The sequence below is a fragment of the Rattus norvegicus genome, chromosome 2 (genome assembly GCF_021556685.1).
Source record: "Rattus norvegicus strain SHRSP/BbbUtx chromosome 2, alternate assembly SHRSP_T2T, whole genome shotgun sequence".
Taxonomy (NCBI): Eukaryota; Metazoa; Chordata; class Mammalia; order Rodentia; family Muridae; genus Rattus; species Rattus norvegicus.
In genome coordinates this window covers 234,377,461-234,449,549 of record NC_141535.1, presented here as the reverse complement: position 1 = coordinate 234,449,549, position 72,089 = coordinate 234,377,461, and the positions used below count along the sequence as shown (strand labels likewise).

The window sequence follows — 72,089 nt, the reverse complement described above, 5'->3', positions numbered from 1 at the left end:
CAAAAATATGCACTTGATGTTTAGGCTAGATAAGACACATTTAAAACAAAAATCACAAAATTAGAGTCATCCTACAAAGGTAAGATGTCTCTGCCTCATAACTATATCATAAAAATAATCAAACGCATGTGTCTCTTACTCATTTTCCCTTACTTATTTATTCATCAGGTATCTGTTGTGTGTATTTATAAATTTTACGTCATTAAATGTATTGGTTTGTAACTATGTTCCCAGTGATGATTGGGTAGCTGTGACAGTGTTAACTGTTGACTTGATAGAATCTAGAATCCTCTGGGACATGGGCATCTGGAAATACCCACGGTGAATATCTTGAGAGCATTACTTAATTTTGGAAGACCCATTTAGTTGTGGGAAGGCCCATATTCATGGCTCTCCTCACTGTGGATGACGTGTGACCAGCTATTTCAAATTTTTGTTGCCTTGATTTCCCCACCAGAATGGACAGTCCACTCAAACTGTGAGAGAAAGTAAAAAGAAACTAAGATGATACCATTTCACAGGATTTACTGAGCTAGAGAATATAATAACAATAAAGCAATTCAAAAAGCTGCCAGAGAAGCCGTTCATATTTCTAGAATATGAAGTCCCTAAGGATTCCCTGCGTGTGCTCCTGAACTCCCATGAGCCATGAAGCAATCTGCTCACGGAGGTTCCTTCTTACATGGCTGCGTTGGGTTTCTTTGAGATCCTTCTGTTTTGGGTTAACTCTTTCATAGGTTTTATTCATTCGCTGCTTTTGCCAAACCTGAGAGAAGTTCGTCGTCCATACTTTCTCTTCTTCTCTTTCCAGGGCCTGGCTTAAACAATGGATGGGTGTTAGAATCCCATGGTCCCCATGGCTCTGCACACTCTTTTTAATGTAAGGTGGATAAATGAGTAATTCATGTTGTTCAATTTTTGTCATTTCTTTATTAACCGATTTATTTATTCACTTCCATCCCAATTGCCGCCCCTGCCACTACTGACTTTTACAATGCTTTCCTCTAACTACCCCTCCATTCTCTCCAGGAAAGGGGAAGCTTCCCCTGGGTACCACAGAACCCTAGGACATCCACTTCAACAGGACTAAGCGCACCCTCTCCCACTGAGGCACAGCCAGGCAGTCCAGTTAGGACAAGGGCAATTCCAAGTGGAGGGAGTAAAACATCGACCCCCGAAAATACTTTCAACCCAAAATTTGCTCTGCCCATGAGATGCGCAGGAATAAGGCTGGAGCAGAAACAGCTAACCAATGACTGGCCAACTTGACACATGGCATCAGCCAACCCCGACACTATTAATGATACCCTGCTGTGCTTGCAGGAAGGAACCTAGCATATGTATCTCCTGAGAGGCTTCATCCAGCAGTGTATGGAAACAGATGCAGAGTCCCACAGCCAGACTTCAGGCCACAGTGCTCCAGAGTCTTGGAAAAGAGTCGGGGCAGAATTGAACGAGTTGAAGAGATCAAGGACACCGAAAGGAGACCTACAAGGTCAACTCATCTGGACCCATGGGGACTCACAGACACTGAACCATCAACCAAAGAGCACACAGGGGCTGTAACAAAGGCCCCTACACATGGGTAGCATATGTACAGCTTGGTCTTCACGTGGGTCCTCTATCAATTGGAGTGGGGGCTGTCTCTGACTCTGTTCTCCTCTCAAGTTCACTAAATCATTGGTTTTTCCATTCCACCAGCAGCCCTATCGAAGAGCATTTAATTTTGGTGGCTGCAATTTTCAGTTCCAGCACTGACATTTGGCTCTTTCGATGTTTCTCTCTCTTGCCCCTTTAAGTATGTGAGATGATTATTATTGATCCTTGAAAACCCTTGTCAGTTGATTCCCATTGCTATTCTATGCAGCTCCTATCTTCTCCTCAGCCCCTTTCAACGTTCAAGTTGAGTTCTTCCCGGTTCTCCACAGGACAAGTGATTTTTCTTATTACGTTCCGAGTAAGGGCTTCATACTGTCTTTGATTGTGTGACTCATTTATATCTTCAGCAAGCTGGCTTGGGGAAGAGACTTCTGCTTTACCTCTACTGGATCTCAACAAGCCCCCACTCACACCACAGTGAGGACACAGTGGCTTCTGACCTCTACAAAGCCCTAGGCTCCACTTGGCCTCTGCGACACAGCTCAGCAAAGGACAGAAGGGGCTTCTTGTTTCCTCCTGGTGAGAACAGAGTCAGGCTCCCCATCAACCCCTGATGACACAGAGAGATGGTAAGAGAACCATCTTTTCTGTGATGCAGGAACATGGTAAGGGGACCTTATTTAATGCTTTTCCTGTTTCTAGGAGAACATTTACCTGGTTCTTCAGTCAAGGACACAAGACTATTCTTGGGATATTCTATTTGTGTGTCAGCTTCACCGTTTCCACTCTGTGGTCACTAACATGTCCCTTATGCCCAGGGGTTGCTAACTCACTGGCTTCCATGCTGTTTCCTGTGTTCCTCTAGGTGTCTTTTGCATGTAATGTTCAGAGTTGTGTGTGAAGGGGGGGATAGGAGGGTTGTGTTTTCTTTGTTTAATGTTTTGACACAGAGTCTTGCTATGTAACTCTAGTTGGCTTAGAACTACTATACAGACAAGACTCAGCTTGAAAGTAGTTCCAGTTTTGACCGGATCGAGCAAGCGGAATGAAGAGATGAGTATGTCGCCTATCTTTTCTAGAACTAGAGGACAACAAATTTCACTTACATCTGTGTATGCATATTATTTCTCTAAAGGTTTTTCCATCCTCATATCCATTCACCAGGAGGCTAACCTAGAACAGCTTTTACACGTCTGTTCTATCCCCCGCATGTTTCTCTGGCAATTTTTATTTCGCCGTTAAAATTTTTCAATCCTCCCCGTACATTTGACTGCATTTTTGCTACATGCCTCTGTCTCTTGGAAAACGTAACAGCCACTATCACACAACCCAATTTTATTGAATGGAAATACGAAGGTGGTATGTGACTATTCCACTCGGGCAAACATGAGCTGCTACCCCTCGGATGTTTCACAGACATCTTTCCGAATGCACACGGTAAGAACCTGATTATTCTGTTAATTTCAGCCTCACCTGAACAGATGTTCCTAGCTGATTTCCTTCTACTTGTGCACTGATAGTCTCATTTATTCTGATTATCATTTTGTGTTTTTATTGAGCATGAACTTCTATTTGCTCATTTCCATTCACCATTCCTGTGTGAGCACCTCCATCATCTTTTACACGGTTTGCTTTTGATGTCTGAAAAAGCCAATAATACCCTCAAATCTGCTGTGGCTCAGATGCTCACTGCAAAAGTCTTTTCGTTTTCAGTCCATCTCTGGGAGATATTTGCCTGACAGGCAATAAAACAAGTTTAGAGGAATAACGTCTCATTTACTTCTTTCTCCTTAATTTGTTTTTTGTTGTTTTTTTTTTTAATTCTTTTCTTAGGCCTTTGTGTAAGAGAAAAACTTGATTGCTTTGAACCTATCTCATGAACTGAATATAACCTTTGACAGCACTTCAGGGATACCGTGTTCATTTGGAAAAACATACTCCAAAGTAGAAAAAAAGTCCAGGCATAAGAGAAGCCATGGGTAAAATGCTCACAGTGAAAGCCTGATGACCTGAGTTCAGATCCCCAGGACACACGAATGCCCGATACAATAGCATGCAAGCACCGGCAATCCCAGAGACTTGTGGGAACTGGGGTGTGGAGACCGGAATCTCCAGGAGCCCACAGGCTGACTAGCCTGGCTTAGGCAGTCAAGAAGACACTCTTGGTTCAAACAGTGTAGAGAGATGAGGATTGACAGATGAAGACAGTCCTCTGATCCTCCAATCTTCACATGTGCAATTATGAACACACATACATGTCACATACATGTGACACACATGTGGGGCTTCATGCAGGGGGCCTCTCCAGAGAGACCTTTAGCCTAGCTAGGTACTCAGGTTCAGACAATGGGGAGGGAACTCAAGCAGGGAGGGGGGATTGCTTCTGTGGCCTCCCTGCTGGTGCTGCTCCTTTCTGCTTCTGTGGCTGGACTGAGCCAGTAGGAGACTGACTAGCCAGAGAGGGATGCAGGGGAACTTCTGGTGGTGATTTCGGGAGAGCAGATCTCTGCCCCAAGCAGCAGGGCTACAGCTCTTAAGACAGAAGCTCTCGGACAATGGAATAATTCCTGCACACTTTTAATCCTTCTGAACACGACACTTAAATACAGTTTTTGGATGGGTCGGTGTCTGACAGCAGGTACTTCCTATTGGTTTGGCCTGAGAGCCTGGGAAGACCTCATCTACATATTTGGGGGTGTGGTCCTGCTTCTATGTCTGATCTGTTTTGAGCCTACCTGTGACCTACCCTCACATCCTCACCTGTGGAGGAGGGGCTTGGGGCATTGCCCTGTGTGACTGGTCTGTCTCAAACCTCTCTACAGGGGATGTGAGGGTTGCAGCTATGTGAGACCCTGATCTCCTGAGAGACTGGGAATGTGCCTGCCATCCCTTAGTTTGCCCCAGGGATTCGACCTACCTTGACCAGGAATCAGGGTACCTTTCACAACCAGCCACCCTACAGACACACACACACACACACACACACACACACACACACACACACACACAGAGAGAGAGAGAGAGAGAGAGAGAGAGAGAGAGAGAGAGAGAGATCATATGTTGAGTAATGCACCTGTACTGTGAGGCACACAGTGAATTCTTGGTGTTCACTGGTTGGCCAGCCCATTTTAACTTGTGAGAGGCAAAAGTGAGAGAGTCTGTGTTGGAAAACAACAGGGATAGAACCTAGAACCTGAAAAATGAGACCTGAGGTTCTCATGTATATGCACACACACACACACACACACACACACACACACACACACACACACACACTGGCACGCATGCATGCACATGTGGAAAGCCTGTTTGGTACAGCATGCTATGCTGACCATTGGCACATCTGCATGCACATGTTTCAAAGTCTTCTAAAATCCAAGTAACTTCCTTACTTTTTGTTAAGGAAAGACACTTGCTTCTGGAAACTCAGACGTGATGACAATGAGAGGTAGCACACATGCACACACAAGTCCTTTAACTGTAAACTGGTTTGAGTCTCTGAACCACTCCTTTTGTCTTTTCCAGCCCTCTAAGATTAAGTAAACGCACACGGACACATCTAGCCCACTGCGTTTGCTTCCCCTACCTGGACCCCAGCCTTAGTTCAGTGTATATAGTGTTGCTACTAAAATGCCTAGTCCTCTGCTCTTATGATATCATTAGGAAATCGCTCTCCATTCCCAATTCTCTTTCACTATGGCCAAAACAGTTCTCCTCAACGTAATTTATAGTTGTCTTTATGACGTCAATGGCATTTATTACAAGCTTCAAGTTCAGCAAAAGATACCCAATGGTTTCCATTTAATTCATTTTCTGAATGCTAAGGGCTATGGTTAGAATTTCGGGGCTGTGACCCTTAGTATCTCACAGAGAAAAGAATGGTTCTGGTCCCAGTCAGATGAGTAAAGGAAGAAAGCATCAGTCAAGAAGAAATCTGTCAAAGAGGAAAAATTAACACCATTGAAGAGAGAGATTGAAGGCTAAGGCCCAAGAGTAACCATGGAACAGAGAACTCCTAGTTGCTATCACATTTTCTTCTGACTCCTAGAATGTGCTTTTTTTCCTACTAAGTCCTTAAAAATGCTTTACTTAACTTCAATTAGTTTCAAACTGTTTTACTATGTGAGTATAGTTGATCCCCCAGTTGAATCTGACACTTCCAGATGTATTAATGGGTACACCAGAATATACTCAACATTTGAAACATATGTAGAAACCACATCCAATTTCCTTCCCTATACTACACAACATACAGGTCTCCCTCAAAATGTATATTTCGCCAAATAATAATTTCTCCAATGAAACTATATTTGAAGAATTCGTTGTGGCAGAATGGAGATTAAAGAGGTAGGTGCTTGTCAGTCGGTGGGACGCTGTCCTCATCTTTGCCTCTACTAACTTGATAGTGTGTTCAAAACCAGAGCAACTAATCTCTACTTTCTTTGGCTCTACCCAATATAATCTAACCACGCTTTTTGGCTAAACACGAAGCATTTCCCTCTATATAACTTCCATTCTACTACACTGGAGTTTGAATACCATGACATGCAACCCAACGACAGAGCCCAGGATTTGAACCAAGTGACATCTTTAATTGAATTATCCTTTTCACTCAACTGCATTTACATGTGTTTCAACCCAGATAGCTGTCAAGGAGCTCTCTATTCCTAATGGAAGCATTTCCTGAATCTTTCTGAGCTTCAGGAAGCTGACAACTCACAAGGCTCTGGAGACTCCCAAAACATACAAGATTAACAAGGTTTTTTCCCCAAAGGATTTTAAGGCAGAGAACAACTGGTGAGCAGATTCTCTGGTGCAGCTGCCAGAAAGTTGGGCGGGGAGCTTCAGGGATACAGCGTCTTAGCCCATCCGCCCTTCCCTCTACAGCAGATGTTCCCATGATGCAACTGCTATTTATTCACCTATCTTACTGCAAGGAACCCCTCACCCATAAACCTGTAAGTAAACCAAGAAACTCATTCTCTTACTGAGCTAGACTTCAAAATCATTTCGTTATTCTGTCTTTCTCCCGGGGGGTAAAAAAAAATCATATAATGTTGGTTACTATATTACGAGCATTGAGGGTTTACTGAAAACAATATTTGGACAGAAACGAAGACTTTCACTTAACCTCAACAATGAGAAAAGAGTCTTATCAAGGAACGTGTGAAACACATGCCGCCTTGCATTGAAGGAAAGATGGCGGACGAGCAAAAGATGGCGGACGAGCAAAGACTCCTCCCACAGTCCGGGGAAGCCCGCTGCTCCTGTGGAAGCCTGTCTAGCTGCAGACACCATTGCATCATCTTTGAGACTGGCCTCTGACTATTACCGAGAACTCTTTGCTGCACTAGTCTCACGTTGGTATCTGCTCTCCAGAGCCCTCTCTTTCCACAGGATGGAAGAGGAGAAATGGCTCATTTTGGGATGCTCAACACATTTATGTTTAATTCTTCATATACTTTTCAAGCACTTTCATGTTGATGGTACCTTGAGGTCTTTGAAGTTTATTTCTGTACATTTTCTTGTCTCCTGGAACACATATCCCCTTCTCCTCATTTATCTGCCTTTATTTCTCCCATCACATCTATCCGTAGCTTGCAAAGAAAGGGGACTTTAATGTTTTTCCCTTGCAGTATTCCTTCCCCAGAGTCAGTGCCAACAAATTGCAACCATTGACGAGCCCTGGTGTGTTTGTACGCTTCTGTACATCAACAGTAGAAACAGTAAGGGACGACAGGCAACTGCAGATTGAGCATCCAGCATGGATATATAGTGCTAACATCCACCACTTGGCAAGCTGTGTTCAGGGAGGCTTACTTAGCTCCCGTTCCAGGATTATTATAAAAATAAATCTTTTAACATTTGTTTGGGATTAAAAGTGAGGGAATCTAGACTCCCGTTTTAAAATGCACATCCTGATGAATAATAAACACACTTAGTAAATATACATTAAGGGAGAATTATATTCCACAGCTTGTTGTGTTTCTCTGAAGGCGCTTTCCACATAACAATGAATTACAGAACCCCAAATCAGACTGAACTGGGAGCAGTAAGCGTGTAGCATGTACCATTTCCTAGAAATGGAAGCGGCCGACAATGAGGAGAAAGAGAAGACATGAAGAGGGGTCCCCGTGAGAAGGAGAGTGTGCCCTAGAAGACATTCTGAGACAATATGCAGGAAGCTCCTTGGAGAATGCTAGAAAGACTGCTGAACTCAGAGCCAGCAAAGGAGTAGGAGCCACCCTGGCCACCAGCTTCTGCTTCTCAATTTCCTCTGCTACTAAAGGCAGTTAAAATGTCTGTGCAGTGCGCAAAGCCTTGTGAACACAGAATGACCCACAAGCTATGCAGCTGACAACACAGAGGGCGGAGGCCCTGCAATGTGAGGAAAGAGGTCACAATTTAAAAAAAAAATTGACCCTCTTTGGTTAGCCCTACAGAAAGCTATGAAATTATCTCTATTTCCCTAGCTCTACTTTCTGTGTATTAATTTACATTAACCGCTCCCCAACTAACTTCTGTCCATTGATTGGAGCTTATTCTGTCCATCATTCCTCTACTTAGACATTCCCTGTGCATACTCAGCTAGAGTCAGCCATCTTCGCTGGACAGCACTCCCTCCGTCCCCTCATGCAGGTTCAATGGTCTGGTGCTTATTTTTCTGTGGATCCCAATCTATGTTGAAAAGACTCTGATAAGCACACAAACTGAGCAGATAGAGACTCTGCATTCAAACCACACCGCCCTCTCTTACCAAAATATAGGACTTGCTACATAGCTTAACCTAGCATATCTTCCTCAACTGTAACCTGATGATGATAGTCCAACCCCTTGTCATTTCTATGGGATGAGAAGGCCCAGGCCTCTTGCTCTGGTACATAACTAAATACTCAAGATCCATTCAGCATCACTTAACAAGTCAGTGACAGATGACTTAACATCTGACAAGTCAGCTCCAAATGACCCCTTCTAGGCAATCCTTGAGTTTATCAGTAGCCATATTGTAAACTGGATTATAATCATTGTGTGGTTTCTGAATCTCATAGCAAGAGGCTGTGAGAGATACCTTAGGACACAGCAGTGTGCCTTGGTTATGCCAACTTTTGGTGCGAGGGATTCATCCATTCTTGCCCAGCCCCCAACCCCACCTCACCCTACCCCCGCCCCATCTCATTCCACAACAGCCAGCCCAACTGGCAGAAGCCTGGACCAGACACAGAAGGGGAATAGGGGAATGTTGGGAGAGATGCTATTTACTCTGGGGCCTTGTCAAACGATCTGTTCTTTATCCAGAACTGGGTAAACAGCAATACTTCTGCAGAGACAAGTAAACACGGTCGTCGTGTGTGCGACGGTTTCACAAACAACTATTTAATAGTCCATTACCGGCTTTTCCAGACAAACGATCACTGAGCCTCCCTTTCTGTGGAGAGGGCAGCCATTGCTTTATTTATGGCTTGGGGCAGTCAGGGGTGGAGAGTGGGGATAGGTGACACTGAAATTACTTGTCCCTCTCTGAAGCTTTCCAGGTAAGCTGTGCATAGACTCAAGGACAATGCGTTGAGACTGACTGTCTGTCGCCCCTGAAAAGCCCGGGGAATTTTAATTGAAATTACTTCCAACATTGGCACTTTGCCTTGTTTGCAATTTGTATTATGAAGGACGGTGCTAAATATGAGGGGTGACTTTAAAAGAGAGAGAGAGAGAGAGAGAGAGAGAGAGAGAGAGAGAGAGAAGAAGAGATTGACAGCCCTCCCTCTTACCTGAGAAATAAACAGAAGAATTCCTTCTTCTGTTCTTTTCTTTACTTTTCATTCCACAGAAGGACAGCTAAACATCTTTGGTTATCGACATTCAGAAGCTGACTAAAACAGACCTGCAAGCTGAGGTGGAAGAAGGGCCCCAAGCAGAAACCTCTTCATGGAACTGAAAACAACCAGAACAAACAGGAAACTCTCCTTCCTTCCGCTCTCCATTTCGAAGCAGCATTGGAGCCTTGACAGCTCCTAAAAATTCATGAACACTAACAAAAAGTTCAGACTTTCTCAGCATTACTCACCCTCACCCCCGTTCTCGTTAGAGTTTGCTTGCCCTATGTGTGTTGGTGAGAGCTCAAATGTCCAAGTGTGTTGGTAAGAGCTCAAATGTCCAAGTGGGCATACTGAGGTCAGCGGTCTACTCCTGATGCGGTCCTTCTCGAGCTAAGCACCTTGACTCTTCACCTCATCAACCTGGAGCTAGCCAAGTAAGCTAGATCAGCTGGCCCCCAAGCCCCAAGAATCTCTCTGTCTCTACCCACCTACCCGACAACACTGAGGTTGTAATAAGCACATCACCGTGCCCAGCCTCTTACGTGGGTACTGCAGATTGGGTCCCCACGCTCTCACGGCAAGTAGTACTTATTTAGTTACCTTTCCAGCCCCCCGGAATAATATTAAAATCAAACAAGTAAAATCAAAACAAAACAAACCTAAGCTAACCTAAAATCCAATAACCTGCCTTCAGTACATCTTCTGCAGGGCGCCCACATCCGCCCCACTTCCTGTGGGTTTTCTGTGCTGGAATCCAGAGCTGCTGCCCTTGTGGCTTGGGAGCAGTTTTCCCGGTAAATCCACACCAAGCAGCCTGGATTATTTCTAAAGAGCAACCCTGTGAACGAAAGGGGGTTGTTTAGCTAATCAGAGGCACAGGGAAATGATAGAGAGAGGGGGGAAAAGATCAAATCGCCCTACTGAATGGGAGCAATTTCTATAAACCTCTTAGTTCTTAAGGCCACATCCACGCTGGGGATAATGTTCCCTGTGAATAATTATTCCCCTGTGATGGGCTGCTATGATTATCTATCCTATTAGGAACCAAGGCCTTGGAAATCCAAAGGCAAGCAGTGCTTAGACAGCTATAAACAGTGCTTAATGAGGATTTTGAGGAACCGTGATGTGGTATCAGTGCTGTGAGAGCCACTGCAGAAATGATCCCTGAGGAAAGATAGGTAAGCCACGAGCTCCGAGCTTGCCTTTCCTGGTGTGGCTCTCTCTCCCCACGACTTCCCGTCTACTCTTCTCCCGTCTGCTTTTGGACCACATTCTCTAGTTTATTCCCCTTTCCTCATCTCTGTGTTTTATGGTTATCTTGACATGGAGTTTCACTCTGTAACATGGGGCTAGCCTAGGACTCACTCTCCAATCCAGGCTGGCTTCAGACTTTCAGTGGTCCTCCTGCCTCGGCCCCCTGAGTGCTGGGATCAGAGGTATGAGCTCCCCGCACAGGACTCATTGTCTCTTGGCGAGTCTGTCTCACTTTTGTGTGGGAGTCTATTGTAAGTACATTTGGGTTCCCTGTTGTTCTTTACTTAACCAAAATTAGCTCCTGAACAACACTCTGTACATGCCCCAAAGGAAATCAAGTTAGGATAACTTTTTATTTCCTTATGTATGATATCCCTGTTTATTTGAAGACCATTAGCCATGGAGAGCAGAGAGCAGAATCTAATTCACGCTCCTAACAAAAACAACAATAAAAAATACCAAAGGTTTAAGAACATCTGCAATTCAGGTTCTGTTTCATTTTCTCCCCTTTTGTTTGATTTTTCTCTTAAGCATGTGTTCATCATAAATGTATTGTGCTCTGAATAGTTGCCAGAATCTTTACGTACATAAACAGTATAGGTTGGTGAAAAGGTTACAAAGGAAAGAGAAAGGCTTGCTTCTCTCTCCCGGAAGTTTCTCCTTACGGTTGTCTTGTAGGGAAATCAAGGCAAGGCCAACCTAAAGGTGTGAACACACGGAGAAGCCGATATGCACATTCACACACACCAGGGGTGGGGGGGTTGAACAGGTTTCATCCAAAAGAGCACATCCTGATCTCTGAGTCTGTGCTGATCTCTTGAGAGAAGGGGGCTCTTCCTGGACCCACTGAGAGGAGAAATTATAGGAGACAACACTTGGAGGCCAGATTTTTTTTCCATCTCAAAGCCTAACACACTTATAGAGATAATATCTTGTATATTGTATGGTTGCAGCACCTGTCAATTAAAAAAACTATGGCCTATAGGAAAGGATAGAATAGAAGGTGGGATATCCAGAAGACAGAGAATTCTGGAAAATTCACCGGGGAAGATGTGGGAGACAGCATGGTTCCTAGCACAGGTAACCAGTCATGTGGCAGAATATGGATGATAATAGACGGGCTATAGGAAGCTATGATCTAGTCATAGAAGAGCTTAGCTATATGGCCAAAGCATCTCTAAATATACTTTAAGTCGGACTCTCATTTATTAGAGCATGGGGCTGGAAGGAAGAACCAGACCTAACTTCTACACACATGGGGTAAAAAGTGTGATGGTCCTTCTCTGACAGATCCTGTGCTGGCTGTGTGCAGCAGAGACCAAACCTCTCATAGACTGGGCTTTAGAAAGGTGGGCCATTTGGGACAGGTTCTAATGCATGAGAACACACAGAAGCAGGTAGCTTCCACTCTGAAGGGAAGGCCCAAGGTTCCCCCACTACACTATGACTTCCTTCTGGGGCTTGACAACTGCAGCTAACTTTCTAATGTCCACATTGTCCCTCCTGCCTACATGGCGCATGGAGTCCCTTTGCTTGGGGCCCGGTGTCTTCCTCGATCACAGCACTTCCTGAACATACTTGCTTTGTCCCCTCGACAACTCCATCTATAAACTAAGGGCAGAGCAAGCATCCTCATCAGCTCTCTAGCCTCCAAGAGCCCTCACACAGCGCTCTACATAGAAAGAGTTGGTATTGGCACATATGGTTATGCCAACCACCAGGGTTGGGAATGTTGGGTTTCTGAGAGAGATCTTACTTCAAGGTCATCACACACTCACACAGAGGTGAAATCCCGATTGATTAGGCAGAGCAAGAGCGACAGTAGATTCAAAATGAACTTCCGGGAGAGGCAAACAGGAGGGCAAACAGACCCAGTAGACTGATTTGGGTTTATTAAGTTGCTAAATGAAGCAGAAAATGTGTACTGGTCAAGCCTGGGAAGACAGTGACTGAATTTCTGAAGAGAGAGGCCCTGAGGGGAGACATCTTCTGTGTCCCCAGCGTTCGTTCCTCTGCTGACGCCTGACACTACACCTGATTGATGGGCCATCTCAGAGGTGACTAGCCTCAGTGGCAGACACCCCACATGACAACTCCGGTGAGCGCCTGTTTTCAGTCAGCTTAAGGTGACAGGTGTAGAAGGGAGGAGCCACCTTTCACCTCCAGCTGAAGTTTGAGCAGCTCCTTAACTCAGTGTCTTTCTTAAGTGTGGGCTGTGGGCAGTAAACGGAGCGTTTCATCTTCAGCGTTATTATTTGTACCACAGCGCTTGTTCCCATCCCTTGGATTTTCATCGTTGGAGTTACATAATCAGGCCTGAATTTTTAAATCCTAAATTTAGAAGAAACTATTATCAGACTTATCTGAAATGCTTTCTTAAGTGCTATTTTTATATTCATGTTACTTTTATATAGCACAGAATATCTAAAACTGTCTTGTAGGTCAGCAAATAAGGGGCTTGATTTGCAATCAAGAGGAAACCCAGTGCACCGTGACATTGCGGCATAGTGAACCGAGTTGTTCTCTTCACCAGAAATCCGAGACAGACTCACCCAAGTTTGGTATAGTCTTCTAACAAACTGAAAAGAGATTTTTGTCCGCCTTGATTTTGTGAGGTTCTGAGTCCTCAGAGCCACCCCTACAAACATCAACACCGCAGTTGCTCACACATTCTGCAATGTTTGTGAGATTCTAGACCTTCCTCAAGAACACAAGATGCACAGATTGGTTTTTAAGAGCCCGAGGGGTAGAGTTCTTGGAAGAGCCCAGTCTAGATGTAACCCAAGCATAAATAAACCATACATCTCATACCCACCTCCTGCCCTTACCAATGCCTGGTCTTCTTCCTTCCTTCTTCCCATGCCATGTTCTCCCACTGACCTCCAAGTCCCTCTGGCCCGGTTTACACTATATCTATGCACGGCTGGTGTTCTAAGAAACTAGTTACCAAGAGCTGAAAATGAGCACACGGTGCTCAGTAACATCTGTATGATAGTTAAAGCTGCTTAAACATCTGCCCCACAAACCCAGACAACAAAGAGAAATACCATCCTTAACCTCGTACAGAAATGTCTGGCCCAGGTTTTGCAGGGCCCTAGAACTCCTAGTCACTGCATCAGCCAAGCTCACGCTATCTCACAGTGCCTTCCTACACTCATGTTTTTCTTCTGCCTTTTAAAACCCTCCCTATCCTCGCCTATCCCATACACAGCCATCCTCAACTTAGTAACATCATCCAAGATGATGCGAGGAACCAGCAGGAGGGGTTGTTTCACCATCACAGGTCCTGCCCAGCCGTACCTTCACGTATACTAAACCCTTATTTCAGCCTGTAAATATTCACACCTTTCTTGTCTCATACGGCGGGGCTTCCTTGTGACCTCCTTCCTAAACTCACCACTCTTCTGGTTTCAAAATCTGGCAAACTGCCCAGTAGTCGGTCTAAACAAATAAATGATTGCAACCACATGACAGAAGGCTGGAATTCCACCATTTCTTAAGAGATGAAATTAAAAATTACTGGGTATAGGACACCTACAATGTTGCCAAACCCCAGTACAAAATCCAGGACTGGATACCTACAGATCTTACAATGTAGCAATGCTTCCCGAGTGCTTTTGCTTAAAAAATAACAACAAAAAAACCCAAATCCTCACACTAGCCTATTAACTTTTCATTTGTTTCTCTCTAAAAAAGAAAGCACCAAACTATTCCATTATTTAGGCTCCCCAACTGTCTAAGGCCCAGATAAATAAGCTTACCGCAATTGTGTGTGCTTTTATGCGCTTTAATCAATATATTTCCCAGTTTGAACAGGACAATAAATTAATTCCTGTCTTTTTAAAGCTAGTCTCCATTTACTCAAGGCTGTCGCTATACAACTTATAAACAGCCTTGAAAAGTGTGGAGGAGGGGTTCTGAGGTCTCTTTGGTCCAGAAGTTAACCTATCTGCACATTTTTATCCAGACCCTACCTCTAGCTGAATCTGTAGCCTTGGGAAAATTGTGTAACATTTATGGGACTCGGTTTCCTCATCTATAAAACATGGGCGATGGGCTAGGTGATTTTTTTTTTTAAAGAGGACGTTCAGTTTTAAAATTCTATTATCATATAAATCTTTAATTCTTACATAGAGCGAGTAGAGTCTGGATGGCACTGGGAGTAAGGGTACAATGCTCTCACACGAGGAAGATAACCTCTATCATGTTTCATTCAATTTAAAATTCACAGCAAAGTCGAATTTGCGCGCACTGTGTCTGAGTGTCCGAGGGTAATAAAATGAAGATTTGGGAGGAGCATGGGGCAGGGAGAGGAAACCTGTGGGCTCTGTGACACGGTACATAGCCTGGATGTATTTCCCATCACTGATGGGTTTTAAATTTGTGACTATGAATAGACCACAGCGAACAGCTTGAAGTTCTTTGGAACAAACAATCTCTCTCTTAAGGTCACTCCTGAAGGAGCTGCAATAATAGCATTTGGCATAAGTAGATAGAGCGCTTTGCGGGCTGGAGCATGGAGAATTATTCTCCACATGTTCCAAGAAAGATGATCCATGAGTCAGGTGACCAAAAAAAAAAAAAAAAAAAGAAGTCAGGTACATTTTTGACAGTGGAGAGGAATCCAAACAAGTCTAGAAAAACAATCAATATGGTTGTCCTCATTAAAATCCCCAAGCTGCTGTGAGTTTGATGTTCAGGGGGGTCTGCACAGGGATAATGGATTTGGTGGCCTGAAGGAACATTAGCGATTTTAATAAAAGGAACTTGAAATTGCCAGTATTGGCTCTGGTTCCAAGGAAGCCCTGGAGGTCTGTCCCTAACAACACAGGATGAACCTAACTCCTCGCCCCTCTACTTCTTGCCATTCGGTTTTGAAATGCCATTTTTAAACATGGCCAGATCATTTCTCTTCAAAAAGAAAAAAGAAAAAAAAAACTCACTTGAGAGACTCGCCTTAAAATTCCTGATCAATGTTTTCAGTTCACCCAGATATTAAACCAAATTTCCCAAAGTCTGAAAAGCTAATTATGCATTCAATTAGAGTTTCTTAATAAAGATTAAAACTCCGAAGTCTATTACAAGCCTATATTTAATTCAACTGCCATTTTATCCACGCCACGGATGTGTAAGTGGTAACAATGAATATAAATTATAATACACGCCACAGAAAGAATGCTATTTGTCCAAGTACCTTACTATAAAGAATTAAATTTTGCTATCAGCTCCGTGATCTAGTTAAAATTGGTATTCTTTATTTGGTCTTTCAATGGAGTCCAATTTCCTACTTTGAAAAACAAATTCTAGGGAATAAAGAAAAGAGATTAATTTATCATTAAGACTCTGCTTAATTGAAGTCAATTCCGAACAAACTTGAATTCAATTTCTGCTCATTAAACTGAATGTGCTCTGCGCTCCTCTCTGCATTGCTTTGAGCAAGCAGCTGAGAACAAGGGACTAACATCAAAATTATTAAATTGAGGAGATTTTATTTGGTCTTCACATGCCAGAGCCGCTTTGATGAGGAACTGTTTTGGCACCGAAAGGAGCGACGAGCAGCTGGAGGAAAAATCAAATGAAACTAAGCCTTGGAAAATTGAAGAAAACGCAAGCTTAATAATATTTAATAATTAAATTTCCACAAACAATAGCGGCAAATGAAGTAATCTGCAAAGTCTGTGAACTCATTTGCATAATTGATGCCGGTCCCCTGTAAATGAATAATGAAGATAATAAAAGATGTTGCTAAAAATGGGCACAATAACAGCAAATTTCATCAAGCCGCGCTCTCTGATTAATCTGCTCTCGCAAATCAGCAGCGAGAGGGGAGCGCGTGATTAACCGCGCCGAGGCCGGCAGCCGGCGGCGGCGCTGCCCTTTCTCTGCGGGTCTCTGGGCGCGGCCCGCTCGCTCCCCGCGCCTCTCGCCGCAGCTGCCGCTGGGGCTGCCGCGGGCTCCGCGCCTCCGCCCTGCCCGCTCGCTGCCCGCCCGCCTGCGGGCCGGCTGCTGCTTAACCGCTTCGCTGCTGCCCTGAAGCCCATGAAGTCCGCGCGCCTCCGCGCCCCAACCCACACTAGCAGGGCGGCTGCATGGGTGCTGCGTGATTCAAATGCAACTACAGACGTTGTGCCTTCTGCATCTACAGATTCTGGATTAACTAACTGGGCATTTGTTTTGGGGACTGAAGAGGGGAGGTGTGTGGGAGGCCCAACAGGGAGAGATCTGGGAGATAGGAACAGGGAACAAGAGTGCTTCTGAGGCCTTTCTTTTTCCCAGTCACTGTAAAAAGAATGGCCTTTGAAAAGATGAGGTTATTAAACACTTTCGATAACCCATTAGGAAAGCCCAGAAGAGGCAAAAATCAGCTTTCCACCCACTTCTCCCAAAAGCAACCCACCAAAGAAAGAAATACAGCTCAGAATTTTTGTGGGCTCTTTTCTGCCCTTTAATCAAAATAACATTTTGCAGGTTGGGATAAGCATATGTTTCTGCCAGGCCCAAATACATTTTGTGTGGACTGTATGAACGTAACTTTGGTGAGAGCCAACATTTTGTTCTCCCCCAGTTGAGTGTCGCAGGTAGCACTTTCCCAGCTTGCTAGGAGAAAAGTTGTCACAGGGAAAATAAAACTGTTGATAAATCATGGATCCAGAGTGACACTTGCTTTACAATTCCTAGTTTGAAACAGATCATAGCCCGGGCCTCACAGAACTCACTCCGCTTTCATATGTTTATAGTGGGCAGTGTTTTATGCCTCAGATACACCATGTCAGCCATGCAAAACAGGGTGTTATTTTTCTTCGCTTCCTGTATCTACACCACAGTGATTTTTGTTTAAAAGAAAGGTCACGATTATTTTCCATTAGAGTGGAAAGGAAACATTCTAGACATCTGAGAAGCAGATCTTTAAAACCCGGTATTGAGTTGGGAAAAGCAGAGAAGAGTTTGTGTCAGAGGGCAATTGAATCTATTTAACCAGACCAGCTTGAACCAATGCAATAAACCACAGGCTTGCTCCTGGGTCAGAAGGGCCACCAGGTCTCTCTAAGCCCCAGATCTTGTGTTTTTTGTGGCCCCGCCATCAAATAAACTTGTTTCTTCTGCTAAGTGACTGGTGCATTTGTTGGGGTTGATTTTCCCTGGTGCGACACAGTCACATTGCACATTCCTCTAATCCCCTTCTATAAGTGCGGAGAAATTCTAGAATCATGAAATTATGAGCTAGAAGGAACCTCCTCGTTTTGTATGGCAGTAAACGTAGAATTAGAAAAGTTAAATGACCATCTGTCTGGCTTGAGGGCTAACACCACCTTCCAGGTCTCCCTGCTCCTGGACCTTCACCTCCAACCTCTTGGGAGGTAACAGCAAGGGGTCGTCAACAGCATTTCAAGAGGATCAGCATTTCAAGATGATTAGTGTGATATGAAAAGGGTTGTGGACAATGGATGCAGGCACTAAAACCAGTTTGGAGCCAAGGATCATACATAGGCAAGCCAGAGAGAGCGCGAACTCTAGAAAAATCATGGCGTACACGGAAGACTGGAGAGGAGAGGACAGCAGCTTGTAAGGCATCTCAGAGGAGCCAAAATCACACCAAGGAAGCAACCACAGGAAAAGGCCACGCCCACAGAGCAGAAGTGTCCAGAAGGGCCTGTGAGAGAATGAGTCTGTGTACACTGTCTGAGGAAGTAAGCACAGGCGTCCTCCTGAGGGTGAACTAGTGGAAGGCATGGCCATGTTAAGGTGAACTGTAGGCTGCCATAGAGAGAGCGAGGTGCAAAGGCCAGGTCCTGGCCACACCAAGACTGCGCCACCTACTGTGGGATACAGCATCCTGTGTCCAGTCAGACCTTGGACAGGCAGAACGCCAGCAGCACAAACAACTGAACCTCTCTGATCCTCAGTCGGCTACACTTCTGTGATGCATGCCACCCTCCTGACGAGGACCCCTTGTTATTTGGTTAGATGGGAATTTGAACCTTCAGGACAGTTTCATGACTTCCTCCCCTTCCCGAGTCCCTCTAAAGTATAAGAGAAGAATGTGTTTTCCAGTGTTCCCGTTTATTAACTGTAAGGAAGTGATCCTGTGCGTTATTTCTTAGACACACCCACATTTTAGAAATGGCCCCGGGCTCTCCTCCGCAATGAAAATAAATTCCTAGTTTGTCAGTCTTCAAAGCCAGTTGAAACTCATGCATTCTTCCAGATCACCAATGAAATGAAGGAATAAAAAGTGAGGTTTCATTGTCAACCATTGTGGGGTGGGAGGGCATCCCCTTCTCTTTGTCTCGTTCTGACTTTGAATGAGATCTAATCTTTTGAGTGGGCGGATGAATTCTGTTCCTGTGTTTCTGTAAGACCATGTTCTGAGTCACCATACCTTCACCTTGCAAAATCTGGACTCTTAATCCTGTCTGGAGAGAAACTATGGTGTCTGGTTAGTTGGTCGTGACCACACACACGAGACATGAGTGCTTATGATAACTTCAAAGGCTGATAAAGCATCAAATGAGACGATGACCATCTACCACAGAGCAGCAAGCAGACATTGTTGGTGATGTGGCCATGGGAAATGGTCACACCCTCTCATGCTTACTGCCTGATTATAAATGGAATCCACACAAATACTTCATCTCTGATGAATACTGATGTCTACATTGTGGGCCTTGGCTCAGATCATGGGTTTCCTCTGGTCATAATTGCCTATAACTGTCATAGGTTTCCCCCATTCAATTAAACATTTCTTACAGAGATGGGAACTTTTATTAAAGTGCCCAAGAAGCTATTAAAAGTTAGCATATAAACTGAAGGGGGGCAATATTAATGTAGGATGCCCATCAGCCATTTAAAGCATAATTTATGGATCTATAAACATTTTTAGCAATCAGTGACTATTTTCCAATGGTGGCCAACTCTGACTTGTGATCACTTCACTGTTTCAATGGGACTCAAGCTAAAGCACAGAATAGTTATTATTGTCGGGGTGCTCAGAGTTTTCCAGGATTTTTGCTCAAACCTCTGAAAGGAGAATCCCAGCCATCTACCCTTTTCTAATTACCGTGCCTGTGCTTGTCTCTGTCAGAAAGGTGGAAGGAAGCAGACTGAAAGCCTGGGAAAGCCTACATTCCCCGATCCTACTTTATTCATCGCTCCATATTTAATCAATCACCATGGACTGAATACCCAAATGCGATGGACATCGAGGAGTCAAGGAAATGGCCCTGGTCCTGCTAGCACTTACAGGCACCTGGGTCTCCTACCAGAGCACAGCAAATTCTCATAGCACATAGAAAACGCCGTGAGTGCTTAACCTCTAAAGTCTCAATGCTTTCATAAGAAGAAGAAGAAAAAACACTGAAAAATGTATGGTCGTTTAATCCCTGATGTCCCATTTTATGATGTGTTACTGGACCCCATGGGCCTGCCTTGTAATTCCCCACTTCCAGATATCAGAAGACTGATTTGTTCTTAATATCGGCTGGCTAATAGCGACCGTGGGTTTAAGCCTGGATTGTACCATAAAAGGCATTCTTGCAGATCTTGTCAAGTATCCTTGGCACAACTTGGTAGGTTGCATCGCTTTCTATCTTGTTTACTTTGTATTGATAAAATACCCAAAGCAAAGTGACTTCAGGAAGTGTCTTAGTCAGGGTTTCCATTCCTGCACAAACATCACAACCAAGAAGCAAGTTGGGGAGTAAGGGTTTTATTCAGCTTACACTTCCACATTGCTGTTCATCACCAAAAGAAGTCAGGACTGGAACTCAAGAAGGCCAGGAAGCAGGAGCTAATGCAGAGGCCATGGAGGGATGTTACTTACTGGCTTGCTTCCCCTTGCTTGCTCAGTTTGCTTTCTTACAGAACCCAGAACCACCAACCAGTCCAGGGACAGCACCACCTACAATGGGCTGGGTCTCCCACCTTGATCACTAGTTGAGAAAATGCCTTTGGCTGGGTCTTGTGGAGATATTTCCTCAACGGAGGCTCCTTTCTCTGTGATATCTCCAACTTGTGTCAAGGTAACGCACAAAACCAGCCAGTACAGGAAGGTTAATTTGACTTCTAGTTCTAAAGAGACAGTCCATAACGGCAAGGGAAGCTTAGAAGCAGGCAGCCAAAGGGGGGACACTGACAGATCACGTGGTCAACCACAAACATGAAGCAGAGAGAGTGAACTGGAAGTAGGATGAGGCTACAAAACCCTCAAAGCCTCCCCCAGTAATAGATATTTCCTCCAGCTCTACTTCCTAAAGGCTCCAAAATGCCCCAACATCACCACCAACTGAGGACTGAGTGTTCAAAAGCATGAGCCTATGGGGCATGTTTAAAACATCACAGCACCGTTACTGGTAACGGGTTTTCATATGAACACGTGTGTGCTGAACATGTGTGTTTTTCATTCTGGATGTCAAATCACAAGTTCTGCAGTGGATTTAGCAAATATCAAGAAAATGGCGATATATTTATAGGCACCTATACGTTGTCTGGAAATTAGGAGTTGATAGAGGGTCTAGAAACCCTGTATGGCTTTAAAGGCATCACTGTGGCCCAGAAGGATTAATACACAAACATGGGACCAATGTGCACAAGAAAGTATGACTAACTATGCCACAAGTCCAAAGAGTGCAAAAGGAATGTAAAAAGACAGCTTCCGAAAGGGAGTTTCCGGAACTCATAATCTTCAAGACAACGCTCTCCAAAGCCTGCATAACATCTCCTATTACTAGCACCTATGTCAAGGAACTCCACTAAAATTGTTTGTGTCTTCGACACAACAAATGTCAGGGACACCCACAATTCCCTCAGTGATTCATGTTTCCCTCCCTTTCCTGTCTGTCAGCCTTAATGTGGAGAGTCTTACTCTGTGGTCACAAGATGGCTGCTTTATTTTCTGCATTCTAAGCAGAAGCAAAGGTAGGGGTGTGTGTGTGTGTGTGTGTGTGTGTGTGTGTGTGTGTGTGTGTGTGTGTGTTATCACTTTGTCTCTTTCAATAGGAAAACATTGCTTTGTCCAAGGCTTTAATCACTACAGTTTTACATACAAATTATGATCAAAATTGTATCATCTGACCTTAGCCAATGAAGAACCTGGAAGGTGTGATGTGTATCTGTCCTGAATAAACTCCTATTTTTCCCAATAAGGAAAAGAGGAGATATGAGAACTGATAAAGAACCAGTAATGACTGGTTCAGGTAGGGCTCCCAAATCACCCAAGTGTCTCTGTCACACAAACTAAGGAGGGGAGGGAGGTTCATTTCACCTTCATTCCTGTTTAGCACTGTTGCAAAACTAAAACACCAAATGAATTTCCCTCCTCCACAGCTCAGGACACCTTCCCTGGTTAAAGAGGTAACATCCTCGTGACTGTATCAAGTGGCCTGAACATTCTAAAAGCTTAAGAGACTTAGTAGTCCAGTTACTAGATGTACGACTCAATTTTACGTGTGACATAGATGAGTATTTAACATTTGCCAGATCATCGGCAATTTCTCCTTGTTTCTCCAGAAGAGGAGGTTGCTCTAATTCTCCCGTGGTAATCTGAGATTTTTCTTTTTAACAATCACATGCTGGTATGTTGTGTACTCGGAGGATTCAAGCATCCTTCTGGATCTTACGCTCATGTGATGATGTCACATGTCTAAAGAAGGCTGTCTGTCTTTGAAGTGAGACTTGATAAGTTGGCTGACACGAGTGAGCAGGGCTAATGGGATGCTTATGCTAATTGTCCACTTGTCAAGATCTAAAATCAAGTGAGAGGCAGACCTCGGACATACCTATAAGGGCTGTTAGGGTTGGGGGTAGTCTACGGACAAACCTGACACAAATTATATTGATTAGGTAATTGACATCAGAGGATCCTACTTGAGTATGGACATACTGGAAAGGGAATCCTAGACTGTATAACACAGAGAGGGTAGGCTGAGAACTACCATGCATACATGGGTTGCTCTCTACTCCTCACGGCCGATTAGCCATGACCGGCTACTTCAAGCTCTGGCTGCCTTGACAACCCTCCCATGATGGGTTATACAGGAAAAGAAACTAAGACAAGTAGACAATGCTTTAAAATATGAGGTAGGCATAAGACCCGACATTATTCCACTGAGTCCAACAAGACATGGACTTGTTGAAAATACATTTTATTGCTGTATATCTAGCTTATTAAAAAGCATTTATTGGGAGGCCAGAGAAATAGCTCAGAGATTGAGAGCCTTGAGTTCAGAGGACCTGGGTTCAGTTCTCACCACCCATATGGCCTATAACTTGTAACTCCAGATCCAAGGGATCAGATGCTCTCTTCTGGCCTCCATGGGCACCGCGCAATATGGTGCACACACTCAGGCACACATCCACCCATTAAATAAAAAACATCCTATGTAAAAGAAGATTATTATCAGGTTCCACACATGTGTCAATTGTCAAAGGAAGACGGATGTGCTCTGCTCCAGGTGGCTCTTGGTTTATTCATTATTTACCTATTTTGAAGCCATTTCTCCATTCAGTAATAGCGCAAGAGGAGCAGGAGAGAAAAATAAAACCTTGAACCAGGCACCTTAATTATGTTATTAGCTACAGTTAAGGGTTTGCTGAGGGAGGAAACTGGAGCGATTTGTAAAATGAGGCTTCTGCTCGTCTCTGGCTTTCAATCATCCATGCTATTTCTAGTCCCTATTGCCTTGGATCATCGAGACTCGGATGGTCTCAAACTATCATTTTTTGAGCACGATTTGGTTACTATCTGTCAGAAATCATAATTAGCGTCAGAAAACATTCAGTTCCACTTTTGTACGAGGCATCGGACTAGCTGTGGCAGTGGGGGCATTTGGGAACAGCGACATTCCGGCAGTCTCTTACCCCATGCACGTTTTCTTAGAAACTTCAATAATGAGTACATAAGTTTACAACCTTCAGCGTGATGGGAGGAAAGACTACAAGTAGGTTTTTTTCCCCTCAATAATTAGATTCAGAGTCTTAGGAGTCTGGCTGAAGGCACAGCAGACGTGCATCATATCATCCAGTTACCCCAAAAGGGGAGTTTGAATGTTCAATTTACACAAACGTGTCGACTTAGGTTTTGCAAATGAAGGACTTTTTTTTAAACATCTCACACTATGCTCCACATCAGACCCGGCTCTCAGACTCTCCTTGATTGTAGCGCAAAGACTCTCAGCTCTGCCAATTACTACGTGACCCTGGGCAAGTCACTCACTTAACCTTTCCGAGCATCCCTTCCTTCATCTTTAAAGTGGTGACAAAATCTACTCCACAGAGCTGTTATGGGAAAGGAAAAAGAGAGAGCATTGGAGGGGGGGAAAATGTTCCATAAAATGCGATGTGTTGTGCTTCTAAAAGGCATTTATTAATTCATTCAAAGGAAATATTAAGGAATACTTACCCACTGTTGACAAGCATTGAGCATCTACATGGCCTTGAACACTGAATAATTTTGTGGAAGCACCACATGGTCTCAAAGACCAGTCAAAATGGCCAGGAAATTGGGAAAAAAATCTCTGCTTCTGGAAAGGAAGCCGGGGTCCTAAAAAGTACTGGGCTTCAGGAATCTTACTCAGAGGAGGCCTGCTTTGCAAGTTGTCGCAGTCAATCTCCAGGATTGCTAAATTAAACAATCCTTAGCCTTTCGAAGGATCGCGAAGTCAGACATAGCTGCCGCCCCCTTTACTTAAAGGAAGATTATCAATGTGTACATTTTTTTTCCTTATAAAAGATGGTACACTAAAATTAAAAACACATGGGCGAAATGGACATATTTGTCACAAATTGCCACCACCCAAAATCTGCCACCACTGTGCCTGCCTTTGTAACCTAAGTTTCAACTTTGCCCCACTCAAAGGACCTAACAATGAAAATTCCATGTAGGTCTTACCTAATAAAACCATCTTTTTACCCACCAATCTCCAGTTGCTGATTGTTACCAGACAGGGTCTCTCTGGTATCCAGTTTTTGTATCAAGTGTATATAACTTTCACAGAACTTGGTGGGAGGTTTTGGCTCAATTCTGGTAATCTGGGATGGTTGGCTCATACTAAATAAAACCCATGCTTAGGACTGTGCAACAACTTTTTTTTTAATGGATGCTTCCAAATATTTGTGGGAAATTTCTGAAATGGGTCCTGAGCAGAGGGTCTTAGAGAGGAAACGGTATCATTAGTCTCTCTCCTTGGCTAATTTAGCCAAGTACATTCCACAACTCTTCCAATCAGTATATTAAGCAGATGTGGTCTTTGTCTACCTAGTAAGTGATGTTAGACCTTTCAACACTTGCTGTCTTTTTATCACTCAGCTGCCAAGTTCCCTAGGGTAATCACAGACAGCTTGTCAATTTAATTGCAAAGAAGCAGGCTTTCTTGTGACCATTCCAATTTTAGCTGCTACTTTAAATTGTACATGAGCGTTCTTCCATGCTGTCTGCCCTTTAAAGAGTGTGGACCTCTGCAGGCCTCTTCGTAGCGATGGGGAAGGAAGCAAGGCTGAAGTCGGGCTTGCTGATAGAGCCTCATGCGTGGTTTTAAGTTGTTGCTTCAGCACGGGGAGCTTTTCCTTGAGCCCTGTGTGTTGTCATTCCATGCCGGTGCTAAATGATGTTTTTCCTTTTAAATGTTCCACTTTCCTGCACATCTCTCTCCTTTCTGGGTAATAGAGGATTCATGGGCCATCTGGATCCTGAAACATCTGGACACCGAGTTTCTGTGGAGGAGAGTCAAAGGGAAAAGATAATCAATGGCAGGGAGTCTCCTGAGAGACTTAAATCAGTGGTGGTATTCCGGTTGCACTGCTCTGGGAAAGTTGACACCGAAAGTAGAAGAAAAATAAAGTCACACAAACCCAGTGTCCCAGAAATGCAGAGAGTACTTACAAGAAAATAGAATTTGGAGATATAACTGAGGGCAGGGTATGAAAACATCTCTATGCTACATATCAATTCTAGTGTTCTTCGCTGTATGAATTTTGGATTTACTCCATTTAGATACACTCTTTGTAATGCTAGGCTTAGATGACTTGAACACCACACATTGTACCCTAACTGTGTCACTCAACACTTTTATTTTCAAACGTGGACTTCGTGGCACAGACCTGTCAATCTAGCTCCTTAGAGCGCTGTGGCAGGAAGACCACAAGTTCAAGGTCACCCTGGACTTACAAAGTAACTGTGAGGACAGCCAAGGCATCTTAGCAAGATAGTGACTCAAAATAAAAAGTGAAAAAATAGGTAAATCAAAGAGCGCTGGAGGTGCAGGTGGTGAGGCCCCTAAATTCAGTCCCCAGAATGGAGCAAAAGCCACTACCATTAAGTACTAGTTACAGGCAGTCTTTGAGATCAGACTGAGACAGTTAGTAATTTCACCTTATGAGGAACTGTAGGTGTAATACCACTGAAATCCAACAAGTTCTGTTTTCCAGTACACAGAAGGAAATTAGTGTAAAGGCATAAATAAGGCTTTCTAGGCCAGCTAGAGGTTGGAACTTCTACATCCAAACATCAAGGTCCAGAATAACCAGAAAAGGATCTTGTTAGGATTTTACAGCATCTCCACACCCTCCCCCTACACGCTTGGCTTCTGGATGTCTGTATGTGCATGGGAGCATGTACACACCCGCCTGGAAGGGTGTCAGGAGTCACCTGATAGCGTGCATACATGCTTGCCCAGAGGCCGCTCTGAAAACATGCAGAAGGCCACTCCTTCCGGGCCATCAATCTCACTGTTGGGCAGCATCCAATAGGACTACACAGTTCAGTACATTCCAGTCAGTTCAGAGCTCGGAGCTTATTTATCACCTTCAGCCCATCCCTGCTGATCCACCATCTTCCCTGAACTCCGAGCTGCAGAACCGGAACAAAGGTCGACTGCCCACCCTGCTTAGGAGACCACACTATCAGGCGGCCTCTAGGCCCCTCCCTTAAGTCTGCAGGCGCCCCGCTCGGATTCTCTGATTCGCTTCTTGTATTAATTCAGAATTTTATTTCCTATCATGGTATTTTCTTGGGTAAATATTTGTTCTTCTACTTAGCATTCTCCTCCCACCGAAAAACACTGTAATAATTGCAGAGTGCTTTTAAGAGATGTATCTGAAGCAACAGACAGACGTGCACAGTTGTCCTGAGGTCTCTGTAACTTGGCGCTTCCCTATTCTCTCTATGTAACTTGATTTCTTCAGAGACATAATAGTTCAAAAGACAAAGACTCCAACAGTAAAATATGATACAGCGACTGCTTTTAATTAGCCATAGCTACATTTAAATCTAACAACTGTCTGAAATAAGGAACGATAAACATTCTCTGGTCCCTGCCCATTCACTGTGCCCTTAATTTCCTTTAACTGCGTTTTTAGTAAACCCCACAATGAAGTACAATATTAGTGCTCACTTGCATGATATCAACCTTGTGTGAAGAGAATGAATAAGAAATGAAGTTCTTAGCTACGATCAATTCCAGATTAGCCATTTTCATTTATAAAACTGTTTATTTTACTGTGTCAGTTTGAAGGTCAATCTAACTTTAAATTGCATATTGCAGAATTTCAACAAAGATCTGAGACCTGTCTCTGCTTCTTGTAAGACTGAAAGGAGAAAAGCTGACTCTTAGCCAGAATGCAAGGCTAGGTTTCAGAAAGGGACCAGATCTTAGTGATATAAAGCATTTCACTTTGAAGCTGAGACATTGGAGCCTGTCTAGGGGCATGATGGGAACTGGATGATCTTGCGCTAATGAGAACATTAATCTAGGACAAGAAGTAAGGACACGTTCTAAGGATGCATCTCATCCACTAAGAACTGACTAGCAACTGTAGTATCTTCCACTTGTAAAGAATTACGTACAGGGTGCTTGTCTAAGCATGTTAGGGAGACTATCTCACTACATCTCCAGCGTAGCATTTTAAGGTAGTGCCCTTGTTATATTTTACAGAGAAAGGAGCTGAAGAATGGAGAGGTCTTGCTCAAACAGGATGAAGGACGCAAACCCAAACCAAAAGACCCAAAAGTCCACATCCTCCATGACAAAGCTCTCCGTATAGGCAATGTGAAGTTCCCAGTCAATATGTGCAAGTATTAAGCATACGGTAGAAAAAGAAGTAGGCCGTCCTACCCAGCACCTTTCCACCACACCCTCTTCCTATAATTATATCAATCTATACCTGTATTACTGCCCTTTAAGCTTCTCCAGGGCAGAAGCCGTGATATAAGACAGATGATTGGCATGTTACACTATGTGCTAGCGGTCTTCGATGAATCGTTACTGACCAAACACTTAGTGTATTCATTGGCTGCTTCTTGAAATGTGATTTCCTGTGGGGTGTTCTCTGCTTCTTTTCAATAGCTATAGCCTTGGGGCTGGAAGGATGGCTCAGTAGCTAAGAGGCCTGGAGCTCATCTCACAGCACCCATGTCTGATGGCTCCCAACGATCTATAACTCCAGTTCTGGGCTTCTAACAGCCCCTTCTTGACTTTACAGGTACCTGTACATGCATGGTATAGATGCCTACAGACACATACATATAAATAAAAATAAAATAAACCTACTCTTTAAAAAAAATACGGCTTTTTGGAGTAATCCTGGATTTAGAGACAGATGAATCATATTCTAGCCCTAATGTTACATCTGACTTCCCCAGTCCTGTTAAAGCCACTAAAAGTATGAAGTTATTTAATCACATGATGAGTGTCCATCAGTCTGTAAGGAAGTTTTGGGTGCCATCGAAACTCTATTTATTTGTACTGTGATTACTGGTCCTTCTATTTGGTGATGGGATACATTAAAAAGATAGACACAAATGATTTGGAACCCATGCCTATTTTGTGGCTGGGTTTATAAGAAAGGCACAGGCCAAGTGTCAAGTTCATTGGAAAGGTCTCTTGTCCTCAGGTTCAGCCTCAGTTGTCCTGGTTGTACTTCCTGAAACGTATCATCTCCACACTTCATTAAAGAAAACTCCAACCTGAATATGCCTCTGGGGCTAAGGTATTTCTTGACAGATTCAAGTGTTAATGTGCACTCCATAATGGTGGTCATTATCTTGTAGCCAAAACAGTTGATTGATTTACTTAGTAGTTCTTCCCAGTCTTCTGTACCAGTCAGCTGGTAAAACTCTGGGAGGGGAGTGAAAATTATAGAAACAATGGAAAAGGAGACTCAGAGACAAAGGTTAGAAATCAGGAGGGCTGTCCAGTCAGTACTGTGGCAGCTTGGAGTTTAATTCTCTTAGGCTTCATAAACTTTACAGCATCATGGGAAACAAAGTCACATGCCAGCAGAGACAATGGCTGAGGTACATTTGATATCTGTACCCATCAGAGGTCTTTCTTTTCCTCTCTGTTCCTTCCTCCAAGATTAACAGAACATTCAGCCCCTCTCCTTGAGCTTCAAGTGAATCCCTTCTTGTGGTCCCATGTGTCAGCAGGCCAGGAAATCTGCCAGTAGACCCTGGCCTGACTTGACTCTGCCTGACAGGCAGCTTTCACAGAAGCAGGCAAAATGGCTCCCAACAGCCTTCCAACCAGGGCGCCCAAAGAGACTATCTCCGTTTCTGGATGGCCTGGTTAGGAAGGAACATTTTATCTCCAGTAAAGAAAATAGTTTCACACTTTGGTTATATATCTTCCTTACTTGAAGGACCAAACTCAGGAATTACAGAGGGAAAAATCATGCATGCACTATTTCACACCGAGTGAACCCAGATTTATTTTTTTCTTGATAAGAATCTTAGTGATGCACACTAAATATATAGTTTTCCTAAATCAGTCAGTTACGAAAGGGAGTGTGTCTGAATTTAGCAAGTGATTTAAAAATGGATTCTCATGTTGTAATAATGCTTTCCTAAGTAGAACTTGTTAAAATAATTTTCCCATTTTATGTCTCTCTTATACTAATTAGAAGTCCATTCATTCTCAACTCAAACTCACAATTTTTAAAGTATTATTTGAAACTAAACTCTTCTATAGTAAAAATAGTGAAAAGTTCTCTGTTGTGAAGTTTTATAACAGCAGACATAGTTTTATAATCACAGGCATTCTAAATTCTTAAAACAGACTTTAAAATGTAGAATATATATATATATACATATATATATATTTGTGTGTGTATATAATTCTCAAAGAATAAATACAAAGAATATTAAAAACTGAGCTTCTTAACATGAGGATTCGTGTACAGAATTAAAATGGTTCTAAATGCATATAAGAACAAACACAAAAGTAATAATTTGCATTTCTTTCCTTTATGAATGCCAGAATTTAATCATAGTAACATCAACTTTACCTATGATCTTGTCACCAGTTTAAAAAGGTCACTAGAATTTTAAACTGTTAGCAACCACAGCTATCTTAGCATCATGTCTCATCACGGCCTCACACTGATAGTTATTAGACTCAGTGCTAGGAGATTTTATTCAATGTGTTAACAATGGGCTCCTATCTCTGTATTACGACCATAAATACTTTTACTAATTGCTTTCCATATAGTTGGTTTTCTTTATAATCCTATGCAATGCTTTATGTACTTAAAAACTCAATTGTGGGAGCGTCCACACATTCCCCCACTCTGCCAGAAAGGACGTTGTCTACAGAAATCATTATGATTCCACATTTTTAAATTAACTTCAGCTCTCACCAGTTAAGATCACTTGCTGCTGCTCTTAGAGAAGACCCAAGTTTGGTTGGAAGCACCCACACGGGCTGACTCAAAACCACATGTATAGAACCCCTGTTCTGAGGGGATCCATGGGAACCCTCCCTCACATACCATACCTCCACACAGGCACACATGTGCACTTAATGAATAAGTATGATAAATCTTTTAAAAGAGAAATAAAGTCGTGTTAAATAACTTAGTAGTCGCTACAAATACATGTATTGACTCCTGACCGCCCAGTGTGACTCCGCTTAAAGACAGAGCCTCTGCAGAAGGATGGGTGAGATGGAGCGGGGGTGGGGGTGGGGGGGGTGGGCTGAGCCAATCAGAGGCGTGTCAAGGGTGGAGCTGAGCCAATCAGAGGCGTGTCAAGGGTGGAGCTGAGCCAATCAGAGCCCTGTCCTCATCAGAAGCGAGAAGGGAGGGCTTGCTTCCTCTCTCTGCCATCTGAAGACAAAAGAAAAGGGATCTGGACACATCAAAAGAGCCCAATCATGCTAGTACCCTGATGTCACACCTTTAGCCTTCTACTTTTCATCCACCAGTCTCAGTCACTGTGCTGTGACAGCTCGGGCTGACTGATACAGGTCAGCCTTATATTTTACCACGCTGGGCTCTTTAGTTGATTTTTTTTTTCTTTTGAAACTATATTTACTAATTCTCTGAGAATTATTACATTGTATCTTGATCACATTTCAAAAGCCCCTCACTTTCTGCTGAAGCGTAAAGCATCTCTCTGTCCTCCCGCAGATGTGTGGGGCAGCGGAATGAAGCCTTTATATTCTAGTTGTTTTTGTCAACTTAATGCTTGTACTAAATTAATAACTCTAAATCATTCGTTTTAAGATTCCCTGATATTGGGCTGGAGAGATGGCTCAGTGGTTAAGAGCACTGACTGCTCTTCCAGAGGTCCTGAGTTCAATTCCCAGCAACCACATGGTGGCTCACAACCATCTGTAATGGGCTCTGATGCCCTCTTCTGGTGTGTCTGAAGACAGCTACAGTGTACTCACATATAAATAAATAAGTAAATCTTTTTTAAAAAAAGTTCAAGGTCTCTCTCTCTCTCTCTCTCTCTCTCTCTCTCTCTCTCTCTAAGACAGGGTCTCTATAGTAGACCAGGTAGGACTCAAACTCACAGCACTGGGATTCAAGGTGTACACGACCATGCCCAGCTTCAAGGTCATCTTGACTATGTGGTGAGTTTGAAGCCAAAACTGTCTACAAACAAAACCAGATTGATTTGACGGCATTTGAACTACATACATGTAAATAACGTGGAAAATAATTCCACATATAAGGCTTGGAATGGTGGCAGCACGTGGAACCAGAGGCAGGAGGATCTTTGTGAGTTTGAGGCCAGCCTGGTCTACATATTGAGGGCCAGGGTAGCCAGGACTACACAGTGAGAGTTTGTCTTAAAAAAAAAAATTCCCTGATATTTCATGACCTCTGTTGTTTACTTTTGAGACAAGGTTTCGTGGAGATCTGCCTGCCCTTTGTAACTATTATTAACTATCTTTAATTATAACTATATACGCTTTTGAGGTAATTCTAACTCTACATATATATATATCTACATATATATATACAATTATTATATATATAAATATATAGTTACAATTATATATACTTACAATTATTTAAGGCCACTTTAAAGTATACACTTAAACAATATATATTAAATAAGTTGTCAGTAATGAGTTAAACATATTTACTAAGATAAAGTTAGCTCTCAGTATCACCTGGGTTTTCTAAAAGCTCCAATTTTACACATATGTGTTGGGACTTTAGTCCAAGATATTAGGGAGCATCCTGGTGTCAAGAGAGCCTCTGCAAGAGTCAGTGACTGGAAAGCCCCATGCCTAGTAGTAAAAAGGAAACTTCAAGAGAAGTTTCATTGGCATACTGACAAAGACATTTACATGGGAAAAGAATTTAAAGCCTGGGTGCTATGGGTCCAAATCTCTGTCTGTTTTAATTTAAATAGATACAAAAAGAAACTAACCAATAAGGCAGCACTATGAAACATTTTCAATATATTTGTCATTGGTCTCAGACGTGGGCAGCAATTGCTGTCACCAAGGTGGGGCTCTGCTTCCAACAGCAGCAGCAGCAGCACTCTGTGTTCCTTCGTCATCTACTTCCTTCTGAGGCTAGCAACAACTCTTGGACCACACAATGGCTTGGCAAGCCCCTGCCTCACAATTGCTGACTGACTAGTGGTAGAAAGGACCATCTACTCCTACATCAGCCCTATAACCTACTTCAGGTACTATACCATACCATTTATGGTTAACCTTAAAAACAATCACACTAAAGTAAAGAGGACTGTCAGCAGAGCAATTTGGTAAATAACTAAAATTAAACAGAGCAGGACTGCTAATGCATACGCATAGAACCTGCTTCCTGCATTTCATCGAGAATCCCTGATCGCAAGCCACAGTAGGTTTATTGTACATTAATTCAACACAGCATTCAAAATGAATTTACGCCCTGGCTGATGGGTGCGATATTGAAACTAAATATTATTTATTATCTTAATATTAGTAACCACAGTAAAAAAAAAGAAAAAAGAAAAGAAAAAAACCGTGTTAACAATTCAGAGTGTTTAAGAAAGCTGAGATGGTGTGGTTTGACTTCCCAAGCAGGAGCTCATGCCTTAATTTATGCAAGTATAGCCTATAGCTAGAAGCCTTTTACATTTGTTTTCTGCATGGTATTAGTTCTCAAAAATAGGACACTCTTTCAAGGGCACCGTATAAACATAGAACTATAATTTATTTGGCAAATTAAAGCTCATATAAAATGTGCACACTGAGGTACAGATTAACATATTTAATTTCAGTATTACCTGCAAACCTATTTTTCCCATACACTATTCTAATTAGTCATATAAAATAGACTCTATGTATCACAGATCCCCTATTTCAGTGAAAACAGAAACTAGATCCGAACTAAATACACTGTAAAAAGACAACGGTTTTATGGGAATTAATACATCTATTTGCATCTAGGAAAATTGTGTTCTAGTTAAATGGCAGGAGAGAATATTGAGCACTCAGAACTTTATTGTGGTAAAAGTCAGGACTTTTATTATTTAATAACAGAGTAATTTGCAATCTTGGTGATATACTGATATTTACAAGCTACTTCTAAGTTTTCAAATCCCTAGTAACCATTAGATTCACTTTTTCCAGTGGGGTTTTTCCTACTATGAATATTCACTCCCCCTACAGTCGAACATGCAAATCGTTTATGAGCGCTTTATTTAGGAAATGATTCTTTTCCTATTAAGCCTACGCTAGGAATTGCCAAGGCTTTAGTGCCATACTTACTGTGCATTAAAGCAGCAGCAAATCAGTGCTGATTAAAGGTGGCGCCTTAAGTAAATTAGGCTGTGTCTATGGCGGCACAATTATTAGCTGTCTTTATAAGTTGTCGTTAACCAGCCCAAAGCCTTCTCCACTTGATGGTTTCCAGGAGGTCAGAACTGAAGTAAGTTCTCTAGACCTAGCAGAGCATGTATAACTAAGGAGTCTCTAAGAGACTCTGAACCACAAGGTTCTCAGGAGACATCAGCCTGAAGATGCCTTCCTCGGAGGCATCAAGGTCTCAAGTGTCTCCTCTCAGCTCACACTGGTACCTCCCTTCCTCTGTGCTGAGAAAGAGGGCAGATTAGATATGTTCATTTCTATAGTATTTATTTTTCTAACTAGAGCAACCTTCAGAGAGCAGAGGTGTGTCAAGAGTTTAACGCATTTCTTAGTGGAGAGGAGCTAAAAGGAAGCCTGTTTCCTGGGTACCTGCTAGTGTCCTCTCATTTACTCTTCATAAAAGAGTGCCCTTGGGGGCACTGACATGCTTCCACAGGGAAGGCACTTGCTCAGTTTGAGCCCCGGGATCCACATGGTGGAAGGACAGAACTAACCTGAAACATCCACATGTGCTCTGCCAGCATGATCTTTTGGATCCCCAAAAGGCTCCCTTGCCTAACTACCCAAAATTTTAAGGAGTCGGGTTTCAGCATAAGAATTTGAATAAGATGTAAATATCAAAGCTGTACCAATAAGATCATGATCTTTTTTTCAAACTTCTTGATGTTCATCTAAGACTAACTAGTGCTTGTTGTCAAGAGATCCCAGATTTCTCAAATGATTTTGAAAATATTCTTCAATTCAAAAATTAGCTGCCCATTGTATTCATGAAGACATGGCTCCTCCCTTCTGTGTTCCCTCTTCAAGAAGATGAGAAGCTATGTTACAGATTTAAAGTGTTGGGGGGTGTCCAGAATTTCCTGAGCACATGCTTTGCTCTCCTGGATCGTTTCCATAGCCTCTAGTCACACCTAAGAAGTCCTGCGAACCTTGCCATCATAATCCCTCCACGACACTCTCCTGGGTTTGGCACGAGTGCCTAGCGAGGCGTTATCCTGGGCAGAATTGTGTTCCTGTAAAGTTCACTGGTGGAAATGTAACCGCTGACATCTTGGGCTGTGCCTATATTTAGAGACAGAGACCTTAGAAAATAATTAACTAAAATGGGACCAATTGGACAGTCTCTAATCCAATGTGACTGGAATCTATAAGAACAAGAGATGAGAACATACACAACTTTTAAAGACATGGGCACAGGATATGCCCTGATAGTTCCTTGACCTTAGACTGTGGCCATCCTGACAGCAGGTGTGTGCCTGTCATTTAAGCTTCCTGCTTTATGACACTTTGTCACAACCTTGCTACAGGACTAATAAAGGGGCAATTACAACAAATAAGACCCACTAGCAAAACACCAAGACTGCCCATGGGTTCTTGATTTAGATATAGTCAATCTTTGCTCTGCCCAGCAGCTAAGATCTTTCAGAAAAAGTCAAACACAAAATCTACTGTAGCACATTTGAACACCACAAAGGAAGAAGAAAAGAAAGAAAGAAAGAAAGAAAGAAAGGAAGGAAGGAAGGAAGGAAGGAAGGAGGAAGGAAAGAAGGAAGGAGGAAGGAAGAAAGGAAGGAAGGAAGGAAAAAAGAAAGAAGAAAGAAAAAGAAAAACAGAAACGAAAGAAGGAAAAGAAGGAAATAGAACCTTCCTGAATCACTGTACCCTTTCCAGCAGCCTCTTCATCTTTTGGCCTCACAGAATGTAGAAAGCAGATTGTCATCTCTCATCAGCCACTACCTGTTGTGTCATCGAGAGGCAGGGCAGCCACAGCCAGCCGCCTGCTCTCTGGAGATTTCCTCAGTATCTTACCTGCCCAGTTATCCTCTTTTTCTCAATTAAAATGTCTTTCACAGCTTTCAGTATAAAGGCTGTACCACCAGACACACCCTGTCTGTTTCCTGCTACTCCTCACCACTCTCTTATGATTTAATTTTTAATAAATTTAATAGTATTAATGGTATTAAAATTAATCTAATAGTACTGAAACGGTAGTTATGGCTTATCTTGGTTTGATTTAAAGCATCAGACCTCGTGAGCCTATTTTGCAACTACACCATTGCCGGACTCTGTTTTCCTGTTGCTGTGACTGGATAACCTCAGCGAAATGAACTTAAGGAATAAGGAGTAAAAACGAAAAAGAAGAGCAACGTAAGAAGAAAGGGCTTATCTGTGTGTGGCCTTGCAGTCCGAGGCTATACTCCATCATAGCAGGAAGTCATAGCACAGGAGCTCAAAGGAGCTTGTGGTGTGGCATCCACGGCCGGGAATGGATGCTTGCTAGTCCTCAGCTCACTTTCTTCACTCTGTACAGCCCAGCCTCTGTCACCTAGGGAATGGTCCCACCCACAATTAAGACTGGTCTTCCTAAATAAATTAATGTAACCAAGACAATCCAGCATGCCTAGAGGTTCTCCTGCCAGGTGACTCTAGATTAATAATTAACATTGCTCACATTAGTAATGAACACTAACCATGTACAAACATTCACCGGCTTGCTCCCGCTCCTGGCTGCACTGTGCATGTGCTATAGGTTTTAAGCGGTGGCTTCCATCTTGCTAGCCTTGAAATACTTACTAGTGTTATTTCCAAAGAACTGATTTTAATTCCTTGCTTTACAGTCTTTCTTACCGTTTTTGAAAGGCTCCTGGTTGTCCCCAAGCTCATGGTCTTCATGCAGATGTTTCTAATGCAGACCCCACCTGCCTCTCTTACCTCAGTCTCAGATCGGCTCGCACACCTTGCCATATTCTTTCTTCACCTACACTCTGCTCATCAAACCCCCGGGGTCCTATCCTGACTCTTGTAGCCTGCTTGGACGACCTCATTCCTTGGCCCTCTTGCCTCAGCTTCTCCCCTTTGAACACTAAAGTCAGCCTTCAAGGCTCTCTGGAAGGATCCCTTTGCAGAAGGGTGGCCCTGGCTTCCTGTACCACCGAGCTATAGAGTACTGTCATTCGTAGCATGTCTTCACAACCATAATTGCACACTGGTTCCTGCCTTTAGGCTCTAGCATAAAGGCACTTGGGTATAAAAGTAATTATTGGGGAGTTTTCTATGCTCCTCCCCTTGTTCTCAAACAAATGCTGGACATTCGTTTGCCTGCTCTGACTCGTTTTAGCTCCCAAATAAAGACACAGAGACCTGGTATTTTTATGAGCAGGTTGCAAGCCTAGACTGAGCATGTTCTGAGCCGTTCTAACCTGACCATGCAGCTACTACCCAGACAAGTGCCCTGCTATTTGCCATCTGGTCTTTCCCTGGCTCACTCTAGTGCAGAAGTACCTTCCTGGCTACTCTCTCATGGTGATCTCATGGCGAATCCTCCTAGTCCCTTCACGTGGTCTCTCCATACCCTCTTCTCCTTTTGGTCCTCTCTACCCTCAAGTTCTTTGGGACCCCATAATTGGTATCCAAAGTTCCATCCTTTTCTGTTCTCCCCAGCTAATTGGCTGACTCAGCTTTATATTAACCAATCTGAGGCTAGTGGGGAGGAATGTTTACAAAACCCTGCCACAGGTGACGCTTCATAAAATTAACAGTACCAAAGTCTAGGCCTGTACTCAGCTCTGCCAATACAGAAATCAGCACCATCTTCCAAGTCTTGGGGGCTGCAGACCCATTATTTAATATCTTTAGACCTTTGATCTCATCAATATAGTGACAACTGACAAAGGGACAGATCTTCTCTGGATTTATCTCCCAAACTCAAGATTCAAAGTCTGCCTACATCTTTAATAGCCATCATACATCTAGCTATAGGTATAGAACACATCACACCTCTCTACCTTCCCCAAACCTGCTCCCTGCCCCACCCTTCAGTTAAGTTTATGGTGAGGGGACACATTTCAAATAGTCCATACATCCAAAAACAGCAAAACAAAACAAACAAACCCTCACGGCTCCCCTATCATGTACCTTTCCAGACTTGACTCTCTTGGTTCTGCATTCAATATATGTTCAAATTATTTCTAGATCTCCGCTTGTTCTGCTGAAATTTACTCTGTCAGAGCCGCCATCATCCACTCCTCTTCTAACTGGGCTCACAGCTAACTTTGCTCCTTTTCATTTCACCTCAAAGCAGGCTGGTGGTGCAAGTGAGAGTGTGGCCCTCCTCTGCACAAAGTCCTGCAGTCAGTATCTCTTTGCTTCCCTTCCAGGTGAGCTAACTGCCCTGTGGTACTTAGTTCTCTCTCCTTACTCTTCCCCAACTCTCCCAGCCACCTTGTATTTCCTGAGAACCGGGCATCCACCATATAATCTTTATATGCACCAGAAATTCTCTGTCTTAAGGTGCTGTCCACCCACATTCCCTCTTTCAAAGCCTTGTTCCAGTATCCCTTCTCTCTCCATCCAGAAAGCCCTCCATCCTCTGCCCACCTCGCTCTAAACTTCATCCTTTTCTAAAGAACACAGAACACTCTAAGCTCTGATATCATCTACACATCTTACATTTTTATCCTCACACTGGCCAGTGTTAGAAGTCACTCACATATTTGAAGTAACTGAAATACAGAGGATGTCCAGATATGGGGGGAAAGAGCATGGGAGAGTTGTGTCTGTAAGCTGCAGTGTGCATGCACTTCCAAGGTTGTTTTACAGATAAGTGAAAGAGTGTGCATGAAAGAAGAGGGTCTCTAGTGACGGATACCCAAGTCTTTACTCTTCCCACCAAAGTCGCCACTGACATCAGCGGTGTGTTTTTTCTATGTAAATATGCTCATAAAACACAGTTACGTTTTAAATGAGCTTTTAAATATAATGAACAGCATCATAACATTTAAAACGAAACCCCTTTGTGACAGGTATACATCGATATGAGGGTGACGTGATATTTATGTCACACACCTTTAACTCCAGAATGACCCTCTTCTAAGGAAGGAGTGCCCTATGCAAATACAAACCAGTGCAAGTTCTGCAGGGTTGAAGCCAAGATTGGAAAAGACAAACCAGCTTTGCTAGGACAGAGTCTATGTGGTCTGCCCTTTTCCATGTGTTCTGGGGGATTCTCATAGGATTCATATTCAACTTCTGGGAAAAGCACGCCTAAGTACTACACTGGAAAGCATCACAAGTGGGATATTTTCCCATGTTTACATCTCGTGTCTACTTCTAATTTCTGCCTTCAGAATTGATGCAAATCACAACTTCTGCAGCTTATTTCTAAAACATGTGGGTATTTTTAGACTCGTTCGCTGGGTGTCTCATCGGCGTTGTCTACATATGATAAATTTCAAACATCATCTTCATGAAAAGCATTAGTCGTTGCTTACTGCCAGAGTAGACTGTGGCACTTCCCCTTGAAAACCTTGCTTTACAATTTCTCTTCTTGTATCATTGTCAATTTCTGTATAATTTTACAATCTCTATCAATATCTTTAATTAGTCATGCTTCCTAAATGTATTTAAATAGTTCTATAATAACAAGCCATTACAGTTTAACCCAATAAATCTAGCAGGGAATGTTGAAGAGTTCAGTCAATGGAGCCATGAGAGGAACCACTGCCAATTCTGCTATCAAGAGAAATCCACTAGGAAGGAGTTTATTATAAAGTACACTCGGCATATCAATTATTAATCCACACTACAATGCTTTCACCAAGAGCCCGTCCTTTGTTGCTTTGTTTTCCCATGTTTAAGCAGTTAGATCCCATGGTTTTGTAATCTAAGATTAGTATCCGGCGCCTTGATCAAATTCCCAAAGTTCCGTAATGTCTCCGTTTGGTGCCAGTAAATCCAGATGGAAGGAGCTCTTAGTGCAGTTATTAAGTGTGAGTTTATTAATGTGCTCTATTAAGCCCACGCTACACATTGCCCATATAAGAACTTTCGGAATTGTGCCTGATAAACATACCGCGCAAGCCTGAAAGGTTAAAGAATAGAACGAAGACTTTAGTCTATAAATTAAAACATGCTCTTGGCACTCGGAAAGTGCCTGGGACACAGGGTTCTGAATGGCTAGGTGTATGTTAAAGCAGGGCCACTCATCAATACAGGGTTTCAAAGTTCCTAAAGTGACCCTTACCTAAAATTCACAAAGACAGAAGGGAAGCCAGTCAGAAAAACGTGTGTTCCTCACTCATTCACATTCCAGGGCAAACCCAAACCAAGCTACAGACAGAGATCACTGGTGTTTATATAAGTGTCTACGGGAGAGGCACCTCTGTCTGTTTTCAAGGATCCTAACAAAATACTCCGACACTGTAATTTATAAAGGATGTTGTGACGCACAGATTAGGAGTTTGGAAAATCAAAATAAAAGAACGGCATGGCATTCAGTGAAAGCCTTGAGCTACCTCCTTGCATGGAAGAAGTTGGAAAGGAGAGGGAGGGTGTGCTAGAGAGAAGAGGGAGGCAAGGTCTGTAAGTAACTGGCCTGCTCCTGCAAGGCATGAATCCATTCGTGAGGGGCATCTGACACCATAACCCAAACACAGAACCCCAGCCTTGTAACTTCCGTGTTGAAGAATCAAGGCTCTACGTGTAAAACTTTGGGGGAGGGGCACTCAAGCCATAGTACGAAGATCAAAATCTTTGTTCCTGTCTTCTACAGAGCACTCCATAAAACCTCTCAGAGGCTGGCATGCTCTCCCTAGCTACTGATACCTTCATTAAAAACCTGTGAAAATCAACTTGTTTACATTTCTAAAACTTAGTCTGTATTTTATCTCCTATCGAGGGTGGGAATAATGTACAAACAGAGTGTCAAAAATATTTCATAGACCTCAGACTTCTCTTATTTTATTACTTCATTGATGGGTTTTATTTTATAAGTCGCGTGTATTTGAAAATCTAAAATAGGTAGTAGCTGTTGTTAATTACTGCACAGGTCTGAAGTGAAGACTTGACACCGGTGCTCTGTTACTTTTATTGATGCTATAGCCAAAATACTTGATATAAATAACTGAAGGGGGGCTATTTTGCCTCATAGATGAGGCAAAACAGCTCAGTCTACATCATGAGAGTAGAAGTGTATAAATGGGAAGTGTTCACTGCATGATCAGCCAGGAAACAGAAACAGAGGGATCACCAGTACCCTCTGACTTGCCCCTTTACCCCCTTTTATTCTTCCAAGTCTTTACCCATAAGTTCTGGGTTCATAAGATGGTGCTACCTACGTTCATTATGGAGTCCCTTTCATTTAGGGTGAGGTTACCTCTCAGAGACCCAGAGGTCTGTCTGCCTCAAGCCTCCAAAATGATTCAAAATCCAGTCAAGCTGACAGGGAGAATTGCTGCAGGCATTCTCTGTGAAACCATAGCTGGAGGTCTCTAGGATCTGAGGCTACGGACTGGAGGTAAACCTCAGCCCCTCCTCCTCCGTCACCAAGACTATGAATTTGGGGGAAGGTGAGAGTCTTGGTCTCTGAGCCAGTGTGTGAAATGGTCAAGAAGAGCCAGGGATCAGGCTAAGTTGTACACTTAGGGACAGAGTTTAGAGAAGCTTCTATGACAACATGATCTAGTACAGCAAAATGGTCCTTTCCCTGAACCCTAATTCTCCACCAGAGTCCAGAGACAAAACTGTAAACACAGGAGACTGGCTAACAGGAAGTGCATCTAACAAACACCTTTGACATTATTCGGGGCTCTGCGTGAGACAGCACAAGCCAAATACACTTTGTGGGCTCATTTCAGGACTTGATAAAAGAGAAGTGAAAGTGAGCATCCCGTTAATGTGCCAGAGAGCATGTTTCATCCTGCATGGACCTGCATGTTTCATTCTGCATGGACCTGCATGCTTCTTCATCCTGCATGGACCTGAATGTTTCTTCAAGGTTGGACCTGTATGCTTCATACTGGATGGACTAGTAACTCTGGCAACATCTAAAATGATGGTAATGTCTCCTACTATGATGGTTAACAGTGATTGTCAACTTTGCAGGATCTAGAATCACTGATAACTCTGGGCATGTTTGTGAGAGATAGACCAAACTGTGAGAGATAGACTAGGCTAATGGAGATAGCTAATGGAGGCTTACTCTACAATAGGTGGCGCCATTCTATGGGCTGAGGTCTTGGACTGAATTTAAAATGTGAAAAAGCTATATTAGCATTCTGTCTCTGTCTCTGCTCTCTCTCTCTCTCTCTCTCTCTCTCTCTCTCTCTCTCTCTCTCTCTGTCTCTCTCTCTCCCCCCCTTCCAGTTGCTTTAGTCTCCTGAGTCAAAATGTCAAAATAAATTCTTCTCTCTATAAGTTGTTTTAATTAGTAATTTGATCATTGCAGTGAAAAAATTAACTAATACATCGCCCTATCCACAAGTCCTGGTTCCTTTAAGGTCTAGAAAGAGAGGTACAGGCACGTCGCTACATTGTGGGGGAGTCCTTCAGATTGTCCCTATTCCTACCCACCCTAGGACTTCCTGCAACAATTGGATGAGACTTGTGGCAGAAGTGGAAGAAACTTAATTGTCTTTTCTTGGGGCCTTATTTTAATCTTTTGACAGGTTAGAGAATATCTCTATTGGATCATTTCCGTCCTGAAGTGGAACTTCAAGCATCCTTTAATAGCCCCTAATGTAACAGAGAATTCAGCCTATCTTTGGAGTCCAAGTAGAATCTTCATACCTAAATCAATAGGCACCCTATGGAAATCACATATACAGAGACAGAGAAAAAAACCGATGGCTTGAATGTTTTTGCCCTGTCTGGATATACCTAACAGGTGAAACTAACTCAAGTGGACTTAACCTTTGACGCTTCTTACCCATTAGTGTGCATGCGTTCTTTAAATCTTTATTTTTCATGTGAATGAGTGTTCCCCTTGCATGTATGTATGTATGTGTACCACTTGTGTGCCCAGTACCCATGAAGGTCAGAAGACAGCATCAGATCCCCTGGAAGCAGAGTTACAGATGGTTGTCAGCCACCGTGAGGGTGCTGAGACTCGCCCTGAGGGCCTCTCCAAGAAGAACTGCTCTTAACCACTGATCCATCTCTCCAGCCTCATTCTTTGCATCTTTTGTTAGGAAAATTCAAACAGCTATTCATACGCTTTGCTGAGGTGTTGTATTAAAACAAGCCATTTGTTAAGTAGAACCTTAACAAATGCATGGACATGCGGCTTAAATCTACATCTATCCCATTATTCTCACTTTTCCAGATTTTGACACTTATGGACAGACCTTAGAACCAGCCATCTAGATTACCCATCTGGAAAAGGGCAGGGTTTACTATTTGTCATGGTTTGAATCTGGGTCTTGGTCCCCAGGGTGTGCTACTAGAAGGTGACAGAACCTGTACGTAGGGTCCTATAGGAGACCTTTAGCTTACTGGAGCATACCCTGGGAGGAGAGAATAGCTGTCCTAGCAGCTTGTTCAGTCTTTCTTCTCTGGTCATGAAGACCGTGGTTTTGCCTCACATCATGACTCCAATCACGAGGTATCACCTTGCCAGAGGTCCACGTGATCTTCACACTAGACCCTCCAAAGCCGTGACTGTATTTAACTTCTATTTTTCATAAGTTAACTATCTCAAATATTTCATCCAATGAAGAAAAGCTTACTGACACATTATTAACTCACACTTTGTCAGCGGGATTTACCCCAAAGTTTTAGGTCAAAAAGCCCCCAGCAACTATAGGTGACCTTTCTGGCCATTGTGAGAGTGAATTGGGGCTTTTGCTTTCTATTTTAAAGGACTTGAGATATGACAGTTGAACGAATGCCTTACCACAAAAGTGCAAGGGAAGTGACAGAAAGAGTGGCAGACAAATTAAAGAGTAAGTTCTGTTTAGCAATTTTGGGTGACAGCACTTAAAATTTTTAGCTCCAGGGTTGTTTAGGAATGACAGTATGCAGTTGAGAAAGGCGGCTTACCCATTATATATATATAAAAAAAGGAATCTTTATGTGGGAACTTAGAAAAATCAGACCTTAAAAGTAGAAAAAATATGCATTATTTGTTATTTAAATAATTAGCCTTTCATGCAGTCTTCAGTTTGTCTGCTGCTTCTTTCCGTCGGTGTGAACCAACTCGCTCTGTTTTGTTTCACTGTTCATATAGGAATATTTCTCTCTCTCTCTCTCTCTCTCTCTCTCTCTCTCTCTTTCTCTCTCTCCCTCTCTCCCTCTCTCCCTCTCGTGTTCATTACGATGGCCATTTCTCTAATCTCTGACCACAAGGAGGAATCAATATGGAGACCTCCTTTACAATGCTTTCTGCCTTGTGCTAGCAAATGACAAGAAAACTTGTATTTATCTCCTTATGGGGAAAAAAAATCTGATGTCTTGCTGGACAGAGAAGCTAGATCTGTAAGTCAGAGCAATAGCTATGCAAGCAAGAGACGTTCACCATCACTAGAACCCACTGAAAAATCCAGGAGTGGCCACAGGCTCCTAGAACTCCAGTGTAGCGGAAGGTAGGGACATGAGATGAGAATGGCTGAGGTTTGCTGGACACCAGCTTAGCTAGCTCCAGGTGCAGTGAGAGCCTGTATCAAGACAATGAGGACAAGAATGATCACACAGGACACTGGGCAGCCTCCTCTGGCCTCTGTGCCTGACCACACATGCACATATAACTGCTCACACACTCAGCACATGCATAGTACACAGGCCACATGCAGATACGTACATCAAAAAAAATAATCATTTACTAAGTACTCATGAAGTGCTAGAAACTAAGTCCTTTTGGCCCATCTGTTCCCTGCATATTCACTGGGCACTGAGATGAGTGTTGGGAAAGAGAAAAGGGGGAGAGGAACAAGGGGAACAGAAGAGACTTACCGACAGCATTTTCTGAACACTGACTCTAGTCATTTTGAGAACTTGAAACCACAAGCAGGTAAGCAGTAGAAATAGGCCCTTTTCATTGGGATTTACGGAAGTATGTATCAAGCCCAGCTATCTTTGAGCCCATTACTTTCTCGTTTTTGCACTTTGAGCCTTCAATCACAAGCGATCCTACTGCCAACAACTGAGACCAATGGCTCATAAGTGAAGACATTTTTAAAACTAAGATTTCCTCACTACAGAGAAACTCTGGAATGAAGCCATGACCTCCTTGTCCTCTGCATTTTTCACTCAGAAAGTTTGAAGTCAGAAAGGAGCTCCTAAAATGTAAACAACAAAATGTTACTCGCAATCAAAAGATGAGTGCAGAGACACAAGCCAGACCTAGTTGTCATCTAAAGGGACAGATCAGTGCCAAAATCTATCCAAATACTTGCTATAAACAAGTTTTAGGAAGTTTTGTGTGGATTTGAGCCAAGTTTTTATCTAGTCCATATCCCCAAATCCTTATCCATCTCTGTGCTATAAACTTTCAAATACCAATGGAAACATTGCTCACAAGGAGGAAGGGACAAGGCAAGAGAAATAACCTATGCACATGAAGAACAGGTACCACCAGAGACTCAAAGCACTCTATAGACTGAATTCCAACTAGCCATCGCAGACAATCTCATAAAGAAGATAAAATCAGATTACCCTCTCTTCATGGCCAAAACACAGGCTTGCTTATCTTTCATTGTCAACTTGACTGGATTTAGAATGACTTGTAAGACACACCTCTGGAAATGTCTGTGAGGGAGTTTTCTTTCACTGAGATTTAACCTCAGAGGGAAGACCTCGCCTAAACCTGGGACAAATGCTCAGACTCAATTAAAGGGATGTGGGAGCGGCAATATAGCTCGTCAGGTAAAGGGATCACCAAGCCTGAATTCAATTCCCACAACCCACCTGGTGCAAAGACAGAATGGATTCCTGCAAGGTGTACTCTGAACTAACACGTGCATGCACACATGCACATGAGCACACACCCTGGGGCTTGTATGAGCTCACAATAAATGATTAAATGTAAACATTAATGGAAAGAGGGGAGAAAGGGACAGAATGCCAGCTGCTGTGTGACCAACTGCCTCATGCTGTTGTTGCCATACTCAAAACACGCACACGCACACGCACACACACACACACACACACACACACACACACACACACAGAGGGGGGGGGACTACACCCTCAAACTGTGAGTCAAGCCAAAGTAAAACTATTCTTCCTCACATTGCTGAAGTCAAACATCTTGTTGCAGTGATATCTAATACATTTTATGGGTATCTTCTCTTCATTATTCAATGTTTTGCTATCGGTTCTAGTGCTTCATCTGAAATTAGAAAGTAATTATACTTTATAAACCACAGGATGAAATATATGCCCCCATATTTCTACTGTTTGGGAGGGATTTGTGGATCAGCGTTAACTATTATTGAGCATATTGTATTATTACCAACTCTAAGGTGGTTCTCCAATTCACCTATTTTATACTTTCAAAGCAATAAAAGGAAACAGCCATCCCATGACGTCTTTGTGCTTCTTTCTCTGTTCCCACAGCCTGGATTTTATTTACAGCTCCATTTTTATCTTTTCGACTTGGTATGAAGGGGGAAATAAAACCATATAACACTTTTAACAGTTGCAGCAAAAGTAATGATCCCTCAAAATTTAATTTAAAAGATCTCTAAAATCATGACTAGAAATAGATTTTCTTAACCCGAGAAATACTGTAAGCCTGTAGCAATCGTCATATTTAATGATAAAAATTACAGAATAATTTCCAGTTAAAGCACACACAAAACAATACTCTGGCTAGCTTACCATTCTAGCATCGTGGTTTCTCCTCAGGAAGTCTTATAATAATGTGGAAATAATAAATGAACAAAAATATATAAAAATTAAGAAACTCAAAATTGCATTGCTACTCAATGTAACCATCTATTTAGGATATCTTAAAGAACATGCAGAAAAACTTGCAGAAATGAATGAGAAAAGATGTTACATAGAAGTAATTTGACCATATAACATATAAAATTGTCGAGGGTCATGCACAGTTCTAGTTGTCTTTCATATATTATAAGCTGATAATTTTAACCAATTTAATATAATAGTCCTTGGTAATGATACATATTTCTGCAGGGGAAAACTTCTGAACCGACATATAGAAAATTTAAGCATTGCTAATGTGGGTTAAATTTTACTTTCCAAAAAGGATGTGTTGAATCTCTAACGCATGTCCCCCGCAGTACCTGTGAATATGGCCTTATTAAAAAGTGGATCTTCACAGAGATGATTAAATAAAAATGAAGTCTTCAGTCAAGGTCCCCTAGATGGCAAAAAACAATAAGAGACACAGACAGGCACAAAGTTGTTAGAGGGGACTAGGGGAATTGGCTAATGCCATCACCAAGGCTGAGGAGTATCACAGCAGGCCATCTGCAAGCTGCAGACCCTGAGATCTCAGCTGCACGGCTCAGTCCCATCCCCAAGGCTCTGCTGGCCTTGTACTTGTAACTTGCCAAAGATGGGAGGCTGGAGAACCTGGAGGGCGATGCTGGTGCAAACTTCAGACGCTAAAGACAACAAGTCTTGACATTTTAGACTCTTGGGCTAGGGAAAGGTAGGTGTTTCGGCTGAAGGAGGAGTAGAACAGATTTCATCTTTTCTTACTGTTGTGTTCTCCCCATCTTCCAACAACCAACTAGATGGGAGTCGCCCATATTGAGGACAGATCTTCCTTGTGCAGTTCACCAGCTCACATACCAATCTCCTCTGTAAACATCCTCACAGTCCTACCCAGAACAGAGCTCCGCCTGTGCTCTAGGTGTTTCTTAATCTAATCCAATGACTGTCGATTTACCCACCTCCATGGTCATCACAGGGAATTTCCAAAAACAGTATGGCCATGCTGTTGGCATTTTATCTAGGCTCTGTCCCAGTTACCTGGCAACAGCCATGAATGCTTCACTCACTATAAAAGGGGCTGCTTGCCCCCTCCTCTCTTGCCCCTTCTCTTCTCCTCTTGCTCCTGCTCCTTACCCTCTCCCCCGTCTCTCTCCCCACATACTCACAGCCAGCCTCCATCCCTCTCCTCTCCTCTCTTCTCCTCTCCTCTCCTCTCCTCTCTTCTCCTCTCCTCTCCTCTCCTCTCCTTTCCTCTCCTCTCCTCTCCTCTCTCTCCCCCATCTCTCTCCCTGCCTTTCTCTCAACTCCCCATCCCCATGCCTTGAATAAACTCTATTCTATTCTATACCATCATTTTACTGGTTCCTCAGGGGAAGGGATGCCTCAGCATGGCCCCAAAGAGAGGCATCCCCTTCCTTCACACCATACATCACCTCTACCAAACATATCCCTGACCGTTGCTTCTTCTTCTTCTTCTTCTTCTTCTTCTTCTTCTTCTTCTTCTTCTTCTTCTTCTTCTTCTTCTTCTTCTTCTTCTTCTTCTTCCCCTTCCCCTTCCCCTTCCCCTTCCCCTTCTTCCCCTTCCCCTTCTCCTTCTTCTTCTTCTTTTTATAAAACACAACACAGAATTTCACACACATGCAGAGAGAGCACCTTGCACTGGAACAATGGAGACAGGTATTAGAGCTATGCAGATCTAAGTCAAGGGACACCAGTGACTGCTGGCAACTAAAGACGCTAAAAAAAGGAAAAACTCCAGTTTTCATAGTGGGTGTGACACACTGACATAATGATTTCAAGCTTGCTTTTAGCATCCTTAAGATAACAAGTCACTTGTTTTAAGCCCCCAGTTTCTGGACTTTCATTATGATAACACTAGTAAATTTGTCTGGTACCACAGTTTGTAACATGACAAGGCTGGGACATAAAATTAGCATGCCCAAATCAGGAATGTTAAGCAGATTAGGAGCTATAATAAAAAAAACAGATAACTGTTCACAATTATACCACTACTGGGGAGGTATCTTGAAACGGCTCTAGTAAAAGTGTTTAGTATGCAGGCAATTTGCATTATCTATGATAAACATCTTCCATGCCAACACAGCAAATTTTAAACTACTACTCCTAGATTTTATATAAGGGTTTTGGTCACAATATCATCATCAACTAATCACTTGACACTTTTCTTAATACATATGGTTAATTAATTCAAATTGAATATGAAGCCACATCACAACTCATGTTTAAATAGAGCTTTATTTAAAAAATACTAATTTTGCAGAAGGTACATTTTAGCCTTCATGTTTTTAGGAACATTAGATGGCAGGTCAGTCCAACCCTCGAGAGTCCTTTTAATCTCCAGAATGACTGGTGAAAACTGAAGAAGTATGGGTAGCACAGCACTGCCTAAGTACAGAAGACATTTGTGAATGCGGTATGAGATCTAAAAAGAAAAGGAGAAAGGGAAAGGGAAGGGGAAGGGGAAAACAACGCACTGACTCTTTCTAGTTAGCTAGGAATGTGCATGCCTACCTGCGGGACACTGAAGTTTTCAGCATTGTTTGCAGGTACATAAACAACAAAGAGAACTCACCAAACACTGATATTGGGGTGGCAAAACAATTTGAGAACGTAGGTTAATTCACAAATACCAAAACCCTGAATGATAAGAGCCAAATTCACTCATGGAGAAAAAAACTATAAAACTTTATAGAAGAACCAAAAAGAAACTTAACAAATGGAGATGCCAGTGGTTACAAAAGAGAAGGCTCGATTATACATCTATCAGCTCTGTCATAAATTAATCCGATCCAAACCCTGAAGAATATTTTTGTGGACTAGGCAAAGTTGACCTTAAAAATCACCAGGAAAGTCAGAAAACAAGAACCATTCAAATAATTTGGGGAAGGTGGGTATAGAAAGGATAGAGAGGTGGATCAGTGGGTAAGAATGCTTTTTCTCAAGCATGAGAACTTGAGATGAGATCCCGGCCCCCATTAAAAAGCTGGGCATTGTTGCCTAGTGCCTGAGAATCAAGGCTGTGGGAGGCAGAGACAGGAGTTGCTAGGGCACTCTGGCTACCAATGTGGCTTTGGAATCGATAGCTATATTAAAAAAAAACAGAGAATTGTTCACAATTATACCACTACTGGGAAGGTATCTTGAAATGGCTCTAGTAAGTGTCTGATCAAAGGAATAGGACACAGTAGCAGAGCAGAGCACCCCATTGTTTCTTCTAGCTTCAGCATGAACACACAGTTGCACACCTGCACATTCACATGTGCACAAATCACACACACACACACACACACACACACACACACACACACACACACACCAAAAAAGAAAAAGAATTAGATATAGATGCCTTTCCCACAGAAGTTGAATTTAGAATAATAATAAGGTTCTATCGACCATGAGAACATGAATTTAACATAATTTCTGTTGAATAAAAATGGGGGCACAGAGGACAGAGAGCAGGAACTGACACATACTTGTATAGAAATGTTGAATTAGGGTGTAAGTCAGGAAAAGTTATAATTGTGATTAGAAGCAATAAATTACCCGTGAAAATGGTCACTTTTTTCTTTCCATACACTGGGCATAAATTAGAGAATAAAAAAGTCTGAATACAATAAGTAAATTTTTATATTTAGGAAATGAAGGGCAGGTCGTTTAGCCTCTAAGATGATGGGGTTTATTTGGTAAAGAAACAAAGCACAAGTTATCATGGGAAAGTGTGATGATGTTAAGGATTTAAAACCTCAAAGCAAGGTGTCAGAGAGTTCAGGTGCAACACGCAGGCCAAGGAAAAATGTTTACAACACACAGTGACAAACACTTAAGGTATGAAATTTGTTTTTAAAAAAAACTACAAACTTATAAGAAAAAAGAAAACAAAAATAGAGGAATGTATAAAGCATGTAAATGTATAAATGCTAACAAATGTGATTAAATTTCAGTCCAGTTGGGAAGACTGAAGACTGAGAAAGTGTATTGTGTGTTTGTGTGAATATATATATATATATATATATATGTATATATATATATGTATATATATATGTGTGTGTGTGTGTGTGTGTACAGAGAGAGAGAGAGAGAGAGAGAGAGAGATGAGAAAGAGATACTCAAAAAGACATAAGAAGTCCATTTGTAGAGAGTTTAAAACAAGTGATACATTATTTATTGACATATATACCATAACTGTAAAACACTAATGGAAATAATAAACAATATACGGCATTGTCTTTCTAGTGGGTGGAATGATATGAAAGAAAGCTAGTCAATTATATAAATAGTCCCTACCTTTAAAATACACAGTACACACAGTGAAAAGGAAAAGTTGAAAGCAGAGACTGATCTGTAAGTGTCTCTGTAACTTGCTATGAATAATTGTAATATTCCATTTAAATAAAAAAATGTTAAAACATATTCAAGTCAGAAGGACTGTCAGTCTAAGTCTTCAATTCAGCACTTGCTGTTAAAAGTTAGAACCTGCCATCAAGTTCTATAAATAAGATAATAGAATGTAGGAATTACACTTAATCCTCTAATTACTCTCAGCTTTAATCAAGCCTTTATTAACATAATGTGTCTAGCTTGGGGTCTTAAAAACCTGAGAGGGGATTTAGGGAAGAGCAATCAAAACAATGAAAAATAAGCAGATGATACCAGGAAAGCAGCGGAAACCAGAGTGATGTAGGCTAGTCAGGGAGAGCAGAGGCTGGACGCTCTCTCAAGGACTCAGGTCTGCTCTCTGTACACTCGTGTCTCCAGTACAGCCTCAGCCTGACGTAGTCTAGCTGCTCAGGCTGTGCATTGCCAGATACTTACACATTATAATGTGCTAAAAGGGCGATCCTCATTTCTTTCACTCGTGGGACTTGACTTCAGTCAGGACTTCAGTGGGGGACAGCTCTTGTCTACTTGGTTCAGCATCACCTGCAGCAGAGTCGCTGAGACCGGAAGAGCCACATCCACATACTTCACCCGCTCCCTAGGAGACAGATGCTAAAAGGCTAGAGCTAATGTTGGACAACTGTGGGCCCCCTTGTGGGATTCTCAGACTGCCTTACAACATGAATGCTGGCTCCCAATGGGTGAGGTGCATGACACTTCGACATCTCACCTAGAAGTCACAGTATCTGTGTACGTCCAGGATCTCTAGAGAAACAGGACTGGTACAACAAATATCTGTTGCCAAGTGATTAGATCAGATTACATAGTAGGGGCTACTTAGTCAAGTTTACCCACCAGAGAAGTTAAACATGGTGGCTATTCAATATATAAGGGATCCCTCAACAATCTTACTCTGGAGATCTGGAGGGTCCTGCTCTTCCTTAGTGCACACTGGAAGGAAGAAGATGAGCTCTGATGACAGTGAAGGAGATGCAGTCACCAGCAAGAATCAAAGGTGCACAGGCAAAGCAGCACTGTTTCGCTCTGGGATCTAATTCTACATACGCTATCACCAAAATGTGTCACCTAGTCTGAGAGGAGGGCCTTCTCCTCTTCCTTCATGGACATGTCCTCACAGACTACTCAGAGGTGTGGCTGCTAGTTCCAACCAAGTTGACAATCAAGATTGAGCATCGTGGTGAAGCCATCACAAAGTCCCACCAATATCGATGGAGAGGAGAGCTACTATATACCCCTTGACAAAGTAGTAAGGCATGGTTTCCCCAGAAGGCAGCAGGGTCTGAAAATTCTCCCAACCCCTCCCCTTCCCCCTCTCTATCCATCCATTATTCACACTGTTCCCAACATGTTGACAATCATGTCATTCTTTTGTGCAACTATCAGGTACCTGCTTTCACCCAATCATAGGGCTACATAGAGTCAAAAGGTATGTGATTGTTCCTCAAAGAACACAGAACATTTGCCTCTCTGATCAGTTCTTAGTTGTCTTAGTTAGGGTTTTACTGCTGTGAACAGACACCATGGCCAAAGCAACACTTATAAGGTAAACATTTAATTGGAGCTGGCTTACAGGTTCAGAGGCTCAGTTCATTACCATCAAGGTGGGAGCATGGCAGCATCCAGGCAGGCATGGTGCAGAAGGAAGTGAGGTTCTACATCATATTCTGAAGGCAAACAGAAGACTGGCCTCCAGGCACTTAGGACAAGGGTATTAAAGCCCATGCCCATAGTTATACACCTAGTCCAACAAGGCCACATCTTTTAATGGTACCACTTCCTGGACCAAGCATACACAAACCATCACATTAGGAGAGTTCTCACCTCAAATAATTGACACCCTCCTATGTGTGTCCATGTGAAATAATGGGACAGCACACTCATATTTCACATAAGCTGGGATCACAACCTTGTGTAGAAGCATCAACACCCAGGAGGATGCGGAGTAATGCTCACGGCAGTGTGTCTGCCATCTGCTAGGGGAATATAACCTAGCTATCAAATCCGATTTTAAAATACTCCATAATAAACAAAAGAAAGACAACTTCTAGATCTCGATTGTTTTTCCATGAGATTCTTTCTGTATTTAGTTTGTATTTAGTTTAGTTAGTATTTAGTTTAGTTCTGTATTTAACTGCTCCAAGACAGTTAAAAGAGACCAAATTTTTCAATTCAAAGACATATCACTTGGTCCCATTATAATATTTCTACTTTCATTTGTATTTGAATATATTAGTTTCTTCATATTTTTACTAAATCTGAAAAAGTAAATGCCATTTTGTATCATAACTTGTTTTGTTGGCTTTCTTTTTTCTGTGAGAGACTGGTTTGTATAGCAGCTGGAGATGACTGATGTGAGGAACACATTGAAAAGGAAGTGCAGTGCCTAGTAGGATTGTACACTTTGGAATTAAGGGCAGAAGTGATCACAAATCCAAGGCCAGCCTGGGCTATGAGATCCTATCTTAAAACAACAACAACAACAACAACAACAAGGGAGGGCGGAATAGCAAACGTTCCAATATGGATATGTTGTTCAGCTGGGGAAAATGACACTAGACTGTACTACAGTCTTCAAGAAGATAGGTTAGGCTTAAGCCTATAAAGGAAATTGGAGATGACCAGAGCAACACAATAAGATCTTGTCCCCTAAGACCAGTCTAAAACAAACCCTAACAACAGACTCAACTTGCTTCTCCTTTTATGCTGACACTCAAGAACCTTGGACTCTCATGGTTACCAACCAGTTAAATTCTACATGTGAAGAATTTCCCTAGAAATTGGAGGCCTCTCCTTACATGGAATATCTTTTATTTTCTGTGTAAATGAATCTTAAACATTGTTTAAGAATGGGTTGGATGTTATTGAATGGAACTTTTGCAGAATTTTCAATACGCCATTTAAACTGGAATGGTTAGAGGTTTTTGTTTCCTAAACTATGAAGTGAGCAAACAAGTCTTTGTTTTCCTGATAGGTTAAAAGAAATTAAAGAAACCTTAAGCACCGAAATAACGAGACTTGTGTGAGCATAGAGCAAATACCCACAAAAAGCATTGCCACACACTTGGGAATTATGATTAGTAAACAAAATGATAAGAGGTAATTGAGAATTTCAACTACCACAAAAAAATACCGTGTGCTAAGAAGGAAAAAATGAATGTGATCTATGAGTTTAAAAAATACATTAACTTCATTTGATAATCTCTGGCACCAAATACAGGATTTAAATAAAGGTTTTATTGCAAGGTGAGAAAGCAAAATGCTCACTAAAATAATTAAATGTTTCCAAATAAGTTTTAGAATTCCCTTTGTCTTAAAAGGGTCAGAAAACCCTTATTTCTACTTGAAGTAACTCCAAGCTGCATGAATTTAATAGCAAAAGGGTTAAAGTCACGTTGAATTTAGTAAGCAAAATACCTTATTAGAACTTCCCTTTCAAGCATAGTGAGTTCTCCAGCATAGCCCTGTGGATACGTGTAGCATACATCAGTGTCGAGAGTTAACTTCAGTCAGAAGCCACTTTGTAAAAGTATTTCAATGTTCCATACATCTAAGGACATCTTCTAATACTCTCTTGATGCTAGTAGGATCTACGATTTTCTTTATAACAGACTCTTTATTCAATCTTCCTATTTATCCCTTGAGGATTACCATAAGTTCTACATATTTGTTTTTGGAGTTTATTTAATCAATAAATACTCATCAAATATCCATACTTTTCTGAGCAGTATGGTGGCTTTTAGGAAGATAGAAATGATTAAAAGCCAGACTTGGTCCTTATGGGGTTGACATTTTACTTAGGAGAAATGTTAATTATGACATAAACAAAGGCAAGTGCCAATGGACAGAAATGAACACACTGTAGAAAATATATGAAAATTCAGGAGCAGAATCTCTCAAGGAAAAGAAAACATCATACAAGCACAGGCAGCCACACTTGCTGAGCAAACCGCCTCTAAGCGGAAGAAATCTGCAACTCTTTTTCTTTTCTCTTATATTACGTTTAATCAAATGAATGAATGAGTGTAGTAGGTTAAGAAATGAAATACTTTGAAATGTTTGCACTTAAAAAGAAATCAAAGCTTATAGCTCTAACCCACTCATCTTACTTTTAATTCCAAAAATAACCTCATTCAAGAGTTTCTGTGTTATGGTTTGGGTTTTGGTTTTGGTTTTGATTTTTGGTGGAACCCGTCAATGGAGCTTGGTAGAGTCACCATAGCAACCCTGAGCAGTCTAGAGCGGCGTCCATTCATTGCAAGTTTTCTTCCACTAATGTCTAGCTTTAGCACTCTCTCTCTTTTTTTTTTTAAGGATGACTTTTTTTGAGTGAAACAGGATTTCTGTAAGTTGAGCAGGGGAGTCTTGAACTCACGCTATATAACAGAGGCCTTTGCTGTGCAATCCTCCTACCTCAGCCTCCGTAGCTGTTTCTGTCGTAGGCCTCACCATGAGATCTGTTCTTGTTTTTATTCCTTGTGAGTTTTTAATGGTCTTTTCCTGGATAAACATTTTGTTTTAAAGAAACAATTACTTGTTAATATTTGAATCATTCTCTTGTTTCTTCCAATAATTTGAGTAATTCCATGTCATATTTAAGTTTATGTCCATTTTTGAGCTGAATATTTTTTAATATAGTGAGAGATAGGGGTCAAAAGTTCATTCTTTTTCTTGTGGATATCAAGATTTCCCAGAAACATTTACTTGAGAGACTGTCTTTTCTCCAGGACATGTTCTAATCATTTTTGTCAAAATCGGTCAGTTGTTTATAAATGGATTTACTCCTAGGCGATTAATTTATTGCACAGGTCTGTGTGTTTGTTTTATGCCAATACCATGCTGTTTGATTGTTACAGCTTTGCAGTATGCCTACAAACCAGGCATTGTCATATACCCATTCTTGGTTTTTTGTTTGTTGGTTTGGTTTGATTTTTGTTTTTGTTTTGGGGGTTTTTTGTTTCCTTTTTGGTTTTTTGTTTTTGTTTCTTGACTATTTAGTTTCCTTTGTGGTTCTGTATAAATTTTAGCGTTCTTTTCTAGAATTCTTTTTAGATTAAGTCTGGGGGGCTTTATTGTGCAAAATCATAGTTTTTTAGTTTTTTCTAATTTTTTAATTTAATATATTTAGTTTTATTTATTTGTTTGTTTTTACACTTCAGGTTTTATTCCCCTCCCAGTCCAGCCTCCAACTGTTCCACATCCCCTACGTCCTCCCCACAACCCCCTACCCCTACTCCCACACCCCCTGCCTCGTCTCCACAAGGATTTCCCCACCCCACCCATCCCACCAGATGTCTAAACCTCCTGGGGCCTCCAGTCTCTTGAGGGTTAGGTGCATCTTCTGTAAATGAACCCAGACCTGGAGTCTTCTACTGTATATGATGTGTTGGAGGCCTCATCTCAGCTGGTGTATGCTGCCTGGTTGGTCATCCACTGTCTGAGAGATCTCTGAGGTCCAGGTTAATTGAGCTTGCTGGTCCTCCTACAGGGTTGCCCTCCTTCTTAGTTTCCTCCAGCTTTTCCCTAATTCAACCAGAAGGGTCAGCAGCTTCTTTTCTTTGGTTGGGTGCACATACCTGCATCTGACCCTTTCAGCTGCTTGGAAGCAGAGACTGAAAGAAAGGCCATCCAGAGACTGACCCACTGAGGGGAAACTCAAACAACATTGTAAATGCTAAGAAGTACATTCAGGCAGGAGCCTGATATAGCGGTCTCTTGAGAGGTTCTGCCAGAGCTTGACAAATACACAGGTGGATGCTCACAGCCAATCATTGAACTGAGAACGGGGTCCCCAATGGAGGAGTTAGAGAAAGGACTGAAGGAGCTGAAGGGGTTTGCAAACTCATAAGAACAACAATATCAACAAACTAGACGGCCCCCCAAAAAAGCTCCCAGGTACTAAACCCCATCCTAAGAGAACACAGGGACAGACCTATGTTCCATCTGCAAATACAGCAGAGGATGGCCTTGTTGGACATCAATGGGAGGAAAGGCCCTTGGTCCTGTCAAGGCTCACTGACCAGTGTAGGAGAATGTCATGGTGGGAAGGTGGGAGGGAGTGGATGGGCGGATGAAGGAGCACCCTCATAGAAGCAGGTGGGGGTGTGTGGGGGAAATAGCATGTTTCTGGAGGGGAAACCTGGAAAGAGGATAACATTTAAAATGTAAATTTAAAAAACAATAAAAGGAAAAGGAAGCAGGAAAAAAAGGGAAGGCGGTCTTGATAGGTCCCTTTTTGTGAGTACTCCATAACCTCAGTAATGGTGTCAGGTCTTGAGGCCTTTCCTTGAGCTGAATCCTACTTTGGGCCTGTAGCTGGACCTTCTTTTCCTCAGTCTGTTCTCCATTTCCATCCCTATATTTCTTTCAGACAGGAAGAATTATAGATCAGAGCTTTGGCTGTGGGATAGCAACCCCATCATTCACTTGATGCCTTGTCTTTCTGCTGGCAGTGGGTTCAACAAGTTCCCTCTCCCCACTTTAGGGCCTTTCATTTAGAGTCCTACCCTTTGAGTCCTGAGAGTCTATCACTTTCCAGGTCTTTGGTACATTCTAGAGGGTCCTCCCAACTCTTTCCTCCCAGGGTTGCCTGTTTGCATTCTTTCTGCTGGCCCTCAGGACTTCAGTTCTCTTCCCCACCACGGCCCCATCCAATACCAGATCTGTCCCCTCTCCCTCCCTCCCATACCCCTTGTGGTTGCTTTTTTCTCCCTCCCAATTGGGACTGAAGTGTCCTCATTTGGGCCCTTCAGCTTGTTGAACTTTTTGAGTTCTGTGGACTGTATCTTGGGTATTCTGTACTTTGGGGGGCGGCTAATATCCACTTATCAGTGAGAACACCATGCATGTCATTTTCTGTCTGAGTTACCTCATTCAGGACATTTTCTAGTTTCATCCATTTGCCTGCAAAACTCAGGATTTCCTTGTTTTTAGTAGCTGAGTAGTATTGCATTGTATAAATGAACCACATTTTCTGTATTCATTCTTCTGTCATGAGATGGGTTGCTTCCAGCTTCTAGCTATCACAAACAAGGCTGCTATGAACACAGTGGAACACATGCCCCTTGGCATGGTGGGGCATCTTTTGGGTATATACCCAAGAGTGGTATTGCTAGGTCTTTAGGTAGGTCTATTTCCAATTTTCTGAGGAACCTCCAAATTGATTTCCAGAGTAGTTGTACCAGTTTGCAATCCCACCAGTAATAAAGGAGTGTTCCTCTTTCTCCACATTCTCACCAACATGTGTTGTCTCCTGAGGTTTTGATCTTAGCCATTCTCATTGGTGTAAGGTGGAATCTCAGGGTCATTTCGATTTGCATTTCTCCGATCACTAAGGACTTTGAAGATTTCTTTAGGAGTTTCTCAGTCATTCTTGGTTTAGTTCTATGCCCCATTTTTTGATTGGGTTGTTTGGTTTTTGGGTGGTGAGCATTTTGAGTTCTTTATATATTTTGGAGATTAGTCCTCCAAAATATATAATGGGATGTGGGGTTAGTAAAGATTTTTTTCCCAATCTGTAGGCTGTCTATTTGTCTTATTGAATATGTCCCTTTGCTTTCCAGTTTCATGAGGTCGCATTTAACAATTTTTGATTTTAGATCCTGAGCCATTGGAGTTCTGTTTAGGAAATTTCCCTTTGAGCCAATGAGTTCCCTGAGCTCTTTCCCACTTTCTCTTCTGTTAGACTAAGTGTATCTGGTCTTGATCCACTTGGGCTTGAGATTTGTGTATGGTGACAAATATGGGTCTATTTTCTGCATACAACCATTTATTGGAGATGCTTTCTTTTTTCCATTGTATATTTTGGCCTCTTTGTCAAAAATCAAGTGTGCTTAAGTGTGCTTAAGTGTGCTTAAGTGTGTGTGTGTGTGTGTGTGTGTGTGTGTGTATGTTTCTGGGTCTTCAATTCTATTACATTGATCAACCTGTCTGTCTCTGTACCAATACCATGCAGTTTTTTATCACTACTGCTCTATAGAAGAGTTTGAGATCAGGGATGGTGATTCCCCCAGCTATTCTTTTATTGTTAAGAATTGTTTTCGTTATTCTGGGTTATTTGCCTTTCCAGATGAATTTGAAAATTACTCTTTCCATGTCTTTGAAGAATTGTGTTGGGCTTTTGATGGGGATTGCATTGAATCTGTAGATTGTCTTTGGAAGGATGGCCATTTTTACTATGTTAATTCTGCCAATCCATGAGCATGGGAGTTCTCTCCATTTTATAAGGCCTTCTTTTATTTCTTTCTTGAGAGACTTGAAGTTGTTGTACAGATCTTTCACTTGTTTGCTTAGAATTACCTCATTATATTTATATTTGTGGCTATTTTAAAGGAAGTTGTTTCTCTACTTTCTTTCTCAGTATTTTTATCATTTGTATAAAGAAAGGCTACTGATTTATTTGAGTTAATTTTATATCTGACCAAAGATATTTTGTATCTTTGCTGACATTGTTTATCAGCTGGAGAAGTTCTCTAATAGTATTTTTTGGTGTCACTTATGTATACTATCATATCAAATAGTGATACCTTTATTTCTTGTTTGTCAATTTGTATCCCCTTGATCTCTTTTTATTGTCTTATTGTTCTAGCTAGCACTTCAAATACTATATTGCATAGATATGGAGAAAGTAGGCATCCTTGTCTTGACCCCAATTTTAGTGGAATTGCTTCAAGTATCTCTCCATTTAACTTGATATTGGCTGTTGGTTTGTGGTAAATTGCTTTTATTATGTTTAGGTATGGACCTTGAATTCTTGATCTCTCCAATACTTTTCAACATAAAGGGGTGTTGTATTTTGTCAAATGCTTTTTCTGCATCTAAGGAGATGAATGATCATATGCATTTTTTCTTTGAGTTTGTTTGTTTGGTGGATTATATTAATGGATTTCCATATTTTCAACCTACCTTGCATCCCTGGGATGAAGCTTCCTTGATCATGGCAAATGATAGTTTTGATGTGTTCTTGGATTTGGTTTGCAAGAATTTTATTGAGTATTCTATTTTATTGAGTATTCTATCGATATTTATAAGTAAGATTGGTCTGGAGTTCTCTTTTGTGGTAGGGTCCTTGTGTGCTTTAGGTATCAGAGTAATTGTGGCTTCATAGAATTAATTAGATAGTGCTTCTTCTGTTTCTATTTTTTTTAATAATTTGAGGAATATTGGTGTTACATCTTCTTTGGAGGTTTTGTCGAATTCTGAACTAATTCTATCTGGCCCTGGGATTTTTGGTTAGGAGGTTTTTAATGACTTCTTCTATTTCCTTATGGGATATGGGCCTGTTTAGGAAGTCTACATGCTTTTGATTTAACTGTATGTGATATCTGTCTAGAAAACCATCCATTTCATCAAGATTTTCCAGTTTTGTTGAATATAGGTTTTAGTAGTAGGATCTGATGAATTTTTAAAATTTCCTCCATTTCTATTGTTATGCCTCCCTTCTCATTTCTGGTTGTGTTAATTTGGATACTGCCTCTGGGCCCTTTAGTTAGTTTGACTAGGGGTTTATCTATTCATTGATTAGAAGAAAACTTCCACAACCTAAAGAAAGAGATGGCCATAAATAACACCAAACAAATGGGACCAGAAAAGGAAATTCTCTTGTCACATAATAATCAAAATACTAAACACACAGAACAAAGAAAGAATAGTAAAAGCTGCAAGAGAAAGAGGGCAAGTAACACATAAAGGCAAACCAATCAGAATTACACCAGACTTCTTAACAAAGAGTATGAAAGTCAGAAGAGCCTTATCAGAGGTCATGCAGACACTAAGAGAACAAAAATGACAGCCCAGGCTACTATACCCAGCAAAACTCTCAATCAACATACATGGAGAAACCAAAATATTTCAGGACAAAACCAAATTCAAACAGTATCTGTCTACCAGTCCAGCCCTCCAGAGGATCCTAGAAGGAAAACAAGGAAGATACCTACACCAAGAAAAGACAAGATATTAAGCATCTCACAACAAAGCCCAAAGGAGAAAACCACAAGCGATAAAACTATCCACAAAAACAAATATTACAGGAACCAACAGTCATCTTCTTTAATATCTCTCAATATTAATGGACTCAACTCACTTATGAAAAGACATAAACTAAACAGATTAGATACACAAACAAGAGCCAGCATTTTGCTGCCTGCACACAAGAAACATATCTCAATAACAAAGACTTTCTCTGAGTAAAAGGATGGAAAAAGGTCTTCCAAGTAAATGGTCCCAAGAAACAAGCTGGAGTTGCCATACTAATAGCCAATAAAATAGACTTTGAACCAAAAGTTATCAAGCATGATGAGGAAGAGCACTTCATATTCATCAAAGGGAAAATCTACCAAGAAAAAAATCTCAATTCTAAACATCTTTGCCCCAAATGCAAGGACATCCACATTCACAAAAGAAACTTTACTAAAGCTCAAAACACACCTTGTATCCCACTCAATAATAGTGGGAGACTTCAACACCCTACTCTCACCACTAGACAGGTAATTGAAACAGAAACTAAACAGAGATACAGTGAAACTAACAGAAGTTATGAACCAAATGGATTTAACAGATATCTATAGAACATTTCACTCTAAAACAAAAGAATACACCTTCTTCTCAGCACCTCATGGAACCTTCTCCAAAATTGCCCATATAATTGGCCACAAAACAACCCACAACCAATACAAGTAAATTGAAATAGTCCCATGTCCCCTATCAGACCACCACGGTGTAAAGCTGGTCTTCAATAACAGCAAAAGCAACAGAAAACCCACATACATGTAGAAACTGAACAACTCTCTATTCAATGATAAATGGGTCAGGGATGAATAAAGAAAGAAATTAAAGACTTCCTGGATTTTAATGAAAATGTTGACATATCATACCCAAACTTTTGGGACACTATGGAGGCAGGTGCTAAGAGAAAACCTCATAGCACTAAGTGCCCTGGTTAAGAAACTGGAGAGATCTTACACTAGCAACTTAACAGCACACCAGAGAGCTCTAGAACAAAAAGAAGCAAACTCACCCAAGTAGAAGGCAGGAAATAGTCAAACTCAGGGCTGAAATCAACCAAATAGAAACAAATAGAACAATACAAAGAATCAACAAAACCAAAAGCTTTTCTGGAATTTTTAAGGAATGATATTGTGTTTCAATGAGAGTTGTATTGCACCTGTAAAGCACTTCAGGTTATACAGGTAATTTAACAATATCACTTATGGCTGTCCTATACATTCAAGGTTTTCCACTTTATCCTGTCCTTTTACATTTTTTATCTGTATTTTATGATTTTCACTATAGAAATCTTCACCTCTTTAGCTGAATTTAGTCCCAGGTATTTTTAATAGCCATTATAAATTAGATCAATTTCTTGGTTTCTGTTTAAACTAACCCACCTTTGGCATATGGCAGCATGACAGATATATACAAGTTGACTTTGCAAATTGCAACTTTGCTAGGTACATTTATTTGTTCTTGGTATGGTTTGGACTTTTTTTTAATCTTTGTTTTTAATCTTTTTTTACAGTCCAGTCATTACTCCCCCTTCCAGTCCTACCTCCAACAGTTCCTCATCCCATTCCTCCTCCTCCATCTCCAAGAGGATGGCCCCACCCCTCTACCCCAAACCCTACCTTTCCACCCTGCCCTACCAGACCTCCCTCCTCCCTGGGGCCTCAAGTCTCTCCAGGGTTAGGTGCATCTTCTCTCACTGAGGCCAGACCATGCAGTCCTCTGCTGTATATGTGTTGGGGGTTTTGTATCAGCTGGCGTGTGCTGCCTGGTTGGTTGCTCAGTGACTGAGGGATCCCAGGGGTTCAGGTTGAAACAACTGGTCTTCTTATGGGGTCACCCACATTCTCAGCTTCTTCCAGCATTTCCCTAATTCAACCACAGGGGTCCCCAACTTCTGTCCATTGGTTGGGTGGCTATATCTGCATCTGACTCTTTAAGTTGCCTGTTGGGCACAGCCATGTTAGGCTCCAGTTTAGATCTTAAGAGTCCCTTCATGAGCCAAAGGTTTGGTGACCAGATTGTGGTACTTTGGCAGAAATATTGGATGTCTTATGGAGGGGCCTAGTGGAAGGGAGTCAGATCATCAGAGGTGGCCCATGGAAGTGATATGGGGACCCTAGTTCTTTGCTCTATCTTTGTCTCCCCTCACTGTAACACGGGTGGTTTTGTTCTGTCTACTCCCACTCATGTTCTGCCACGCAGAACCAAAGAGGAACAGCTGTCACTCCCTCTTCAGTCTCAGGGTGTTTGTCCTTGAGACTGAAGCCCAATAGACACTCTTCTACTATGATATTTTTGGTAAGATTTTAGAGTTTTATATGTATAAAATCATGTCATTCGCAAACAATGACAACTTACTGTCTTTTCTAACTCAAATCCTCCTTTTACTTTCATTTGCCTTTATTGCCCTGGCTAGGGTTCCCAAAATCCTGTTGAATGAAAGTAGTATCTGCATTGTGTTCTTCCAGGTCATAGGAAACAAGCTTTATGCTTTCCCTTCTCATGTGCTGTTGACAGATGGATTGGTAGAAGTGTCCGGCCTATTCCTAGTCTGTTTAGCATTGGTGAGTATGAAAGCATGTTCATCTTTATCACACAATTCAAGTTCAGCTGGGAATATATGCTGCATCTCTGTCTAAAGAATTTAAATGAAAAGGGGCTTTCTTTAATTTTCTTCTTGATTTCCTTTTGGTTTATTGGTTGTCAAGTTGTTTTAATATTCATGTATTCATTTAGGTCCAGTTATTTTCTTGTTTATTGTTCTAGCTCTACTGCCATGTATTTAAGAAGGTCATACACACACACACACACACACACACACACATATATATATATATGTATATATATATATATATATATATATATATATGACTTGATTTGTGACCTGTATTAGAATCTATTCTATAGAATGTTTTATGGGCTGATGAAGAAAAATAAAATATGTTCAACAGCTGTTAGAAAGTTTAGAGGATGTCTGTTGGGCTCCTTAGGCCTAAAACATGCAATTCAGCTCTGGTGCCTAATTGTGGATTTCCTGTCTGTGTGGTCTTTCCACTGAGGAAGGTAGAGTACTACCATCCAAACTCTTAGGGCAGTACTGTCTATCTCCCCGTTTCAGTCTATTAATATTTGCTTTACATATTTGCATACTCCAGTGTTGGATACATATATATTTAGTATCATTTCCTCTTACTGAATTGACCCCTTCATTATTACATAATGCCCTTCTGTGTCTCTTTTTACTGATGCTGAAGTCTGGTGTACATATGGCTACCCCTATTTTCATTTAGATTCTAAGGCATGGAACAGTTTTATTACATCCTTTTCCAGTCAGTCCATCTATACCTAAAGGTGGCTTGAGTTTCCTATGAGCAGCATACAGTCGGGTTGTATTTCCCCATTCATCCAGTCACCGTATGTTACTCTGAATCAGCTACAAAATCACCAGAGGAAATGACCAAAATCTACAGTGCACTGTGTTGCTAAGATACGATATTCAGTAAGTTAAGTGTATTAGGTACACTTTTATTTACAGATTCAACTTATATGAGCGTAATGGATGTAGCCTCATCACGGGCCCTTGCTGGCTTCGTTGTTTACTTCCCTTTTGTGAATCCTCTGAGTTAACTTATATTCAGAGCCATTGTTAGCAGGAGTGTTAGCATCTTACAACCTGATCGCTAGTCATTTAGTTGCTCCTTTTTATTCTCCCCTGCTTATAGTCTTTGTGGTTTAATCAACATGGTAATGGTGGTTTTTATTCCCTGCTTATAATCTTTGGGTTTTCTATTATCCATTTTTGTTTTGTCACTGCCATGAGATTTAGAAAAAGCCAATTTTATCATAACCATGTTTAGTGAAATGATACTAGCTCACCATGATAATAGCAAGTGAAGATGTTTTACCTCTACAGTAATTGCTCAAAATCACATTACATTTTGGCTTGTCTCATATTCGGGTCATGACTTTGGATCCATAGATGATCCTTAACTTACAATAGTTCAAATACAATTTTTTAATTAATTATGATGAAAAAGCAATATGCGCTATGGTCAGACCTTAAGTCTTTGTTCTTTTCCCAGGGTGGAAGTCACACCTCCCCCACCCCAAGTATTACTCAGCATAGCTCAAAAAAAAATACAAATTCACCAAATAAAACAACTATTCTGCAGTGAAGTAAGCCACTGAGCTGTGATGTTCAATGAGCTGAAGGCATATGACAGATTTTACACCCTTACCTTACAATGACCAAGATATGTCCTATTATGTGTCTACTAGACTGTATGGTCCTCATGAGCACAGGAGCCCTTGAACACTTGTTTCATGTTTCTTTTCTTAATAATTCTCCTTTATGGGTAGTCATGAGAAGACACTCTTGCCTTTACCCCATTGTCTATGGCATCCATCTTCAGCCTGTTCTCTTTAATCCTGGCAATGTTCCTTTCTTCCATAAGTCATGTTCCAAGGGCCCATCAGAAACTTCTAACATGGCTGTCATACTTCACCATCTTTTCTGGACTCTTGTTTCAGTGCTGTGGACTCCTTTAGGTTCCATTTTCCTCTTCTGTGGATTTTGTTCTCACTTTTTCAGAGAACACTCTAAGGAGATGTTCAAATGAAAGGCCCTGTGGGTGTTCCATGTCCTTGTGTATTTAGCGAAATTCTGCTTTTCTTTTACACTTTTGTTGACCTTTTTTTTTTTTTTCAAAACTCCAAACACTTTTATCTGCTTTGAAGACTGTGCACATTTGGGATTGTTGAAGGCCACACTGATTCGTCTTCCTTTGCAACCTGTGATTTCATCCAGAAATCACATGGCTCACCATGGATTCTCAACATCTGAAGATGTGCTGTGCTGTTTGGATCTCCCAGTTTTCACTCATTCACCTCAACACTGGGTGGAAATTCTTCAATGACAGCAAGTGGATGCTACTACTTAGCTCTGGAAACATTTTCTACTTTCTATAACAGCCTTTCCTAGTGTTTGCTTTTTCCAGTACAACTAATAGTTAAGGTTGGATATGATGCATTAATCTGCTAACTGTGTACTAAAGTTCTAGATATTTCCTTGGCACATCAGTTTTTCCCATTACTGCAGCCTTTCAGGGTATTGTGGGCCAAAATCTCTGCAAATTAATGGAGTGTGGGGGGGAATCCCATTAACATTCCTCTTTCATCTTCTAGAAATTTGCTAGGATTCCTCAGCCGCAAGTGGTATTCTGTCTTTTCTCTTGCTTATTCTTTTGTATGTCCTGTATTTTCCTTTCTAGCTTTTGCATTCAATCTACCCTCTTGCCAGAGCACTTAAAGTTTACTTCGGATGACATGGTTGAAATAAAACTGCTACACTGACTTCTCAATGGTGATATTTTTAAATAGAATAATATGTTATGCAACTTAAGTGACACCAAGACACAAGCTTAACGATTCATGCATTTTTATCTTTGTAAAGAAAAGATAGGAAAGGCAAAAGAAATGCAGGTTTCCTTTTCTTTAAGATGCAGTGATAAAGCATGGTTCTTACTGCTGTTATTCTTCATTTTCATGGAGAATGTATCTCTTGAACTCACTTGGCTTTAAAAACATTCTTTTTCATTTAAGTGATGCTTTAAAAGCTTCTCTGCACAGAAACTTAAATGATTTTCAGCAGAGAATTTTTTCCTGTGTCCTTGGATCAATTTCTGATTCTTTTAAGACACGTTACCCACTGTGATATTAACGTATCATTATAAGAATTCTAACAGCAGGGGACAGCTTTTTCTCTTCCTCTGGAGAGGTAGAAAAGATGTGTGCCTACATTTTGTATGAGAATTTCCTTGACATCCAACTTACACTCTTGGTGGTGTAAGTAGTACGGTAACATCTCTTCACATAAGTGTGCCTCTAATGAGCTCAAGGATATGTAAGCAAAACATAAATGGGTATGTATAACTCTCACATCCAGTTGTTTATGGTTGTTTCGGGTGAACAAACTATATCCATTCAATAAATATTTGTCCTTAACACCATCTCTGGCCTTGAGATTTACAGTAAATAAGATACCATGACCCTTGAGCTACTACTGGGTAAAATAAAGAAAAACAAACAAGTAGCAGCCAGTTTCCCCCTGGAAACATATTATGGGGTGGGCATATACTGCTTTAAAATTAGGGTGAAACTCCATAGAGTTACAGGAGTTGAGGAGATGTCTTCCTCAGGAGATGATGACTCTTGAAGTGAAACTCAAAAGAATTCATCAAAGGCATCAAACAGAAAGATACAGGCTCATGTGATAAAGAAACATTCTGAGAATCCAGGGGTGCCTGCGTGAAGGCAGCATGCAGTGCCAGACATGGACCCCAAGGTAAGAGATCGAGCAAAGAACTGGGAAAGAAGCTACAATAAGGCTAAGGATGGTAAAGTATCATCTCACTGTTTATACACTTTCTCCACAGCATCAGAAGCATGCTTAGACCACAGAGATTCCCTCATGGCACTTCACACAAGTTCGGGTTCTCCTACTTCGTTCTTCAGTTGAGGTATTAAAATGACTGCTGCCATGGCTTCACTGCATCATGATGCTGCACTATTTGATGAGTAGAAAGTGGGGCTCCACCCCAGCAGCGAGTAAAGAAGAATTAGAATGTTTGAATGGTGTGCATTCTGTTGAAAAGGAAACACACACAGCAAGCAAACCAGGAGTGAAAGATAATCTAGAAAGTTACATGATGACATAATGCCATAGCAAGCATTTGATCTTAGAGTGTATGCTGTGTAAGCTTTCTGAGCACAAAAGAAACAAGATTGGTTTGTTGCACTCCAGATCTACATTCTTATTCCTCAGTGTGCTGCATGCTTCAAGAAGTTAAAGGCCTGAGTTAATGCAAGTTAACTTTGACTTCTCTTTTTATTCCTTGACTATCGAGATAAGTCACAATGGCCTGATTTCATAACTGATGGTGGAGATAGATGCCCAGCATTTTCTTCAAATTCAACTAATTTAATATTTACTCAACTTGCCTTCAAAGAGTTCATAGTCTAAAATCACAATTTAAAATGGCTATCAAGGCCCTCAATCACAGTTCTGTCCCCATTCACTGATGGGACAGTTGAACAAGCCCCAAATGTTAGGGAGATGCCATGGTTCTTTCTATAACCCTCTGTCTTCCTTCTGAGCTTCCTGTTTAGAAATCAAGTCAACTTAAACATGGTGAATTTAAGTCAACACATAATCCTTCTCCCATGAAAACCATCAAGCCATTATTTGAATTTACCTCCTCTATAAATGCGGCAGATTTAGGCTACATGGACACTTGGGTTTCCTCTATGGGAGAAGGAAGATGTTCTTTATGGAAAAAGAAATTATAAAAAATTAATCTGAAGTCTCTAGCTTCCTCCCATAGAAAGGAAAGAATTCTTATAAATAAATAAAGGGCTGAGCTTTATCAGCTTCATGGTAAATCCCTCCCCCCAGTGAGCATCATATGTAAGTATGCAATGCACTTTCAAGAGTTGTAATAATGTCAACTGGCCATTTAAAAATAAGGCCTGCATCAGAAACATGGAGGCTCTTTAGAGATACCTGCTCTGGGCTATAATTACCCAGATTTGCCAAAACCTTGATTTGTCACAGAGAGCAGTTCTCATTTGAATAGTCAGTCAACAAGAAAATTCGTGTAGATCTTCCTCTTTCTGCCCCTCCCTTCCTCCCTCCCCCAGCCTGTCTTTGCAATGTTTTACAGAATTTAGATACCATCCATCTGACCTTTCCCCCATGTTCTACCCAGATAGCTAGTTTCCAAATGCCAGCACCCACACAACAGAGACAATAAGGTAGACTAAATGTTCTATTAGGTAAGGAAGGGGAAAAAATTTAAAAGAGAGGGAATAAAATAACAAAGTCAATTAGGGCAGTGTCCTTAAAAGCCTGTTCCCGAAGGCAGTGCTGGCTGCTGTCTCAAGCTGCTCAGTCCACTGTGTGACTGAAAAGCTGCCACCCTCCAAGCACATGCAAGTAGCACTTCATTATACAAATCGAATCTATGAAGCTATGCATGCCCTCAGACTGAGCTCCGTGTGCCGCTGCATCTCAAAAATATCCATCTGTTCCAAGAGAAGAAACAGGAAGTTTTGTTAATTATCTCTCACAAGCCACTAGTTAGTTTCCAGAATAATCACTAACTCCATCTTTCCTGAATAAATTTAACAAGTAAGTTACAAGATGCAACTCAGTAGATAAGCCTTCCATTAGCCCTCTTAAATGAACCGAGTCTATCGGTGGCCCAATTGCACACTCTCTGCCTCCAAACCCATTTCTGTTTCCTTGGCACTCAACAGACCAGATTATTTCCTGTAAACAATGTTTTCTATTACAATATTGATTGATAAAGCAATAAAGCAATTTGATGTGTGCAGAACACTACCCATTGCGTGAACACTGGACAAATCCTCAGTGGTTGCTTGTCTCCAGCACAAGTTTGCTTCTAGATCCCATTAAACTATCAAACGAATTTTCCCATTATTAAACAAAATACACTCACATAAAATTTTTGTTCATGGTTATTAGCTGACTTAAATAAGTATCTAAAGCTTCTTCTACAGTCTGATTGTGTTGTCTTAAGTAAGACGCCACACCAGTGTGCTATAGCCATATTAAGATTACATATGCCAAGTTGGACTCTTACCGTTATTCTATAAATCATTGCCAATTATGCCAATAAAGCATCCTGGGCAGTGATTTATTTCTTAGTTATGCAGTCAGCTGTTCGACATTTTGTTCCCTTCCAGTGTCTCAATCATGGCCTAGTTTCCTCACACCATGATGGTTTACATTTTCCCGTAAGAGACATTTATACACATCTGCTGGGGAGAAATAGAGGGCAGAGACTCAGAGGGACCTCATTAATTCCATTTAACTGTTGGGGAGAAAATAACCCAAATTGGTGAAAATTCTGGATTATGGAAGATTTAAAAAATGAGGACTCTATGAGACAGCTCAGCAGGTAAGGGCACTTGTCACAGGGCCTGGTGACCTGAGTTCCACATGATCTGAGTTCTGTCCCCAGAACACATATGGTAGAAAGGTAAGAACTAACTCTTCTGACTGCCATATATGTGCCATAGCATGTGTGCTTACATACACATTCCACAAGAATGTACACATGAACACACATGCATGGGCACACACACAAACACAAATAAATAAGAAATAAATAAGTGCAAAAACTTCTAGAGAAATATAAAGGTGGCTTCCCCTTTTATTTTTATAGATTCATAGTAACTCTAATCAGAAGAAAGGCTCAGATTTTCTTCTGGAAGGTGGAGGCAAGAGAATCAGGAATTCAAGGTTGCCATCCTTGGCACACAGAGAATTTGAGGCTAGTCTGGGCTACATGAAATTCTGTCTGAAGAAACACACCCCACCCAAGCAAATAAAAGAATCATTGTTTGAAAAGATGAGTTTCTGGAACCTTTCTCTCTCTCTCTCTCTCTCTCTCTCTCTGTGTGTGTGTGTGTGTGTGTGTGTGTGTGTGCAACAAAACATAATATCCTATGTATTAATTCTATGGCTTCCTATGGCTTATTTTCTATGAAACTCACGCCAGAGAGTTTATGGCTCCATTTAGTTAGCCAGGTTTTAGGGCTGACGACTGAACTCAAGATTGTGTATATGCCAGACAACTGTTCTACCACTGAGCAAAATCCTCATGTCAGAGTTTAACTCTCATTGTGAAGTATGAAGCGTGCAGAAACTCAGTCCAGCTGTTGTTTAGAGTCAGAGCTTTTGGGGAGTGAGGAAGATTAAATAAGGACTTCGTGGTGGCATGTGATGGAGTACTCGTGGCTTTGTAAGAGGAGAGGGACTCTACCAGGCAAGAATGCTATCCCCTAAAGTCCACCCTCAACCGTGTACCACCAACACTGAGAGTCAACATATACCTATTTTTCTTAAAGTATACCTAGACTCTGCTATTGTGTTACGGTATCAAACATTAGAGTACGCTGTTAATTTGGCTCAATTCTTCACTAACAAAGAGGGGCAAATTTCTTGCAATCTTTGCATCCATCTTTCATTTCCCTGGAATTAATTACTTGCCAAAACTCAAATATGTTTTTGATCGAATGACTCAAATGAAGTTTGATCCAAGGCTGAATATTTTATAATTTTTCAAAACAAGATAGAGTAGAAATTTCATGGACCTCAAAGCCACCCAGACTTAGGTTCAAGTCACAGATCTGCTCCTCACCGGCCCCACAGGACCCACCCACTAATTCAGCCAACTTCCATATTGTGCAGCTACTCTGAACTGTGGATAAACTGAGACCACGCTAAGGTTCCTATGTCCTTAGGGTTAATCCTTATGGGAGATAACCAGACAAAGGAACAGGATGGTTCTGGATAATGTTAAAGCTATTAAGCATAGACTGAGACCTGAAATGGGTAACACATGTCTATAGTGAGGGAAGATTTCCAAGCGCAGATGATGTATGTCCCAGTTGAGGCCCCAGGAGAACAAAGCAGGGCTACTTATACAGAACTATGATGGGAATGGGTGTTCCAAGCAAAGGAACACACAATGGTGCCAAGTTGGGAAAACATTAATGTGTTTAAATGGAAGAAATAAGGCCATTGAACTTGGTCTCTTTGAGTCATGACACCTTCATATCTATCATGGGAGATGAGATTAACTGTGCACAAATTGTACAGTTATTATTGGAGGTTTTATTTGCAAAGTACCTCAGCTGTACCTGGCACATCTTACATGCTCAGAAAAACAATGAAACCCCACCATTATTGCTACCAGTATCATCTTTATGGTTGATGTTTGGGGAACTAAAACCATGTAACTAACCTAATATCTATGAAGGCACAGGAAGCGATCTCCTCAGAACTATGAAAATGATCAAGTATTACCAGAGAGCTGTGTTCCTCTAACATTCTGGAGCTGAGTTTTACATTCTCGCTGTTTTAAAGCAGACATTGTACTGACTTTCGCACATCCATGAGTATATCTTTCAGCCACAACACAGTAATAATCACTAGAAGATATGCTGCAGAACGGTAAAAACACAGTAAAAGTTGAGAGCAGTCTAGAGTTGCTCATTTCCCAGAGTATACGTTCTTCCTGGCCTCTGACACACTAGGCAAAAGGGCATACCTATAATGCCAGCATTTGAAAAGTAGAGGCAGGGGGATCAGAAGTTCAAGGTCAGTGGTGTAGAGATGGTTCTGCAGTTAAGATTGCGTTCTGTTTTTACAGAG

General features: G+C 41.6%; 2 long non-coding RNA genes across 2 annotated transcripts; one reads left to right on the top strand and one right to left on the bottom strand.

The window, feature by feature from the left end:
- Positions 1 to 24,728: 24,728 nt before the first annotated feature.
- LOC147996588 (uncharacterized) lies at positions 24,729 to 36,768 on the bottom strand. Its single transcript, XR_015672598.1, has 2 exons — positions 36,380 to 36,768; positions 24,729 to 25,373 (listed from the first exon to the last, which is right to left on the bottom strand). It is a non-coding gene; the product is annotated as an uncharacterized LOC147996588 (long non-coding RNA).
- A 26,313-nt stretch (positions 36,769 to 63,081) lies between these two features.
- LOC108350126 (uncharacterized) lies at positions 63,082 to 70,284 on the top strand. Its single transcript, XR_015672597.1, has 5 exons — positions 63,082 to 63,145; positions 63,316 to 63,411; positions 65,585 to 67,190; positions 67,282 to 67,365; positions 70,096 to 70,284. It is a non-coding gene; the product is annotated as an uncharacterized LOC108350126 (long non-coding RNA).
- The last annotated feature ends 1,805 nt before the right edge of the window (positions 70,285 to 72,089 follow it).